This window comes from Hydra viridissima, unplaced genomic scaffold, assembly GCF_058129835.1.
Source record: "Hydra viridissima isolate aposymbiotic clone 2 unplaced genomic scaffold, HvirCarnegie_v1 scaffold_17, whole genome shotgun sequence".
Lineage (NCBI taxonomy): Eukaryota > Metazoa > Cnidaria > Hydrozoa > Anthoathecata > Hydridae > Hydra > Hydra viridissima.
The window spans coordinates 2,824,973-2,886,842 of record NW_028324316.1 but is presented as its reverse complement, the minus strand read 5'-3'; the positions used below and the strand labels follow the sequence as shown (position 1 = coordinate 2,886,842).

The 61,870-nt window shown below is 30.6% G+C and overlaps 5 protein-coding genes across 16 annotated transcripts; 2 read left to right on the top strand and 3 right to left on the bottom strand.

Annotated features, from left to right (window-relative positions):
- Positions 1 to 25,586: 25,586 nt before the first annotated feature.
- On the bottom strand, positions 25,587 to 26,708 carry LOC149877087 (zinc finger MYM-type protein 1-like). Its single transcript, XM_090074506.1, has one exon. The coding sequence runs from the start codon at positions 26,706 to 26,708 to the stop codon at positions 25,587 to 25,589; it is 1,122 nt and encodes a 373-aa protein (XP_089930632.1).
- A 115-nt stretch (positions 26,709 to 26,823) lies between these two features.
- Positions 26,824 to 27,881, bottom strand: LOC149877086 (zinc finger MYM-type protein 5-like). The gene is made up of 2 exons (XM_090074505.1): positions 27,427 to 27,881; positions 26,824 to 27,376 (listed from the first exon to the last, which is right to left on the bottom strand). Exons 1-2 carry the CDS (start codon positions 27,879 to 27,881, stop codon positions 26,824 to 26,826), a joined length of 1,008 nt encoding a protein of 335 aa, XP_089930631.1.
- A 727-nt stretch (positions 27,882 to 28,608) lies between these two features.
- Positions 28,609 to 29,094, top strand: LOC149877085 (uncharacterized). Its single transcript, XM_090074504.1, has one exon. The coding sequence runs from the start codon at positions 28,609 to 28,611 to the stop codon at positions 29,092 to 29,094; it is 486 nt and encodes a 161-aa protein (XP_089930630.1).
- A 1,240-nt stretch (positions 29,095 to 30,334) lies between these two features.
- On the bottom strand, positions 30,335 to 34,957 carry LOC149877084 (synaptotagmin-14-like). 2 transcript variants are annotated; one of them, XR_016448307.1, is made up of 5 exons: positions 34,706 to 34,952; positions 34,360 to 34,482; positions 33,529 to 34,256; positions 31,081 to 32,030; positions 30,335 to 30,947 (listed from the first exon to the last, which is right to left on the bottom strand). XR_016448307.1 is itself a non-coding variant. In XM_090074465.1 (5 exons), the coding sequence occupies exons 1-5, from the start codon at positions 34,713 to 34,715 to the stop codon at positions 30,634 to 30,636; spliced, it is 1,362 nt and encodes a 453-aa protein (XP_089930591.1). In that variant the 5' UTR covers positions 34,716 to 34,957; the 3' UTR covers positions 30,335 to 30,633. The 2 variants fall into 2 exon arrangements, 1 of the variants encoding a protein (XP_089930591.1); XM_090074465.1 differs by having other exon boundaries at positions 31,081 to 31,267; positions 34,706 to 34,957.
- A 37-nt stretch (positions 34,958 to 34,994) lies between these two features.
- LOC145182700 (methionine synthase-like) lies at positions 34,995 to 61,216 on the top strand. Of its 11 annotated transcripts, none has more exons than XR_016448306.1 (36): positions 34,995 to 35,154; positions 35,748 to 35,833; positions 38,778 to 38,890; positions 40,008 to 40,099; positions 42,285 to 42,374; positions 42,474 to 42,543; positions 44,843 to 44,935; positions 45,514 to 45,620; positions 46,364 to 46,423; positions 46,549 to 46,643; positions 50,521 to 50,621; positions 50,855 to 50,916; positions 51,024 to 51,091; positions 52,235 to 52,314; positions 53,435 to 53,547; positions 53,652 to 53,792; positions 53,887 to 54,072; positions 54,933 to 55,112; positions 55,211 to 55,327; positions 55,526 to 55,666; positions 55,778 to 55,867; positions 55,967 to 56,084; positions 56,510 to 56,563; positions 56,661 to 56,771; positions 56,959 to 57,059; positions 57,187 to 57,375; positions 57,454 to 57,535; positions 57,679 to 57,777; positions 57,871 to 57,943; positions 58,032 to 58,187; positions 58,417 to 58,601; positions 58,848 to 58,975; positions 59,680 to 59,746; positions 59,973 to 60,074; positions 60,216 to 60,419; positions 60,937 to 61,216. XR_016448306.1 is itself a non-coding variant. In XM_090074458.1 (36 exons), the coding sequence occupies exons 3-36, from the start codon at positions 38,767 to 38,769 to the stop codon at positions 61,027 to 61,029; spliced, it is 3,753 nt and encodes a 1,250-aa protein (XP_089930584.1). In that variant the 5' UTR covers positions 34,995 to 35,154; positions 35,748 to 35,833; positions 37,928 to 38,766; the 3' UTR covers positions 61,030 to 61,216. The 11 variants fall into 11 exon arrangements, 9 of the variants coding, with proteins under 9 accessions (XP_089930584.1, XP_089930582.1, XP_089930585.1 ...); XR_016448305.1 differs by having other exon boundaries at positions 37,928 to 38,890; XM_090074458.1 differs by having other exon boundaries at positions 37,928 to 38,890; positions 55,967 to 56,065.
- The last annotated feature ends 654 nt before the right edge of the window (positions 61,217 to 61,870 follow it).

The window sequence follows — 61,870 nt, the reverse complement described above, 5'->3', positions numbered from 1 at the left end:
AACTGGAAATAAACTTAGCTATCTTGTTGTTGCATACCTTTTGAGGTCTTTGTAACCAACATCTACAACGTCACAAAACTCCTTAAGTGACTGTACACGAACAATGTAGATAGAAAAGCGATTATACACTTTGATAATAATAGTTTGAATGCAATTGTTCACGTTGTATATTGAATTATATACAACGTGAACAATTGACCTCTCTAATTTGATCATTAGTTTTTTGAATACATTATTTTCTCCTCCAAAGCACTTATCTTAACAGTTATATATTGTATTCTGACATCACTTTATGTACACACTGGTCATGGTCACACTCGGACACCAAAGTAGAAGTTTCATTACCACACTCATCACAGTCAGAAATCTGGTTAGAACATCTTCTTTAGAATCAAAATACTGCACTAGGATTGGAAACAATTTTGTATACTTGCTTGGATCAGTACTGATGCCAACATTTTGATTTTAGAAAGACTATTTTTTGTACAGTTTTCAATGAACAAAGATATCACATTAGTTACTGTGGCAATTTTAGTTTTGGCACTTGAAAAAATTTTAGCAATTTTAGTGTCACTAAAAATCTCTGGTGTGAGTTTAATAGTGCATGAAATTGAATTGTATGAATGGTGATGCTTCACACAGTGAAATGAAAAAGTGGCTTCCGCTGCCGCTACTTAGTGGCCTTCAGATTGACCAAAATAAAATCTTTTGCCTCCACTACAGATGGAAAGGGACGAACTACAAGAGAAATATAAAACATTATTTTAGAGTTTATTACTTTTTTCAAGAACAAACGTTCATGACAGAATAATAGGGCAGCATATCAGCACCACGTTGAACCTAGGTTAAAATGTCAAGGTTAGAAAGCCTCGTATTTTGTCTTTCGTTTTAAGTTTCAATTTACGTTTCTCTGTTCGCGACATTTTGCAAAGATGCAATGAATGTAAACAAATAAGTAACTTATCTGTTGTAGGACATTTGTAAATTACATTTGTAACTTAAATCTATCACACATTTTTTAAAAAAAACCATTTTAATAAATTAATTTCATGCTTAAGATGCTTTCATTTGAATATTTTAAAGGTTTATTTAAAGAACCTACGAGTCAAAATTATTTTTTCAAATTCAAAACTGAAATGATTAAATAGAAAAAAATAAAAATAAAATAAAAAATAAAATAAGAACAAAATTTCTATAGCTTAAGAAGTTTATGCAACAGCGGCCATTGGGAAGAGCGAGCGCAAAATTTTGTGCGAGGACAACAAATTAATTGGAACGGCAAATTTTGAGTCCTAGTACATAAATATGCCATTTTTTGCACGAAGTAAACAAGTATGAGAATAATAAAATTTTGAAATTGTTCTACATCCAGCGTGGCATTTTAAATGCATGAAATTTCAGGTTGCTACCATGGGGGTAATATGGGATACCCAAGCTGAGGTAAAATGGGTTACTCTCTCAAACTAGCCTTTTGTTTTAAATGTCTTACAGATCTAGATCTACATTATCATATTTATTAAAATTTATGATTGATGAGATGAATATTCTAGATCTAATGATCTATCTAGAATTCTATTTCTAGATCTTTTATATAGACCTAGATCTAGACTTGATCTAATCTAGGTCTACTCTAGAAATCTAGATTAGTAAATCTAAATTTTTTTATTTAACAGCTGATGGACTCTAGAATTAGATTTAATGTAGGTTTTTAGATCTATATTACCAGAAGGGCATCAGAATTACCTGGAGTGTTGTCTCGATAGTTCTAATTTTAAAAGCTGCTTCCTGCCCCCCCTGCGGGTGATTCGGCCTAGAATATCATATTCTTTATTTTGTGAAGGAACATCCTAAGCATGTAAAATAAAAAAATATACCAACATGAATTTTACTTATTTTTTTGTCCAGAATCTTGATTCTCAAAGAATGAGACCTATATGCGTTTTAAACATTTTTTGTTTATTTTAAATAGATGCCACAAACATACATCCAGAAAATTACGAGAAAGCACTAGACAACTGACGTAATAGCTGCAGCAATTACTGCAGTTAGAGAAAAAAAGCGCTAATTACTATAAATGTCAAGTAAAATTAAAAGCCAGCAAACCTTTTTGTGATCCTAGGACAAATTTAGAACACAAGGTAAAGTCTATTGACACACCACTCCATGAAGTAGTGAATGTTCCCTTGGAGAACGCCGATATTGTCACCTCATATTGAAGTGGACTTGGTCACTTACATAAATGAAATGAAAGCAAAACTATTTGGTCTAACTTGCACTGATGTGCGAAGAATGAGTTATATATATATATATATATATATATATATATATATATATATATATATATATATATATATATATATATATACACACACACACCTTAACCCCAAAAATACCAATTTTCATGATTTTCAATACCACCAAACATAGATTTTTGAGAGGTAGGAAAAAAAAACCCATTGATTTCTAAACAAAAATTTAGGCCTATATGTATAAAACAGAAAAAAAAATTTGAAAAAAAAAAAAGTTACCTCTCCCTCAAGACGCCCAAAAATGACCACTTTTCGGTCAATTTTTTCCCTAAATTATTAGCTTGAGGAAGGGGGGGGGGGTCAAAAGTGATCCGATAGCGTTCAAACTTTTTGAGGCTCGCTTTTAATACATTTACCCCAACTTTAGGGGGTATGGTTTTTTAGATTTGAAAATTTACCTTTTTTGACTACCCCTACTTAATATGTAAAGCACAAAAAACTTACTTCGTTCGCATTCACTGACCAAATCCTTTCGGTTGTAAAAAATTAATCCGGTTTTCATATCTAGCCATTTCTTTAATGGATTATTCTTACGCCATTTGTTTAGTATCTGTATAGTTTGTTCTCGCGTAGTTTCAAATTCTTCTTTTACATTATCGATTGCTGAGTCATCAATCAAAAGGCATCGAGCAAATTTTTCCCAATCGTAAGTAAGAAAATCCGCAAGCGTCGTAAATACATCTTGTGGAAATTTTTCAACTAAGAGAGACAGTTTTTTTTTTAAAAAATTGATTAATATGAATTAGAAGGTTTTTCGCAGGTAAATATTCCATTTGATATATTCCAAACATGTTTTTTTGAAACCCGATAAGTCACTGTACTAAAACTATTGGGAAAAGAAATTAAACTATTTTTCATTTCGATAAAATAAAGTTTTGTACTCCAGCTGTTGCTCCATATCTACCAATTAATTAGGCACCGGCGATTTGGTTCGTAAAATCCGATAAAAATGCAATCCGTCTTATTTTACGAAATAAACCGTCTAATCGTTAAATACTTTACAAATCATAATCCGAAAATTAATTTACAAACTACAAGCGAACTTTTATTTTGCGGACTCTCTTTGATGTTCGGATTGTTAATCCGAAAAATAAAAACGAATTAATAAAATTTGAATTCGCTTTACGAATTACATCAATCGCAGTCCGTTAATAAAATTGTGCGGTCCGAAAAATTGCATTTTAACCCGTTGACGGACACTTGCGTCTAAAACCGTCAAAGCGAAGTTCACTATGTGGCATGACAGTTATAGCCGCAACCTAATTAAAGGTACTGTATTAATCAAAATTGAGTTTATTTAAACAGAAAAAGACGTGATTTTACAGAGAATTGTAAATACGTTACTCAAAATAAACCACAAAGCACTCATTTCATCCAGGCTCCAATTTTCACCTTGGCTGTATATTATTAAAGTCAGCACAGTATCACAACTTGTAAAAGCAGCAGAAAGTGTTGATGTCAAGAAGAGCTAGATTAAACTATTTTATTGCCCATGGCTCAAACCCACATCTATACCCTCTTCTATCCTGAGCCCTTAATCTTTCACTGACCGTGACCGCTGGTATCTTCAATATAATGCAAAGAAAACAGTTGTTTACAAATATATTTGTAGTTTGTACCACTATCACTCATATAAAACCTGCAATAAAGTATTTCTGTATTAAAATTAATTGTTAATAAATTTTGAAATAACCATTGACAAAAATACTTTATTTTTTATGAAGATGAAAAAATCAAAAATATATTGTCATTTACATTTTAAACGTTTTTTTTTCTAGGTTTACGTCTAGAAAGGTTTTTGAGTATATCGTCAAAGTTAATTTTGCGCAACATATCTGCCTCGATCATCAACAGGAAAACTGAATTGAGCCTTTTTTGTTTCCTCGTTGATCTATTTATATTTTTTTATACATTTCAACTGAGAAAAAGAAGCTCAGTTGAACAGTTAGTACTCATAAATGTTAAAAATATGTGCAAGCTAATTTCAACACTTGGAAAGGCACACTCGATGTTATCTCTAACAACTACTTTGTGTAATTCTCCATGATTGAACGTGTTGTTTTCCAATTTTCATGCAGGAAACTTTTGGCTAATATATGAATGAAACTCTTGTAGTTCTGTATATAAATTTTTTTTCCAGATATTTAGGTTAACCATTTATTAGTTCTTCACAACACTAAGATGTTCGTGATAGTGATACAACGACCAAACAAGAAAATCCTCGTCTACTTATTTCTGTCTGAAGCTTGTCAACAATGGTGTTGAATGCAGATGTACGAAGTTTGTTTATGGTATTCAGAGACACCTCAAGGGCATCACCATCAATGACAACTGCCGTTCGTTTACGATTACGTTTACGATAATCTTTCAAAATCATTGTATTACGTTTACGATAATCTTTCAAAATCATTCCTAGATTTACACAAGTGATCTGCTAGTAAAGAATAGAAATCAGTACACATATTTAAGTTCGCATGCTTATTTTGTAGAGCTTGAAGAACCTATGAAAATGCTGTAATACCTCTTCCCAAAAAAAAGTATGAAAGCATATTCTAATTCTTGCATCTTCTTTGCAATTTTTTCTGTTTCTCTTCTGGTGTCTCCTTTCTGCGACTGATCTTTTTTTTATACATTCTGATGCTTTTAAATTTGTTCACAAAAAAATATTTCATGAGGGCTTGTGGTGCCCTGAAACGCTTTGTGCCCAAGGCACTTGCCTTATTTGCCTAATGGTTAATCCAGGCCTACTACTATTCTTCACTTACATCTATTATGGTAATCCATTACTTTACTATTTAATTTAAAAGTTAAGAATTTTCGAACTGAGTTTTACTGAGTTTTTGCTGATTTATTTTTTGCGGATAGAATTCCATTTCTCTTTGCGGATTGCTGCAATCAGCGGATTGGTCTGTAAAATCAAAAAAAGTCTGTAAACCGAAAATGTAATTCGATCAGTGTTTTCGGATTAAATACGATTTATTGTGAAATTACGCGAAAATATCGCACGATAATGCGTAAATCTCGAAATATATCGGAGAGTGCGTGAAACTCTCCTCATCGGCCTCGGACTACATCGATGTGATACCATTCCTCACCATCGCATCACATCGGAGTCACCTTTATAAACTATTTCTCACATCGGAATTTACGCATTTACGCAATTTCCGATGGCAGGATGCTCTACATTTTTGTCACTTTTTCTTGTTTACAGATCGCGTTCCGGTTTAGGAATCAGATGACATGACATTTATCTGTACAAAGTGACTTTTAATTAAAAAATCTACTGAGATAACGATTCGCTTTAGAGATAGATAGCTGTTGCTTTTTTAGATTAACTAATGTTAAGAAAGAATTCTTTTTTCTTTTTCTTAAATTGTATTTAAGGGAATCCAAACATACAATCTTTAAGGAAGGAGTTGAAAGAAACGCTAACTTCAAAATGTAGATTTTCTATTCTAAGTTGCATAATTAATCATTTATTTTTTTAAAGTTTCCCCCAATTGTATCAGTTTAACGGTTTTCGAAAATTTGTGAAAAAAAAATTTTCTGATGTTTTAAACGGATTGAGTCGCTGTGTGATTAGTTGAACTTGTCTTATAACTCATCAATTTTTTCGTCTATTACTCTCCATATATTTTTTTCCACAACTTGTAAACAATAGTAATAATAATGTTTATTTTTCTTTATTTTTTCACATTTAAATATAGGAAATCTAAGAAATTCACTTTTTTTTTTTTTTTTTTTTTTTTATCAAATAGAGGAAAACCGGTTTTCCATTATTTTTCGATCACTAATGAAAATTATGTAATAAAACCAGGTAAAATAAATTTTGATCCTATTTTGAAGAAAATTTAGATTAACTTTCGATAGTATCCTTTTTTTGGATTTAAGGTAAAAAATTGATTAAAGAATTAGAAAAAAACACAAGTCTTTTCTGATAAAAGCGATCGCTCAAGTCATAAATTAATATTCTACATAGGCATGCGTCAAGATGGTTTAATTTAATTTTCCGTAAATGTTAGTTTCGGTTTGTGCTAATTTAAAGTTAATCTACGAGCATCGCATTTTTAAAAAATTTATTTAACAATCAATTAAGTTCAAAATGTCAACAAGTAAAAAATTTAACAACAAAGAAGATTTAAAAACTGTGTTGGCCGATATAGAAAAAAAAAACTCCTTTATCAGAAAAGCTGCATTCAAATATGGCATTCCATTCTTAACATTAGCAGGTCGCAAGAGCAACAGTTATACAAGTTTTAAGGGTTCAGCTTCAACAACGGTACGCTCAAGTAAACAAAACCAATAATGGTGTATGGGTCTAAGCTCCTTTGTAAGTAATGTGATGGTTTAACCCGGAAAAATGTCATGAACTTCGTATGCGGTCCAACCCATGGACGTTTAAGAGAGACGTGCAACGTTATTGTTTTTTTGTTTTTTTTTTTTGCAAACCATGCTTGCGCATTGTTAAAAAAATCTTTTGATTTAAACAGAAATTTAATTCTCTTAAAGTCTATTCGCATTCACACTACCAAAACCGAGTTTTAATAACAATCGCTTTTAAAACGGTGTTCAATTTAAACCTTTTTTAACTATCATCCTTGATACACCAGATCAATCAGGTTTACTTTTTCGAAATGTCAATCAGGTTTATTTTTACAAAACCGAATAAAACTTAAATTTGCTAACTCAAGTAAATATTCTTTTATTTAATACTTCGGTCACGTCAACTTTAAAGTATTTTTTTAAAAAACAAAAAAAAAAAAAAAAAATTTACGAAATGAAGAGATGTCGATTTTCACAGTTATCGAAGAAAAAGTTATTTAAACACAAATCATACTTACAATACACATACATATATGCTTAAATGTATTATATATGACGTAAGAGAATAAACACAGAGGATATTAATATAATCATAGGCGCCGAGTCCATGGGGGCAACATGGTCAGTGCCCTCCCCCCCCCCCCTAAAGAAAATTATACTAATAATATATTATCACGGATTATCATGAGGGCGAGAGTATCACTACTAGGATATGCCGATTCCAGGACATTGATACTGTATTATATTGGAGGGTTTGATGTTATCCAAGATGACGCTGAGAATAAAGAATGAGGTTCAAATTTTTTTCCAAGATGGTGATTCCGAACCTCTTAGTTTGTAGTGTCCAATGGCTAAGGTGTGAATTCCGTCATCTAAGATAATTCTTTTGTCGTCGTTAGCGCTGAGTGCTACTTTGTTGATTTCTTCGGTGTGAATATCGTGAAGATGGGAACGGATAACGGTCATGGTTGCGAGCTTTTCTGTCTTGTTCATTAAGCAGTCGTAATAATCTTGATGAGTGATTTTCTTTTCAACTACGCATTTCTGAATTCCTTTGCATTTTTTGTGTTCTTCTTTTTCATTAAAGACCTCATAGGAGTAGAGTTTCGGTCTCAGTCCAACAAACTCTTTAATTTGCTTGCCAGCAGCCTCATCCTTGAACATTCCGATAACTTTTTTGTTTAAACCCACTTTGAATCCAGCGTTTTGAATGGCAGGATGATCTTTAGGAAAATCACTCGTGTCAAATTTGTTTTCTACATCGTCAGCAATGTCTTGATAAAAATCTTCCGTTTCGATTTCGTAAAAGAGCGAGTCAGTATCAGTCATGAGTAATTTAGCGCGATCCCCGTATTTAGGCTTCATGTAGTCGTAATGATGTTCAAACATGAGAGTTTTGCTTATGTCTAGGACGCTAATTCCTAAGAAAATAGGCTTGTCTTAGTAGACACTTGTTCTTTTCATATGAATCGCGATTAGGTTTTCATCAAAAATGGTGTTTCGATCATATCGTGGACTTTTGGATAATTTTAGAGCATCTTTTTTCGTGGTGACAAGCCTAACATCAACTCGTTTTAAAATATTCTCCATGGTTTTTCCAAACATGGAGTTGTTCATGAGTTTGAAAAATTCTTTATCAGATTCGTTTCGACCTGGTTCTGCTCTTAATCCAGTGTTGAGGTCAATGTATGATTTCATGAAAGGTTCTTCTTCAAAGGTGATACCACGATGAATTTTGGTGGTGACAAGCCCCAACCGTTCATATAGTTTTAGGCTTTCATGGTGAATAACATATTTTTCTTTGTTGTTTAAATTGGAAACGAGCTTATCCACTTTTCCAATGGTTAGTCTTTCAGGAGCTAAAGGGTAATCATTGTGTTCATCGTGAAGGTGTGTAGGGTATTCTAAATCCACTTCGAGAATGCAAGGCATGGATTTCCAATTTAAAAGTTCGTCATCAGTCATCCATCTGAATCCTCTAACAGGAAGAGGTTTACACATAGCCCAACCATATAAATTTTTAGCGTCTAAATACTGAATGAATGTAGATGGTTTTGAAGGATCGTAGGAATCGCCCATGTATTTGTTATTGCCAGTTCCATGTCTGTTGGAGATCATGCATATTCCACCACGTACACCTTTTTGTATCATGTTGAGCATATTAATATCGGTTAGAAGCTCTATTACTACTTCAGTTTTCTTTAGCATAGCGTCCCAAGCTAAACCAGGAGAGGTGTAATACCAAGCAGGATCAAGACCGTAATGTTTCAAGCAAGTGCCTCTGAAATCTTCAAAGACATCTGCAAGTATCAACACGTCGGACACGTTGTACAGTTCATGATAGTTTTTAAAGGTTTCACATCCAAATTCGTTCCAAACGTTTTGAGCATGCGCATAGTCTTCAACTTTTGCTGATTCATCTTTCAGTTTTGAATGGAATGCTTCAATAGGAGGCAATTGTGTTTCAGAGAATTTTTTAATGGAGTCGACCCAATCGTAGGGGTAAATGCCTTTTTTCCTTACCAAATCAAACTGTTTCTTTTCGGGGAAATATTCAGCTACGTTTTTGCACTGATTATCGGTGAGATTTTTAGATAGTTTTTCTAAACCGAAGGGTAAGAATCTGATCTGTCAATAAACCTTATCTCTTTCTTTACTTCACGACGTTTACCTTTCTTATCAGTGAATTCTCTCACTTTGATTTGCTTAGAGAAGCTGATATATTTTTCTTCATTGGTGGGTATGCAATTGAGCTTTCCACCTAATTTTTTAATAAACAAATGAGCGTCGTAACCAGACAAATTGTGAAAAACGACAAGTATGAATTTCGGAATTTTATAATCCAAGTTACATTTGTTATGCGCGGCTCCTCGATACTTTCCGGTCAAATGGCAATGGTCTAAGACTTTATCACCGTTAAGATCTTTATTGCAAATGTGACATAGAGTTGCAGCCTCAAAATTCTTTTTATCCTTAACAGGCATCACTCTCTTTTTTATTAAATCAACCTTGTCGAAAATCTTTATAAGGTCTGCTTCAAGCATATGTATGAACTTTTGAGCCACGTCGTCATCATCGCTTTCAGCTGTGTACATGACTGGTTTTTCTTTGTATAGTTTGTCGTTAAAGCATTTGATGTAATAGCAGAAGGAGCTCGGAACATGCTTTTGATATTGTTTAGTGTATGACTCTTTCGAATTCGGTGTGCAAGTGTTAACAGCCTTGGTGAAACTTTCAAAGTCAGCATATACGACGTATGGAACTTTCATACTCTTTTGATAGTTTTTAAATTCAACAGTTGCTCCTTCTTTAGGAAGCTCGATTCTCATTGGCGCGTTATCATAGCAGTCTTCTCGATGTTTTTGAAGCTTTTCTTCCTGGTCATAATCTTGAAGGCATCTTCTGCAAAAATATCTCTTGTGTTGATGTTTCGATACTGAGGAACCAGCAAACCGACTGAAATTTTTAATGAGACAATAATGTTCTGTGTCTTCGTTTGTAATATACAGCAAATCAACACAGTGCTTTCGATCAACAAATTCAGATATTCGCAAAGGGTAAGGTTTTTTAATTTCATACCCAAAGACGTTAATGCTCATAGTTGGATTATCCACTTCAAACTCGTTAATTTTATGATAATCCACAGGAAATTTTACTCCTTCCCAATTCAACTCTTCTGATTTTAGAATCAAGTCTTCATCAATTCTTTCGTTATGATAATTCTTCAGATTCAACGCTCGAGTGACTGACCATTTAATGCATTGGTTGTCCTCGTTTTTCATGTTGATAATAGCATTTTTGTCTTTCAGCTCTTTAGACAGCTCAATATAGGAAGAACCGCTGAGAGGTACATAATCAATAAAGTTAATATCTATTCTTAAAATCTTAGATATGGTGCTATTGGAACCTAAAGCATTGTATTTGGCACTACTTTCCAAGACTTTTTCTTCCATTTCGCTCATTAACTCTCTTACATCTTTAGACGCTAGAATAATCTCTGATCTTGATGAAAAGGTTGCTTCCCGAGTCACTTCTTCACCAGTCATGATACTTACGGATTTCATTTCACACGTTAAAATAATTCTTACTCTGGTGTTTCTTTCTCCTTCCATGGTTTGAATGGCAGACTCTCTTACCAAATTAAAAAAGGATGCAAGGTCTTGGTATCGAGAAGAAGGTGTGTAAGAAAATAGTCTAGCAGCACGCTCTGCAGAATGTTCAGTCATTTTAAACTTTACTGTAAATGGTTTTGGTGCAGGATGTTTATACACTGTTTTTAATACAAGTGATTTGATAGACTTTATCTTTTTATCGATTTGTTTCACTGATTCGCTTACATTCTTCTTGATTATTTCAGAAACGTAGGGATCTATCCATTCTTTAATATCATTAAACTTATTTGCAACATAGGATGTCACACTTTTTGCAGCTGCCGTCAGACTTGAAAATAAAGGTCTTGGTGGAATGACTGGTTTTGGTGTCATGGCAGGTGTTAAATCTGAAACAGGCTCATCAAGGATGTGTCTTTGCAAATGAATTGGTTTCGGAGCAATAGGAGGTTTTACAACAACAGGTCTTGGTGGAATGATCGCTGGTTTTGGAGCGATGACTGGTTTTATCACTGCGGAAGGAACAAATCTTACTTTTGTCGGCTTTATTGAAACTTTTGTTGACTTTACAGAAACTTTTACAGCTGGTTGAACAAACCTAACCACGCTTTCATTAACAGGCAACGGTCTTGCCTCAGTCGTTCGTCTACGAGCTACAGGTTGAGGAGCAGGGTCATACCCAATGACAGGTCTTATGACCTCAATGAGCTCGGCTTTTTTCATTTTATAGATACCTTTGATATCACCACGACCTTTAGCTATCTCTCTTAATTCTTTCACAGTCATTTTTGAATAGTTTCGATCTTTTCGATCTTTAACAGTTTTACTTTCCATTTTTATTACGGAAAGATTTTTCTTTATGTCACTTTCAATTTTTCGCTCTTTAGCGGTAGTTTTTGCTTTTTGCTTTTTAGCATCAGTTTTATCACCCATTTTATTAAGGGAAAGAAAATTTTTTTCGATGCATTCAAGTTTTCGCTCTTTAGCAATTAATTCTGGTTTTGAAGAATAGATACTCATTTTTATTATACTAAGATTTTCTTTAAGTCGATTCAATTTTTTTAAATCTTAGCACACTGTCGACATATTTTAATTCTCGCGTGAAGAATTAAAATCTTATGAAACAAGATAATTGGCAAAAATTTCGCTTATTGAGTCGTATACATGTGCTTGGCCTATTTCATCAAATCTAATCGTATACTTTCTTCCCCACTCGTCATGTGCAGTAAATTCGCATCCAGCCGCATGAATTTCTTTTTCTTCATCAAACAGATGCGCACGACCCATGGTATCAAATTCAATCACATACTTCCTCTCCATCTTTTTTAATGCCGTGATTTTCTTTAAGTCAATTCAATTTTTTTAAATCTTAGCACACTTTCAACATATTTTCTTCTTCGAAAAGTTTTTACCGTTTTTTAATTCCCCGCGAAAAGAATTAAAAAATTATTTAGAAAGACGTGAATACATATTTTTAATCTCTCTAATATGTTCAGTGATTTTACGACAATTATTACGTCCGCTAGCATTTAGTTTCCAATTTGTTCCGATCAGGAATTTATTACGCAGATAAATGTCATTTTTTATATTTCTGATCACTTCTTCAAAAGGTGCTACTTCAACCATTTCTTTGAAAATGATTCGATGTTCCTTTGGAAGTTTTCTTATGTTTTTTAGAAATTTAAGCAAACTTTTTGATTTAGCCGTATCAGAAGTTGACTCAAAGCTATCATCAAGAGCATTTAAAAGATCATCCTTTTGCATGCTTTCCATCTTTTTACTTATGCCAAGAATTTTATTTAAGTCAATTTTTTAACATGTTAAAAGTTAAAAAATCAATTTTGCTGCTTTTTACGTTTTTCAAGCTTTTCAGAATTTAAAAATTCAATCTTGATTCCATCATCCACCTTTCCATCTCGACGCTCTAAATATCTCCATCCACGTCCAGTCCCTGCCATCGCTTTGTAAAGAGACTTGTATTCAGTCACCTCACCCGTTTCAATGTTGGTTATTCTCACAGTGATGGGTTTTTTCTTAACTAAACTAAGCCATTCCCATTTTGGATCAACAGGTTTTTTTTCTTTTGGAGGAGGCTTTACTTTTTTTTCTTTTGCTCTTTCCAAAATCTCATCTTTACTGATCAAATTATTTTCAACCGCAAGCATCATCAACGTTATTAAATCATCTGCTGTTTTACTAACGCCGTTTTCATTCAACAAATTTTTCAAATACGATGTTGTATATCTCATTTTATTATAACAAGATTTTTTTTTAAGTCAATTCAAAAAATCATGATTCTTTAGAATGTTCACCAATGACTGGTCTTGTGTTTTTTATTGCTTTCACAAGCTCATCCTTTTTCATTTCCGAGTAACCCTTTATCGCATGGCTTTTACCTAATTCACGCAATTCTTTTAACGTTTTGCTATCCATTTTTATTCAGATTAAAAACTAATAAACAGCAGTCATGTTGGTTCCGTCTGAAACAAATTTAAGCAGTTTGTCAGAGATCACCACTGCAAAAATAACGGTATTTGCAATAGTTGAAGTTCGAAATTTAAGGTTTACCACTAATTCAGCTGTTTCCGACGCCACTCTTTCTTTTTGCTTGCTGATATCCACAAAGAACAACGGATATAATTTTATATATTCAAGCAAGCTTAACCCAGATTGACAAACAAGTTCATTTGTACCGTAATATTTTTCATCAAAAGAGAACGCATCTGAATAAGCCATAACCACTCTCTTTTCTCCAAAATTCAAGTCGTAATTGTAATTTGGATACTTTATTCCATTAACAGTCACGTAAAAATTGCTAACATCACAATGGTCGAATAGTGACGGATTAACTGTTTGACTGGAATTTCTGTTTGTCTGAAGTCCGAACAAGATAAATCTTGGAATGCTTTTGTCAGTGACTCTTCCAAGCGACCAGGTAAATTCTGTTTGACCGGCTGGAATAAGCTGTCTTTCACATTTGTTTGATTTATAAGCCACTTGAATGGGAATTTTTTGAGCTATTAAATTCATGAAATCAGTCTTTTTCGAAATATCCAATTCAACGCGAGGCATATAAAGTCTGAATTTTTTAAGGTTGATCATTCCTGCACTAACACTTTCCGCTCTATAAATCGCATCATCACATTCTTTCTTTGTAAAGGTGATGGTATACCTAAACCCATAAACAACTTTGTCATAGGTTTCGCAAAATCCAAAAATGTGTTTCAACGGAATTTTAAACGAAAAAGCTCCAACGGATGTAGTGTCTGCAAACAAGTGGTCTCGTCTAACATTGAATCCTGAATTTCCAACAAGATTTGACGTATCCATATACCACATTTGCTTTAATCCATCAGCAAACTGAAATCCATAAGGATATTTCATCAATCCAAGTATGGTGGTAGCTGGACCTGGATACATCACTCTTTCCACTTGCTCTCCCGACAAGTCATAAGTCACATCATTAAACAAATACATCAAAGCGTTGTTCACCAGTGCAATGTTGTCTTTAGCATCGTAAAAGGTTCCATCGCTCTTTTTCAACACTCCTTCAATAAGAATGTAAGCCTCTGATGGTACTGTTTGAATCGATTGGCAGTCAATCTCAAAAGTAATCGTGCCTGAAGAATTTAAATCGAGATTGGTTGGAAGGTACTCAAAAAAATCAACTTTTTCAATACCAATATCATACTCTGGGTTCTCAGTAACTCTTAATCGCTCAGTACTTATCATTTTTTATATAATAAAAAAATTATTTAATTCATTTAAATGTCTCTTATCGCAAGCCATCACAAGTTTATAACAAGCCATCGCAACAGAATGCTATCTTCATGCTATTTTCATACCCTGTCCTATTTTCACCAGGTCTTGAATTCGAATCGCGTTCTTTTTAGACATTTTATTACTTTCAATAGATGAACCAGTCTTTAATTTCTCAATGGTCTTTTTACCTTTGTCAATAGCCACGTCTTTAGCAGCGGAGATGGCTGAAAGGGCTAACTCTGTCCCAGCAGATTTTGCAGCTGTAATCGCTTCTTGTCCAATTTTACTTGTAGCAGCATTTTTAAGCAAATTCACTGTTGCTTTTGACACACTTGACGCAGCTGCTCTTTTTATGAAATTTTTAATCATGTCTACAATACCACCTCCACCAACAACGTTCTTTTTCACATATCTTCTTTTGTTCACAATGAGCATTTTTTAAATAAAAACAATTTTTTAAATAATTTTATCAATAGTCCTCATTAACGATTTATATTCCTCTTTATTAATCTCTCCTTGTCTCAACAGCTCATCGCAAATAGCAACAGCCACATTTCTTGACTCTTTATTCCCAGCATGCCATGCAGCAATACTCAATTCAAGCTTTTCCACCAACGCATTAGGATCACTTGGAAGAATAATAACACCACGACCTTTTATACCCTTTTCAATATGCATCATTTTTTCCCAAATAGGAGCAATAAGTTGCTGATACTTTGGTCTTCTTGATGATTTCGGTTTATGCGGTTGCGAATCAGATCTTATAGCATCACTGTCCATTAAAATTTTTTCATAATTTTGCAAATCTTCATCGGTATAGCTCTTTGGTATTGTTAATTCAGTCATCAGTTCCCAAAGACCTTTTGTTCCTTCATACCTTTCATCACCAACAATGATATCATTTCCATCTATTTCAACCTCCATTTTTCCAATGTACATTTTATCTCCAACTTTGTTCACTTCGAAAGGCCTTTTCTTTTTTTGATTGACTGACAGGCTCTTGATCATCTTTTCATTGCTCTCGATGATCGGCTTGAACAGCTTGCTCAAATCAGCTTGAAAATTCATATCTGAAATGTTGTCATTCACGCTGTTCTGATAAATTCTCTTTCTTCTGTCATTAATTTCTTTCACAATTTCATCCCTCTTGTTAGGGTCTTGTATTTTAAAGAAAAACATCTTTTTAAAATACGTGGAAAAAAACATAAATTGGTTTTACGACTACGTTGATCCTTTCTTAAACATGTTATTGAACGTTTGAATCGCGTCTTCTCGACCTTTTTGGATCAAGTTTTCTTTAGTAACTTCATCTATTTCGTTTTTGGCTTTGACTCGTATTTCCTCCATCAAGGATTTAAATTTTTGAAGCTCACCAAGAATCAATTGAAACTCTGAATCGCTTATTTTCCCGTCCATCAACGCTTTGGAAATGTGCTCGCTAATCGTATTCAATTTCGACTCGGCTAACACTTTTATCTTTTCATGCTTCTCCGCTTTTAATGCTAGTTTTTTGTTGACTTGTCCTCCGACAATGGATAAAAAACCCATGCCAATAGCCACACCTTCACATGCAATCGCTGCAGGACTGGCAATAATGGTTGATAAAAGACCAATTCCAGTCGCACCTAAAGCAATGCATAAGGCGTGCATCACATTGTCCACATTCGAAATGATTCTAAACACGCGATGATACTTTTTGCTTAGATGAACTCGCTTTGATTTTTCACTCTCTATCTCTTTCTGAATTTCGCTTATTTTCTGAAGACGGTAAACATGCCCTCCTTCTTCTATAGGAGCTGATGGAAGAACTGGATAAAGTTTTTCATTCAATATTTCCATTTTTATTAAGAAAAAAACTATTTTAAATCAATGTAACTAATCTTACAAAGTTTTTCTCCTTTTTTAACAATCACGTCCTGTTTGCTGTTACTATTCACGTCCATAATAACATCATCTACAGACTCTGAAATAATAACTTCGTTTTTTCTATAATTCAATTGATCAGTAATTTTATTCATTAATGTTATCACTGCAACACCTTTCTCTAAATTCAGCCCAATGGATAAAGCTATCATTGTATGTGAGAGAGCAGCAAATTTAATGTCTTTCTGAGCAAAAATCTCATATTGTTCGTTAACGTTGAAATAAGGTGGATGATCTAACGTTTTCGTAGACACAATAATGTTACTCGGTCTTCTTTCCTCCAACTCTCTAACTCTCTCTTCCAAAATTTTTAATTGCAAATCCAAACTGTGAACTTCTGCTGATACAACATTTCTAAAAAACTTGTGAGGAGCATGCATTTTACATATTAAAAATTAAATTTTAGATCATTTTTGCAAACTTAACAATTCTTTATTTTCCACCCATGAATTAAACGAGTCTGGATATCCTAACCATTTGACTAACGACTTGCTCTTGGTTTTGCGAATGATTTTTTCAATTCTGAATATGTCTTGTTGCGTCTTTTGCATCTCCTGCTCGTAAAAAGTGCCTTGAATTTCTTCACCGTTGAAGTCAGAGATTTTATACGTGGGCGGATTCGTATACTGAACTTTTGACACTGTAAAAACCTCCTCAGTCCATCTCGGTGTATACCCCTTTTCAAAATGTGATTTCTTTTTAGTGATCCTCACTTTATCTCCAATGGAAAATTTAGGTTCTTGTCTTTCTGTTCTCATCTTTCCATTTAGATTCATCCATACCCTGCTTTTATTCTTTTCATCGCTAGCTTCAACTGGAGTCATTTTAATGGAAGAGTGTTTGGTGTGGTTGTAGTTATCAACCATTTTGTCTATAACGTCAATGTATTTATTGGTGTTGTTAGCTGAAAAGTATTTAAACATTTTCTCTTTCATTGTTCTATTCCATCGTTCAACAACAGAACTTTTTTCTTCATTTTCAGTGGAGTATAATTGAACACCTAGAGCTTGTACATGCTTGTTATAAAACTCTTTTCCTTTATCCACCCACATTTTGGCACACTTTCTCTCCTCAAATATTTTGCTTAGAGCGTTAGCTACATCAACTCCAGTTTTACTCTTTAACGGAACGATCCATCCATACTTTGAAAACACATCGATCACCATGAGTAAATATTTTACGCCGTTGTTGAATTTTGAAAACGATTGCATATCAACCAAATCAGCAGCCCATATTTCATCAATGTCATTCACAGACACTTTTCTTCTTTTAAAATGATGAATCACCGGTTTATGAAGCTCCTCTGCAAGCTGATCCGTCCATTTTAAATCACTCACACCAAATCCTTTTGTTTCTGAAGATGATCCATGCGATGAAACAAACTTGCATTTGGTTATCCCACAGATGACGCAAGTTCCTTTCAACATAGGTCTGTTGTTTTTTGTGATTTCGTTTTTCAAGTGAATGGTTTCAGTCTCTCTTTTACACTTAACACAGTACATTTTAACATATATAAAAAAGTTTATATAAAAAATGGAAGTGATGAAATTGTCGTGTAAAATTGGAAAAACCAAAAGAAACAACAGCAAACTTTTACCAAGAAGCATTCGAGGAATCATCGTTGGAAAGTCTGGATACGGAAAAACAACGTTGCTGCTCAATTTACTGCTCAGACCTGGATGGCTTGATTATAACCGCTTGCAAGTGTTTGGAAAATCCCTTTTCCAACCAGAATACAAAATACTCAAAAGATCCTTCGAAAATAAACTTCCTAAAAAGGATATTGTTGATTTGTTAACGGATGATGTACAAGACGAAATGGAAAAATTGAATTTAATCCATGAAGATGTTATTAACGATCTTTCAAAAAAATATTCCAACAATTATGAATGGAATGTCAATTTTTCGAAACTGCTGACGATGTACCTGAACCAGAAGATCTTGATTCATCTAAAAACAATTTGATGATCTTCGACGATTTACAATTAACCAATCAAAACAAGTGCGAAAAATATTACATCCGAGGAAGACATTCTAACGTCGACTGCTTTTATCTCGCTCAAAACTATTTTGAGATTCCAAGACATACCATCAGAGAAAATTCTAACTTTATTTGTCTCTTTAAACAAGACCAAAAAAGCGTTAATCATATTTATCAAGATCACGTTTCCTGCGATATGAAAATAGAAGATTTTAAAGCCTTTTGCAATCATTGCTGGAATGAACCTCACGGATTTGCCGTCATCGATCTCTCTTCTAAAAAGAACGAGGGAAAGTACCGAAGCGGGTTTGATGATTTTTTATTTTTCTAAAACAATTTAAAAAAAAATAATTATTATTTAAAAAATGTCAGGTATAATCATCGATGTAGATGGAAAATCAAGTGTTATCACCACTGATTTTTTGGATAAAATCGTTTTTGACGAAGAAAAAAGTTATGAAATGGCTTTTCTCGGTCTTGAGACTTACAACAGCATTCCAAATGTAAACAGTAAAAACAATTCTTTCAAATACAGCATGAACAATGGAGCTAATTGGGAGAACATTATCATTCCATCAGGAAGCTATGACATTAAAGACATCAATGAGTATTTGCAAAGGTCTATTTTAAACACAATAAAAACAGCTCAACGTGGAAGTTATATTATTGCAAATAAAATTAATTACTCTCCAAACAACCTTCAAATTGGAATCAATCTTAATACTTTAAAATCAACCATTAAACTTGGCTTGAATTATTTGATTGACTTTAATGTGGAGAATAGCATCTCTTCAGTTTTAGGGTTTACTAAAAGAAAATTAAATTCCAATTCCGAATACGAGTCGGATCATATTGTTAGAATTTCAAGCATTAACACCATCAGAATCGTTAACAACGTTATCGGATCATCCTATATTAATGGAACCCAACTCAATTGCATTTACTCCTTTTATCCAAATGTTAGTCCTGGCTATAAAATCATCGAGAGACCAATGCATTTGATTTATCTTCCTGTTAAACTGTTTGAAATTTCAACAATGGTTACTCGCATCATTGATCAGAATGGAGATTTGGTTGATTTTCGTGGAGAGGATATTACAATACGATATCATATTCGAGAAGTGAAATAAATAATTTTTAATACATAAAAAAATGAGCAATTATCAAAATATCAAAATTAACATCTCGCAGAGCCAATCTGATAAAATTAAAAAAGCCATGCATGATAAAACCGATACTAGTATTAAGCTTTCTCATTCAGATCTAGAAGGTGAACATGTTCTCGCTATCACTAATGCGCAATTGAACAAAATTAGAAAAGCGTATGAAACTGGAAAAGGGGTCACTCTTAAATTGAGCAAAAGACAAATTGCATACAACTCGAAAATAGAAGGAGGTTTCATCGGAGCTCTTTTACCGTTACTAGGTATGATAGGTAGCACTCTTGCTACAAAGGTTGTTCCTGCTCTCGCCACTGGATTGTTAGCAGGTGTAGGCTCTTCTGCTGGTTCTGCTATGGTTGATAAAATTTCTGGACGAGGTCTTTTTTACATGAGCAAAAATGGAAAAGGAATGAAGATAAAAACTTTAGGTGGAGAAGGATTGTTTATCACCCCATGGACTAAAAATGTTCACGGTGACGGACTCTTCATTAAAACTGGAAAAGGTTATAAATATGCTGGTTCTGGATTATTACTCGGTCCAAACTCACCCTTCTCAAGCATTCCCTTTTTAGGTGCTATTCTCTGAAACTTCTTTCACCTTTTTCAAAATTCGGATAAACTTTTTAAGAAATTAAAAAAAATGATCGACTTTCAATGGATTGACTTAGAAGGAATTGTTTTATCTAATGAGGCTTTAACTAACTTTCAATTAATAAAGGTTGCTAAACAGTTAAAATTAAAAAACTTTCAAGGCGTGTTTGTCAGGGATGAGTTACCAAAAAAGACAATGAAAAAAGAATGTGGAATCGTGAATACGGTAGATTCAAGCACTGGTGGGTTTCATTGGGTGTGCTGGTATAAAGACGGTGATGAGAAATACAGCTTCGACTCTTATGCTCAACCTCCTCTTGTCGAACTTGTCCATTATTTAAAAAGCCCAGTTTATTACAACAGTGAAAGAGTTCAATTTGGTGATACGTCTTATTGTGGTCATTTGTGTCTTTACGTTTTAAAAAAATTGAATGAAGGTCTTGACTTTCAAGAAGTTATCAATACCTTATGGTGAAATTTTTAAAGAATAAAGTTTTTTAAAAATATCAAACAATGGAGAATATTCTAAAACGAGTTGATGTTAGGCTTGTCACCACGAAAAAAGATGCTCTAAAATTATCCAAAAGTCCACGATATGATCGAAACACCATTTTTGATGAAAACCTAATCGCGATTCATATGAAAAGAACAAGTGTCTACTAAGACAAGCCTATTTTCTTAGGAATTAGCGTCCTAGACATAAGCAAAACTCTCATGTTTGAACATCATTACGACTACATGAAGCCTAAATACGGGGATCGCGCTAAATTACTCATGACTGATACTGACTCGCTCTTTTACGAAATCGAAACGGAAGATTTTTATCAAGACATTGCTGACGATGTAGAAAACAAATTTGACACGAGTGATTTTCCTAAAGATCATCCTGCCATTCAAAACGCTGGATTCAAAGTGGGTTTAAACAAAAAAGTTATCGGAATGTTCAAGGATGAGGCTGCTGGCAAGCAAATTAAAGAGTTTGTTGGACTGAGACCGAAACTCTACTCCTATGAGGTCTTTAATGAAAAAGAAGAACACAAAAAATGCAAAGGAATTCAGAAATGCGTAGTTGAAAAGAAAATCACTCATCAAGATTATTACGACTGCTTAATGAACAAGACAGAAAAGCTCGCAACCATGACCGTTATCCGTTCCCATCTTCACGATATTCACACCGAAGAAATCAACAAAGTAGCACTCAGCGCTAACGACGACAAAAGAATTATCTTAGATGACGGAATTCACACCTTAGCCATTGGACACTACAAACTAAGAGGTTCGGAATCACCATCTTGGAAAAAAATTTGAACCTCATTCTTTATTCTCAGCGTCATCTTGGATAACATCAAACCCTCCAATATAATACAGTATCAATGTCCTGGAATCGGCATATCCTAGTAGTAGTATCTCAAAAAATTATCCGACCAAACATTTTTTAAAATATTTCTCCTAAAAAAAGTGCTGTATTTTCATAAATTTAGACTTTTTTGGTAAACTCAAGATTAATGAAAATAAAAGAACATGTTTTTAAATAGATTTTATTTATTTTAATGTAAAATTTGAATCACAAGGTTTTCAGTCTTAAAATAAAGGAACTTAGGTCGTTTTTTTATTGTCAAAAAAATATTCGACCAAACACATTATTTGTTTCATAACAAATTATTATATAACAAAACAATTATTTTAATACTTTGTTGGGCCTCCCTTTGCTTGGATTACAGCTTCTAGAGGTCTAGGCATTGATTCAACTAAAGATTTTGTTTCTTCTGGTTGAATCTTTTCGCAGGCTTCTTCAATTGCCACTTTGCGGTTATCTTTTTTGGAAAATGACCGATCTCCAATTTTTCGGTCTAAAATTTCCCACAAATGTTCAATGGGATTAAGGTCCGGTGATTGTGCGGGCCATTCCAAGACCTCAACATTATTTTCAGCAAACCACTCCTTGGTTTTAGTGGCACTATGCTTGGGATCGCTATCTTGCTGAAATGTAAAATCAGATCCTAGCCGAAGTTTTCGAGCAAATGATTTCAAATTTTGCTTTAATATGTTTCTGTATTGCACCTGATCCATTCTAGTATCTATAAATTGGAGTTTTCCGTCACCCTTCCAAGCTATTTAACCCCATACCATCACGTTACCGCCGCCATACTTGACAGTTCCTCTCACGCAGCTTAATTTGTAGACTTCTCCGGCTTTTCTCCAAACTTTGTGGGCTCCATCAGATGACTTTAAGTTGAATATCGATTCGTCGCTTCACAGGATCTTTTTCCAGAAACTTAACGGCATGTTTTTGAACTTCTTAGCAAACTCCAATCTTCTTTTCATGTGTTTCTTACTCAAATATGGTTTATTACACACAAGTCGTCCTTGAAATCAGGGATTTCAAAAAGTCTCGGATACGATTTCTGATTGTTTGATGGGATAATTTTATTCCATAATTCTCTTCAGCTTGCTCAGCCAGTTTTCGAACAGAAATGAAGCAATTTTTCTTGACTTGTATAATTAAGTTTCTATCGAAACTCTTAGAAGTCTTTTTTTTGCGACCCTGCCCTTCTTTTGTGGCTGTTGTTCCGATCAAATTATACTTCTTCATTATGTCGGATACTGTATTATGAGGAATTCCAGTCTCTTGCTGCACCTGACGATAGGTTTTACCCTGATTGACTAGATCAACAGCTGAATTTCTCTGAGAAACAGTCCAGTGACGTTTACCTCCCACCATTTTACTTAAAAAAACATGAAACCTTTTTTTTATACATAATTTTTTTTTTTACTACAAAAAAAACAGTTTTTTGTTATGCAATTTCATTAATTGTATAAAAATTTGCTAAAATATTTTACCAAATTTCACATAAAATAATTAAACTTACCTAAATATCGCTTGGTCGGATAATTTTTTTACAAGCCTATTCAATACTAAGTTTCTCTTAGGACAAATAATAAACCAACTGAAGCATGAATCAAAAAATATGAACGCTAAATAACATACTATTCCCATTAGAATTAAAATGACAGACAAAGTAAGTATCGCTATTCATTGTTTTTAGTATAATTTAGAGCGTAAACATTTTTTTTTGGGAAAAACTTGTTTGGTCAGATAATTTTTTGAGACACTGTATATCATTAGTATAAATTTCCGGGGGAGAGGGGGCCACTGCCCCTGTTGTCCCCGTGGACTCGGCGCCTATGAATATAATACGTTTATAAATAATTTCTTTTGAATATATTATTATTATTATTATTATTATTATTATTATTATTATTATTATTATTATTATTATTATTATTATTATTATTATTATTATTATTATTATTATTATTATTATTATTATTATTATTATTATTATTATTATTATTATTATTATTATTATTATTATTATTATTATTATTATTATTATTATTATTATTATTATTATTATTATTATTATTATTATTATTATTATTATTATTATTATTATTATTATTATTATTATTATTATTATTATTATTATTATTACTATTATTATTATTAATATTATTATTATTATTATTCTAAATTTTTCTTTACATCTTTCAAAACATCTCGGCTTCCAAACAAAAGTTTTTGAATAAAATAACCTCGTGATGTTGATTTATTTAGCTACTGTTTTTTAAACTCATTTATTTGAAATAAGGTTTCAAAAAGTAGTGTTAACCACGATTAAAACAAGTTTTACTTTTGGTGTGAATGGGGTATCTGTCGGATTCGTCGAAAATTTTTGGTCTCGCCTAAACAGTCACATCAACTTCCTTTTAGTTATTAAAGATAACAGTAATAGAACCAAGTTTTAAGCTTAATTTTATATAATTAGACATTCTTAATATTTTAAGAAATAACGCTGATGATGATATAAAATTTGAGATCTTTTACTTAACATAGTTCAGTTTTGTTGCTACCTAGAGCACAATGGTTTCATGTCCAGGAAACTACTCTATCCACTATATTGCTGCAGACTTCCAGTTTATGACTAATGTAGAACTTTCAATTTTGGCTTGCTCCATCAGAGCAAAGTCAATTTATGGCAAACTGCAAGAATAGCGAAGTATTTAATTTCAACATAATATTTTAGAAAAGCTTTTGGATAATCACTCAAAAGACTTGTTGTTTATAATCTTTTTTTTGTTTATTTTAAGGGTGTTTTGAGGATGCAGGAAGACCTTATACATATAGATTTAGTGGATGAACTTGAAAGGGTGGGTGTGGGGTGGTAGTGTTCGCCACCACCACCCCTGGAAGCAATAATCCCTCTGCTAGTAATTGCCATCAAAATTTTTTTTTTAAAAATTGAGGTTTTTTGTTGTTTTAAATTTTAAATATTTTATTTAAATAATCAAAGTAAAGATGAATAATATTGTATCTATTAACCTTTCACAATCTGATAACCTTTACTATAAGTTCTTACTGCCTAGGTAGCTACATACTTTAAATATTTTTTAGCAGTCGAAGAAGCACAACTGTTGCATTCCTAGAACAACCTTGAGAGACAAGATTTTTGGAAAAGTTCGTATGGTCAAAAAAAAGGGCCCTTGCACTTTTTTGACTAAAACTGAGGAACGAGTTTAAGTTAACTATATAATCAATGCACAAAGGAGAGCTCATCCTATCACCTAAGACACTATCATTTCACTTGTGTCCCGTCTATTGTCAGATGAATGTTTGATGGGGAAAATAAGCAGAGACAGACCTCACCAATTTGGTAGATCAAGGTTGTTAAAACCTAGAGATAAATGGTAATGTGTCACAGCAAATAATTAAACAGTTGTTTTGTGGACATTAGAAGCTAATTGGCGGAGAAAGACAATCTAGGTATCCTATATGAACCCAAGCGCAATTTTAACTTCGATGAGTCCGAGTTTCAATTTTCACCCGAAGCTGGAAAAGTTTTGGCTGAAAGTGGATTATGTTCCTTTTGCTTCGGCAGGGCCGTACCGAGCCAATTTTGCGCTTCGGGCAAGAAAAGAAAATTGCGCCCTCCCCCCCCCCCCCAAAAAAAAAAAAAAAGGAGAAAATTCAACGAAAAAAATGATTTATTGATCACAAAATTTATCACATCAAGTTATAAGTAAAATTTGTCATTAAGGTTGCAAAAAATTTAGTTCAATGTCACTTTTCTGGCTTTTTTTGAGGCAAATTCACTAATGACATCATCAAAATCAATGTTGTTTGCCACTTCATTTTCAATTGAAATTATAGCCAAACTAGACAAATGTTCTTGGCCCATTTTTGACCTCATATAGTTTTTTATGAGCTTAAGTTTACTGAAACTTCTCTCACACGTAGCAACTGTGACTGGTATGGTGAGGAAGATGCGAATAGCAATTGCCGTGTTGGGATAAGCATCGGTCAAAGAATATTTATGAATGAGCTGCAAAATGTCGATCGGGGAAGATTTTTCAAAGTTGTCCATCATTGCGGCAGCTTGAGATATTTAAAGCTTGCCATTTCTGACTGGAAATCGGAAGAGTCTAAATCTGCCTTGTAAATTTGAGATAAATTTGCAGCTTTTTTCTTGAGTTCATCCACTGAACTTTTAGAGAGTGAATGCCCACTGAGGAAGTCAAAATCAGAGGATACAGCAGACATAGCCTCAAACCGCCACTCAATTTGTGTAATAATGCTGTCAAACACAAGGTTGCACTGAGATCCGAATTCTGTTTTTGCTGTGAGAAGGTGAGAGTCATCTTCAGCTTCATAAAGTGCCATCCGCTTCACTTTGCGCTTCCTCTTGATTGGAAAGCTACCATCAATTCCGCTCTGGTTAGCTTTTTCTGTGGCATCTTTGATAATGTTGTCCACTCCAACATCTCGAAGATTCTGAATGGAAGCCTTCAATCCTTTAATTTTTTTTGCAGCAATGTCAATTGAAATGGTTTTTGACTGAAGCAGTTTGTTTTCCCGGTCAATTAGAGAAAGAATTTGACTCCAGAAATCCAACAAACACAAAAAACTGAAATCAATTTGAATGAGAAGTTCTTTTGCACTGCTAACTGTGACAGCATTTGTCATGGGATTGTGGATAATGGATTCCAAAACTTGAAGAACGTCTTTGATTTGTCTGTGCAATGGTGTGATTGCTTCTTTTTTGGCAGACCATCTTGTGTCACTGTTTCCCTTTAATGAAATGGTCAACGTTTTCATCAGTTTTTCCCATCTTGACGTGGAGCTTGAAAAAAAGTTAAAGATGGCTTGAACCTTTCCAAAAAACGTAATCATGAGTGGGGAAACCTCAGCAGCATGAACACCAACAAGATTTAAAGTGTGAGCTGCACATGGAACAAATCTTGCTGACTCATTAAGAGAATGGATGTGAGCTTTGACGCCATTGTATTTTCCAGACATATTGGATCCATTATCATAGCCTTGGCCCCGGCAATCGGAAATGTTTAGACCATCCTTCTTCAATTTTTCAGTTATCTCTGTTGCAAGACCTTTTCCGGTTTTTTGGTGAGATTCAATGAAGTCCACAAAGCTTTCCTTAATTGTGCAGGTTTCATCACTGATGTGGACATACCTGATGATCTGAGACATCTGTTCTTTGTGGGAGGCATCTGGAGTGCAGTCAAACAGAACAGAGTAGTATTTAGCTTCTTTGATGTTTGACAAAATTTTGTTCCTGACTTTCTGCCCAAGTAACTCAATCAGCTCATTTTGAATTCGAGGAGAAAAGTAGGTTGTTGTGTTTTTTTTTTGCTTTAACGGACGCAATATGTTCAGTCACTAAAGGATAATAATGGCTAATCAACTCAATTAAGCTCAGAAAAATGCCACAGTTTTGTTGACCGATGTCTTCTGTTGTTCCCCGACGGGCAAGATTGTTCTTGGCACAGAACAAAATTGCATCAACAATCACTTTCAAGATGTCTTTCCACTTTTTCATCTCTCCACTGATAACTCTCTGCAGATCAGAATCCAGGGTCTTTCCTTCCTTAAGTTTTTTTTCGAGAGTTTTCCAATCAGAATAGCATCTTTGGTGTTCATTGCTGTTTTCATGCTCCGGAATTCTTGGGTTTAGTTTTTTCCAGTCACAAAACCCTTTGGAAATTTCTGAGAAATTGTTGGTTTTTGTTGTTGAAAATAACAAACAGCAAAAACAAAATAAAGAATCTTTTTTGTTGCTGTACTGCAGCCAAGTGCGAACAAACTTTTCACCATTGGGATGAATTTTTTCATACCATTTTGAGCTGAAGTGTCGCATTCTGTTGTCAAAATCACACAGCGTGTTTGGAAAAACTCTCTTCTATCTTGCTCTGGCCCATGCTCAATCAAAAAGCATCTTATTTTGTCCGTTATTTTAGGCCATGTTGTTGGATCCCTGTGTTGAAAATTTTTTTCCGAGGCCACTGGAATTTCTGAGATTTCTGAATGAAGTTCATCCTCGTCCATTTCAGCTGGGCCTGAAAGCTGGGAATTTCCATCTTCCCTTATTGGTTCTGAATCAGTTGTGCAAAATTCTTCTTGACCTTTGCTTATGAAAATCTCCTCTTCAATTAATTCCAAATGATGATCTGAACTTAAGTCAATTATAGGATCTGTTAATTTGTAATTAACTTCGATGCAAGTATCCTCCGAAATAATTTGTTTTTCCACTGAGTTTGTTACCAACCACTTTTTGAAACAGTTTCGTAGTTTCTCGTCACTCTCTTGGCGCTGTTTTCTTTTCTTCTTAAATTCAGCACCAGATAATTTTTTGGTTCGATTCATAATAAAATCATAATGTTCAAAGTTATCAAAGGTACGTTAGTGTTAAAGGGCGCTCTTTTGTTCAGTAAATGAGCTTTAGTATTTTAATATAACAAATTGAAAGCTTAATTAAAGCGAAGAATTATGTGGCAAATGCGTTTACTTCGTAGGCGATCTGAATTTAGATTTGCTTGAATACAACAAAAACAAAGACGTCAGAATTTTTTTGATATTATGTTTTAAAATGGATTCGAATTACAAAAAATACTGCTACTTTAATTGATCAATTTATAATTAATAAAAACATAAAAATTAAAACAGGAATATTTATTAAAGATATATCTGATCATTTTCCGGTTTTTATAACAGCACAAAAATCGCTAAATCAACTTCCTAAAAAGGTAAAAACTAAAAAACGAGTTATTAAAGACGCTTCTCTTGCGACTTTTTTTAGCCTTTTATCAACAACAAACTGGGAACCTGTTTTGAAAACAAAAAATACTTATGAAGCTTATGATAAATTTTATCATTTATTTGAATGTCACTACAATAAAGCATTCCCAATAACAACTAAATTTATTAAAACAAAAACTCAACAAAATCCCTGGATAACACCCGGAATCATAAAATCTTCGAAAAAAAAGCAACGATTGTATGAGAAGTTCATTAAAAAAAAGAACTTTTAAAATACAAAAATAATATACAAAAAACTTGTAACATAATAAAAGATATTGTAGGTAAAAAAGATATGAATATTAGTCGTTTACCAAAAAAACTAATTATAAATAACCGTGAAATTATTAACGACGCAATAATTGCTAATTCGTTTAACCATGCATTTGTTAGCACAGGTCCATACCTAATATCATACCTAATCTCTAATAATAATACAATGGCTAATAATATGCTAACAGAAACAGAATTGCTTAATGCCATGTACTTACTTAAACCAAATAAAGGTAATGGAGTTGATGATGTAAGCAGTAATGTAGTAATTAAATCAATGCCTTATTTAAAAATTCCGCTTTCGCATATTTTTACGCTCTCTTTAAACCCAGGAATCTTTCCCGACAAACTTAAAGTTGCGAGGGTAATACCTATACTAAAATCAGGAGATGAGACTAGTGTCTCCAATTACCAAAGCCCCAATAGATCTAGGGGCTTGGTGATAAGACCAATTATGTCTTCTTCTTGCCCCTGCTGTTTGTATTTATATTATGGTTTACGACTTTAATAAATTTATATGGCAGAAGAAAATATATATATATATATATATATATATATATATATATATATATATATATATATATATATATATATATATATATATATATATATATATATATATATATATATATATATAGGAGTTTGTGTCAAGAGGCGGAATTTTAATTAATTTTTTAATTAAAATTAATTAATTTAAGCAGCGACCCCGTGAAAATTTGTTTCATAAACTGATTATTATTTTTTTAATTTATTAAAATTTGCGCCCTCCTAATTTTGGCGCCTCAGGCCGCGGCCCGGCCGGCCCCGCCCTTAGTACGGCCCTGTGCTTCGGTAGCTGAAGATAAAGAAATAATTACAGTTTTTGGTTTGTAAATTTATATTAAATTTGTTGCTCATCTTTCTGTTATTTTTTTAAATGGTTTTATTATTTGTAATGCAGCAATATAAATTGCTTTTAGTTTTACATATTTTAGAGCATGATAGCTCAGCATGAGAGCAAAACATGATAGCATGATAGCTTAGCCTACTAACTTTTCTTTACAATTTTCTTTGCACTTTTACAACCCTGCTATTTTAAAGGACCTCGTGATGGAATAAGCGATGCCATAAAATAAACAAAAAAAAAATTATCAGGACTTTTCTTCCTCTATGATTTTCTGGAACTTTAAAACTTTGTGGTATATATTGACTGAAAGCTAAATAAGGAAAAAATACTGAATACTTGACGACTACTATTGCAGTCAATATCTGCAGTTCCATCAATCAATTCAATAGTTTTTTTTTAATATAAAGCGGTTTATTAGAAAGTATCAGTTGAATACTAAAAAATTAAATTTAACTCATGTTATTTAAGATAAATTTTATTGTAAAAAAAAAAATAAAGCCGATGGCTTTGCTCCTAAATCAGTACACTTATAAGTCTTTCCAAAGGATTTCTTAGATACCTTTTGGAAAGCCAGTCATGCTGGTCTGGATTATTTCATGTAAAAATTAACTTTATGCTTGATGTGATATCTGGCAAAAAGTCATCTACACTTAGTCAAATTAAGGAAGGTTATACTGCTGTACGCATCAAAAAAAAAAAAAAATCCAGAAAAAGTGTTTTGAATCGGAAAGAAAGCAATTTCACGATTTTTTAAATTGCAAACTCAAACCAAATTATTGAAAGTTTTATATGAAAAATTGCCAATTCACAACCTGCATATAAAAAAAGTTTGTTTAAAAAACATGTGTAAGTAAAAAACCAGTTTTCACCAAATGCTTTTCAGTCTTCAGTTTTGAAAAGGAACTAAAATATTTATTTTTATATATTCTTCTTTATACATTCAAAATAAAATGAATTCAATACCTCTTTAATACACTACAGAAATAAATTCACGAAATAAAAAATTACAAAATATTTAAAGGCATAAAGCGAGTATAAAAGTAAAAAATATATCAAATTCTATTTACAAATTATTATAGTGATTTACGAAACATTGCCATTTTAAAATGTCTACAACTTTACAGTTTGAAAAAGAGTAAAAACTTCTAGGAATAGCTAACACTAAGGCATTTTTAATAACTGCCAACGACAGGCATCACTATCAGGGTTTTGAACCATTTCATTCCAGTGCTCGGATTCATTAGCTCCAGAGCAGTTTTTCCCAAAAGCAAACCAACCAACGATATCGCCCTTCTTTTTTTTCCCAACGTTGAAAACCGTAAACATCATGGTAGCTTCTTTCAAATCTATGGTTGACATCGGATACACAAATGTTTCATTAAATTCCGGATCGCTGGTCAGTAGGTGAACCGTTGTTTTGCTTTTCCCAATCCGTTTTCCATTGCCAGCAACGCATTTGACTTTAACAAACGTAGCTAAATATCAGATGGTTAAAACAACGTGAGCTATATTTTTTTAAGTATTTAAAAAAAAAAAGACTCAAAAATGCAGCTCACATCATGTCACGAGTGAAAAAATAACAATGAAAAATAACAACGAAAAGCTAACATGGGTTGATGAGCATGGAACTTGTTCTAAAGTTCACCCCCCTGATAATTTCCACGTACAACCTTCCCGTCAAATCTTTGTAGTGCAAGTTCACCATCAGTTCTGGCAAATTTACAGGTTCTTCATAATTTAATAAACTTTCTGAGTCTGCCTTTTTCTTGATAGGTCCTGTGAATTCATCATCTGGCTATGGTTAAGAAAAGTGTTTTAAATTTCATTTCTATTGTTCGTAGCATTCTATTATTACTAATTGTATTGTTATTATTATAAGCTATTTTTTAAATTCAAAATTTTTCTTGTTGCGTGGCGCGCAGCATTATCGTTTGAGATATAATATACCCATGTGCGCTAGCGCCTATGTTTGCACCCGAAATTCCTTTTGACTCGTTATCGTTAATGTCTTCAAAGCAAAAGGATTAACGAATGCATTTTTATTAAAATTATATTTGTAAAAACTTATTTTCTTATTTACAATAATTAAAGGTTACAAAACCCGCTTTTTAAAACCATAGTTTTGTATTAGGTTTCATAGATCCAGAGTGAGAATTACGTCCACAATTTTTTTGAACATAATTTAATGATGGGATTCTTTAGAAAAAAAAAAAAGTATAAAAAAGAAAGTAATACTATAAATGAGAAGTTACCTGTGCACAAAAATGAAAAAAAATCGTTTACAATAAATATATTTACATTGTCGATGATAATTTTTACCACAAACAAAAATAGTTTTTTTTTTCTGGAATATTTATTTAAAAAAATCCGTCTACTTAGAAACTTGCGTTTGGAAGCACCAAGTTTTACCAATCGTTGTACAAACAGTTCAGTTTTAGTCTCTTGTCAAATTTTATAGAACAGTTGTCATTCATATTCTGTGCTGTGGTTTCATTTTAACAGTTTCACCAGTCGTCAAGGTCGGGTTCATCTTCCTCATCTATTCCCAGACAGTAAGCCTGAAGAAAGATTATTTAAAAAAAAAAATCATTGCTTTATTTATATCGATTGATGTTTCAGAAATGAGAAATTAAATAAGTATTTGGTAAGTGCCCCTGGGCGGATCCTGGTTTTTTTCTCTTTTTTTTAATTCTCTCGATAATCAAACAGAGAAAATCTAAATATCTCGTTTGCTGAGATCTCTCTGTATTAGAAATATTAATTTGCACTAAAATTTATTTAAATTCATATTTGTAAACAGGTCCTTTTTGTCTCGATCTTACAAGATTTAAACTCTTACAAAGGCTTATTTAAATCTGGATAAATTTGGATAAAAAATTATTCTCTTAAACGACATATCTACTATCTTAAACGAGCTGGCATTTCTATCGAGTTAACGACTGTATTAAAGTTTTAACGTTCGTAATAGAGATCATATCAACAATAAAACAACGGTTTAATCGTAGTATTTTAAACTCGTTTCATATTTTCCCATTCACACCGAATTTAAAGCGAGTTTTACTTAATCACGTTGTGTTTCGTTCAAATAATGTTGTTGTTTTTTTGATGTTGTTTTCTAATTGTTTTTATAGAAAACTGACTTTAAATTGGTGGAAGAGTTCCGAGAAATGATAAATTTGGTTGAAAATAGAAAGAGACTCAGACATTAAGTTGACGAAAAAATAAAAAAACTGATAAATAAAAGGTTGTAAAAACAACATCCAAGAAAAAAAGCCATTTTATTATGAAATCGTTCGCTCTAAAATGGCGCCTTAGAGAAAATTTATTTAAGGTAAAACAAGTTTTACTTAGAGCGCCATTTTAGTGCGAACGAAGTAATAGATGCTCTTATAAAGATTTTAAATGGAAAAAGAGTTGTCAAAATAAGCGAGACAAAGTTTTGACTTGGCGAAAATTTTCTTAATAAATCACTTAAAAAAGAAAAAACAATTTCCCTTTAAATTTTCTCTTCTTTCTTTTAAATATATTTAAAAAAAAAAAACAACCAAATAAACCTGTTATGCCAATATGCACTTTCACCAATTTATTTCTCTTGTCTCATTTATCTAGTGGTTTTACACTGAAATTATAGTTATTCATTTACTAAAATAATATTTTATACTTCATTATAAGTTTAGCGATGAGCTGAAGCATAAATATAACAAGTAAAAACTATAACAAATGATAAATACAATAAAAAATCGCGTTGAAAGGAATTGAACATCATCTTTTTTTATTTTACAGTTTTTCGCAGTTTTTGCTAAAAAACAATTTTTATTCAAAAAAAACTTGACGTCAAAATTTTTTTACGGACGTTATGGACGTTACGGACGTTATCTGATAGATATTCTAAAATTTTAAATCAACTTCTGTTTTTTTTTATGTAAAAATTAAGACCCGTTATAAAGACCTTTTTATTGAGGCACATGCATCGAGTTTTGCATGTATAAATATTTAAAATAATTTTGGATCCGCCGCTTTACAAGAAAAAGAACAAAATAAAACTTTTAAACTTACAACTAATCCTTTAGGCCTCAAGAATTTCCAAATCTGTTCATCAGATAAAGGACTAACCAAGTCAACCTGAGACAAAGGCATTTTCACTTCACCAATCAGACGTTTGCTAAATCTCTGAGTACCGTACACTCTTAAACGTATTCCACAAGTTTCTATCAAATCTTTTGTCATATGAATAAATGAAAATGTCTCATTAAAAACACCTTTTGAAACAGAAACGGACTTGGTTCGTTGTCTTTGTTTTCTCATGGGGAGGACGCACAAATGAACTGCAATCATTTCAGATCCACCCCTTTCAACTTCAGGCATTTCTTGACATCTTATAACTGTTAAATTGACTTTATTAGCAGCAGGCATGTAAGTAAATTGCACAAGAACCTTTCCTGCTAAACACAATGGTGGTTCCTCAGCTTGTTCCACAGCAGTTTGTTTTGCATTAGCATCTTGAGACCGAGCGGAGACTGAAGGAGTCTGTTTAGGACTCGGTACAGGCAGGGTAGAGGTCATCGGAGTTTGTGGTAAAATATCTTCTGCAGAAAAGCGTCCAAATTTATTATTAGGCACAAATTCTTCGATTTCATTATCTAAAAACGTACTTTCTTCTTTTCCTGCATTTCCATAATTCCCATTTGCTTTTTCCCTTAAATCTGTCATGTCTACAGAAGGTTCGGCAGTTTGAGATATATTTGATGGCACAGTACTTTCTTCTAACAAAGGTTGTCCTTCTTCTACGAAATGAAAAATATTTATGTTTAATTTCTAAGAAACATGAAGTAAAAATAGTATTGACTTGTAATGAATTAGTAATAAAAAACCTTAAGTATCAATTACCGTCCCCCCCTGTTCCACCGTCTATGGGACATAATTGCTTTTTTCGTAAGAGGAAATATAAAATCGCCAATATGATCAAAAGAACCAATAACGAACTCAAAAATATTAAAGCCGGGAGAGGAACTGAAAATAAAAACAAATTTATAATAAAAAAATCAAACCCCTTCTTGCTAGAGATTGTTTAAGAGTAAAATAAAATGGTGAAGAAAAATATAAATTTCTTGTTCTTTAGATCAACTTTTATAATAATGATTTAATGCCTACATTATTTTATTATGAAACAATTTATGAATTAATTTACTGAATCTTTAAAAAAAAAAAAAAAGAAAGAAAGAAAAAAACTTACATAGGGACATATCGAGTCATTTTTAGCGGTCTTGTATCATAAACTTCTAACGACCAGATAAAAGAGTTAAGAAAAAGTCAAAAACTGATTTTTTTTGTCGTATAGTATCTAATTATTGTAATTAACAAAACTAATGTAAAATCTACCACAAATTTAGACAATATTTTCATTTAACCGTTATTTCAAGGATTTCATCTTCCTCCATATTTGTTAGCTAGAAGCAGATTCATTGATGCATAGAAAACCTGTTTTCAGAATGAAAATTGAGCGTGTTGCTGCAAACTCTTTTGCTGAATACTTCATTCACTGGCAAAAAGGCCAACTGTTATTAAGAGGAAGGCTCTGCTTCAGACTTTAAATTCGTATTGATTATGGAACTGCTAGTGTTAGATGGACAAATTAGCTAATACATCATTCGGCATTAGTTGATAAAAGTTAACAAGACCAAAGTAATGTTTTAACTTTTTCTAAACTGAAATTAGTAAAAATCTGAACTCTTGAAAGAGTTTATAAGTTATCTTTATAGGCTTCATCAGTTAAAACTACAAATTTTAACACTTGAAAGTCTTAGTCATATAAAAACTACAATGACGCTAAAAAAAAATTCAAATTTGCTGAAACCGTTTTTAAAGCCGCCGCGCGGTTTGAGTCGGGTGACCAATATTTAAAGCGCAGATTGAACGCGGATAAAGTATTCAAAATATTTATTTGAATCACAGTGTTTCATGTTTTATTACTTCTTGAAAAAGTTGCAATTTCTTACTAATTTCACGGTTCTTGGTTCTGATAACTATGGGTGTCTGATTTTAGATTCTCGCTGTTACTTAGGGAGAAAGACACGAAGGTAGTAGCGTGTCCAAAAAGAAAAAAAAAATTAAAAAAATTAAAAAAAACTAATTTTACAAATTTTAATGCTATACACTGCGGCCCAAACGTTGGAGACCACTTGAGAGATACGTGTAAATATGTAATTATTATTAAAAGTTCAACTAATTCCGGTACAATGGTTGATGAATAAAAAATGATACTTCTTTTGTTTCAGAAAAAATGTTTAAAATCAGCAATTTGACCACCGGGAGTTATGTCCACTTTATTGTTGTTTATTGACCAATTAAACTCATTTTAAACGTAAGTTTAAATTATCTTATTGTTTCGCGCTTTTTTATCGCACGTCTATTGTTTGATTGTTCGCACTTGGAAAAACACGAGTGAAAATAAATACAGCTTTTTAAAAATTAACACCAGTGTATAATTGACTTCTTTAAAGTAAAGACATCACAAAAAATAGGGAAATTTTGTAAAACTGGTGTTAAAAAAAACAGTTGCTATTTTAACACTACAAAATCAAAAAAAAAAATTCTAAACGAAAAATTCTAAAAACTAAAAATTCTAAATTGCAGCAAAGCTGCAGGTAATAAAGATATCCTAGCAAGCACACAACGTTTAAACAACGTTGAAATAACGTTGATCGACGTTGATCAACGTTATTTCAACGTTGTTTCAACGTTGTGGGCTTGCTGGGATGTGTTCATCGTGCGATACTGCGATACAAACAAAGTGGAAGTCATGAAGATCTTCCTCGGTCAGGAAGCCAAAACCTATTACACCAAAATAAGAGCAGTTTAGTGTTGTAACCTGCAAACGAAATATACGACTCACAGAACCAAAAAGTCGTGTTAAAGTGAACAAAACTCGACATAAGTCTGTATCTCTTACCATAGCTTAAGATTACGAGAACTAATCTGTTTGTTAGATTTGGTGTCAGAAAACCATTACTTCAAGGAAGAAAAAAGGCTAAAACGGATTCTTGCTGTAAATGGATAATAAAAAACTTAGGTTCAAAAAGAACAGCTTACATTTGCCGAAGCGACAAATTAAAGACTTAAACAGAGTGTGTGGTGCCTACACTGAAGCATGGTGGGTGTTCTATCATGGTTTAGGGCTGTTTCTCCAACTCTGGTGTTGGATAATTAGTTAAAATCTATGGTCTAATGAAAAAAGAAGTATACAAGAGAATTCTTGAACAAAGATAGTTAGGACAATATATTGCTTAAAACCACTAAAAATTACGTAGTTCGACTTCCCAAACTAATAAACTATTCATTAAACTTTCAAAAGTTTGGTATGAGTAATGAACTACGAATAATTTTACGGCGTTCGATAAAAGTTTAGCTCCCTTATTATTCCTTACGGTCATAATAAAAATTGTAAAAGTATTAAAAAATGAATAAAATCTATAAGTAATTATGAGTAGTTATTTATAATTAAAAAATGGTTGTTTTTAAGGATTTTTTTGGCGTCCTCAAAAAAGAGAAAACAAATAATAATTCAAAACTCAAGTACCTTTCAAATGAAATCGCTAGATAATATATTAAAATTTTGGTGCACTGCATCTCCGTGACAGTTTATAATTTATTAGATCCGTTTAAAAACTTAAGATTTCGTAAAAATTTAAAGCAACCTGTTGTGAGTCACATCAACTGCATATTTATATCATTTTGTAACAGAGATTGGACCACAATATCTAACTTATTTCAAACACAACGTAATTCTGAATTTTCCATCGTTGATTACTCAGACAGTCACAGCATGAAGTTAGAAGCTATGATGACATCACCTTAAACCCCATTTAGAAACTGGTTTTTAAAACAGAAACCTTTGTTCACTTAAGCAACTATAACGACCAGCAGTTTTTCTTGAATTTATGAAAACCACTTACGGAGTTTTCCATTAACTGCAATATGTTTAGAAAGTAAATGTAATCATTGCGCGAATATTTGAAGGATGACAGATTTGTTGCAAGAAATCATTGAATTGTCAATGTTTTAAGAAAGATTTACAAAGCCTACAGCTTTGGGTAAAGTACTTATGCGTCGAGTAAAAAAACACAAATCAGTAAAAATTAAAGTGAAACTTTTCATACGGTAAGCGATAAGAGAAAAGGATAAAATCACGTGAAAAGCAAACAAATTAATTAAAAGTTCTTATGGTACCAGATATCAGATACGACAAAGTTTCATTATATTGCCAGAGATATGCCTGTAAACAAAATAAGCAATGATTGGCAAAATGAATTGTCTACTTTTAGATAAATATTCCATATTAGAAAGATAATCCTTTCAGTTTTTTGCAATAAAACTATTTCTTTTTGGTAGGGATGCAAGATATAGCAAAGTTATTGCGACATCGGTAATTAATTACTTCTTTTCACCTTTGCTTCAGGGAGGAAAAGATGCAAGAAATGGTGCTACACTTAGGATTAAAAGTACGCATTGAGAGTTGAAAATATCGGACTCAGAACAGAAGCCGACTCGACATCTCAAAAGGATATTCGATCTTTTGTCAACATGGAACCGCCAAACCACCAAAACAATTGCCTCATCCAAGTTACCACGTGAAATCCTTGAATAAACCAAAATATATAATTTTCGTACCCAGTTTATTTTATGAAACCTTATTGGAAAATAGTTTTACAGAGTTTAATATTACAATAAAATATTTTATTGCTTAAATTCAATATTTCCGTATTCTTGCTTAGAATGTCAAGTTCCTTTTAGTTTCTCTTTATTTAAAAAAATATTTTAACTAGTAGCTAAATAAAAGTAAAAAAATCATTACTGGTAGTTCTTAAAGCCTTGATCTAAGAATGATCACTCAGGTTTTTGAAGCAAGGTTTAAGAAACAATCGTCTTTTTTTTTTTATTATTATTAATTGGCAATTGTATCAGAGATGATTTATCATCTAAAGCTGCAGAGTAAAATACCTTTGTCAATATCTAGCCGTCCTAAAAGTGTATTAATAGACATGTAATGAAAAAGAAAATTGTTTCAATTAACAGCTTCTTACTGTTCATCCTCAATTGGTTGCTATCTAACCTACGTATTCCAGATTAATTGAGATTAAACATTTATTTTACAAAGACTTATTTTAAGACGTGTTATAGAGAATTCGTTTTATAGCATGTTACTGTAGAAATTGAATGACTGTTTTACTTGCTGTTTTTTGATCATGTTCTATTACTGACATGAATACTATTTTTCAAATTAATGCTTGTTTTTAAATGTATTTAAGATCAGACAAAATGGATCACCTGAAAGATACTTTGATGAAAAGAATAATGGTTTTGGATGGAGGAATGGGAACAATGATCCAAAGCTACAAACTTGATGAAAATGCTTTCAGAGGTTATACCTAATTTTATAGTTCAACTTTTATAAGATAAAGCAAATGACAAAGTTTTGGCTTTCAACAAATGATAGTTCACAACCTAAAAAGTTTGTCATTTTGATTAGACATGCTCCTGAGATTTTTCTGATCAAATTACTTTACTAAATAATTTTAAAGGTAAAGTCCCATGTCAGTCTTAATAAATAACCTAATTATTTAATAAATAAGCATTTAATAAATAACTGATCATTTTTTCATATCTGCTAACAAGATCAAGCTGTTGCATTTTCTTCCTCTTTTTTTTTAACGCAATTGAAAGGAGCACTTGTTCACATTACCATAAGCACTAATAATATTTAAAATTTCATTAACTATTGCAAACTTGACCATTACTGTTTAGGGATCTAATTGCTATCCTGAGTGCATTTATTTGCTAACTATGCAAAAGTGTTAAAGTTATAAGGAAATTAGTTGCTTGTAGCAGGGAAGGTTATTTTAGTAAAAAGATTTTTCAAGAATATAATAAACAATGCAAAGTTTTAAACTTTTATGGCTCTCAGGTAAGATATTCTTGTAACGTAATATCTTAAATAAATATGAAAAATGAAAAATAGGTGTTTTTACAAGCTGAATAATATTCTAAGCCATAAGAAATCAAATTAAAAAAAAATTGCTAAAAATGTGCACAATGAAATCACTGACATGCTGCATGCGTGAAGGTATCATTATTGTATCATGTTAATCATAATTTTTGTTTATCATTAGATGCCTGTTTTAGGAATGAGCTACAAGATCCTGCACTATTAATCAATTTGAGAAATAAAAAATTACTTAAAGATTCATGAGATGTAATCAATCAAAATTTATTCATGAAATTTTAGGATTAATCATATTTTATAATATGCTACAATATAGTATAAATGCGTATAGACTCAATTTAAAAAATACTTTGGCCTTGATGGATTCAAATAGAATTCACTATTTGTGATAACAAGTTTTTCTTATTAATAAAATATTAAAGGTTTCTTTTTTTAAAATTTTAAAAGTTGCCTTTTTTTTTCTATATGCTTTGGGCCTATCAAGGCTTTACTTTATATTCTACTAATTTCTTTTTTTTTTTCTTTCTTTTTTTAGGTGAAGAATTTAAAAATCACCCTCTCAATCTAAAAGGAAATAATGACTTTTTATGTTTAACTCAGCCAGATATTGTTTATGATATTCACAGGGTAAGGAAGTTAATTATACAGGTAAATGAGAATAGTTATAGGGCCATTTTATGGCAAATATTTATCAGATACCATAATGGACCACCCTAAATTTTAATAAAACTTGTTGGGAGGATGTATATCAATAAGATAAGACCTAAAAATCTCACTGTGGCTCTTGAGAAATGGCTAATATGATTGATTTGTTTATTTTTAAACTTCAAAAAAGGTTTTAACTTTGATGCTGCATTATAACTTTTTATCTTTGAATTGTTTTAGTGTATTTTAAAATTATGTAATTTTATGTTATTTGCTAAGATTTTTGAAATTCAAAAAATATTTTTATTTCTTCTTTTTTTTTTTTTTTTTAATCAATGCACTTGGATGATTTTTAAAAATCTCAGAGGGCACTTTTGATGACTCATAACTTTTAAATAAAGTGATCTGATCACCTGATTTTATCCAAAATGTATATCAATTATGAGTAGATCAACATCTGATTTTTAGCCTTTGTGCAATCTTTAAAAAAGAGTTCCTCGAAATCACAAAAAATTTGCAATTTAGCAAGGAAAACTTTAAGTGTAGCCTTCCATCATGGAAAAATGTCAAAAGTCAGATTTTTTATTTTTTATTCATCTAAAAGTATTCACAGAATATTTAAAGCATTGTGAAAAATATTAGAATAATGTCATTGGTTTTCTTAGATCGTGCATGAGATTTTTAGGTTTTTTTTTTTCTAGATAAAATTAGTAATAGTGTTTAGTTTGCTATTGTAATAATATATACTTTTATTCTAATAGTATATACTTTTAGAAAGTTACAAATTGTTTTGCAGTTTTAAAATGGGCAGGGTGCCTGAAGATACACTATTCTAACTTGTTTTATCATTTTTCAAGTTCTTTATAACTGTAAGTCAGTATTGGTGTAACTGGCAGCTTTATGACATTTAATATTTGTATGTTTTTTTTGGTAATTGGTTAAGTTGACTCATAGCAAGATGGTGGAGTGTTGTAAAAACACTGCTGAACATAGACATGAGCAGTTTCAAAGTTTGTGCAGCATAATATCAAGTTTTTTTACCAGTGGATCAGGCACCATCGATTTGAGTCAGGGTTACTCACTGACTGAAGAAAAAAACAAAAGATAAAATAACAGTAAAAAGTGTATGACCCATGTTGGGTTAAATTATCAGAAAAGTATTAGTAACATTCTGATAAAAGTAAAAGTAACATTCTGATAAAAAGTTGATTTTTATTACAATTTTACTTTGTCACAATTTGATTTTTATCATTGACCTTTAAACTAGTTGCTGGTTATTTTCCTGTTTTCCTGCTCTCTATTATCAAAGCCAACTTGGTACAAAGCATTATGATAAATTTCTGACCAGAGGTCCAGCATTTTGGAGATGTTTTCACTTCCATATCAAGTGTTCTCTGTTTGTTGGTATGAGCTGTTTTCTAACTATGACTAACTTTCTTAACAATCTCCTTTGAGAAAGTGCATCAATCTTCAGCAAAGTTTCAGCTTTACTTCTTTTTTTTTGGCCTTGGATCAGTGACTTTGCTCTTACTAAAGACAGAAGAAAAAAATTTATTATTTAATGAATAAAAACGAAGCATTAAATTAAAAAGTTATTAAGCCAAAGTAAAAAAAAAAAAAAGAAAAATTGAAAAAAAAAAAGTTAATAAATGAGATTAACTTATTTCAGTATCTTAAATATTTTGATACACTGGTTGAAATCACAACTTGTTAAAAACAAAACATTGTTATAATAAAGAATGTTACCAACTTTATCTGTTTCTCAAGAACTACATAAGAATTTTAGAATTTGCTTATCTCTTTAATATACACCACAAAAACAATTTTCATTAACATCTGAGGTGTTCTATGCCAAGTGGAATGGCCCTATATGAATTAGTGTTAAATATTTTTATTATCATTTTTTATATGTGTAAAATAATTAACACATGCTAGAAAAATCTGTCAATAAATATTTACAATGCACTTTTGACTTTTATTTAATCCATTTGTTTAGGTTTATTTTAGAAGTTTACAAAATTCTAAAGAAAATCTTTAAAAAACTTATTGATTTATTTTCTTGACAATTTATTTTGTAATCATTTATTAATTAATTAAGATATATAAATATAATTTATTTTCTTTTTTATACAATTTAGTCTCTGGTTCATGTGCTTTTTTTCTTTAGTCTTATTTTGAAGCTGGGGCTGATTTTGTTGAAACAAATACTTTTAGTGGAACAGCAATAGCTCAAGCAGATTATGGAACTGAGAAATTAGTAAGGCTGTTTATATGTATGTAACTGTTAAAAATATTAAAAGTAGATTAATAAATAAATGAATTTTTGTGATTTCATTTTACAGTTTAATTGTTTAAGGTATATAGAATGAACAAAACCGCAGCTGAAATAGCACGAAGGGCAGCCAATGATGTCTCTAAAATTACAGGTTAAAAAGTATAGTTTTGATTTCTGTTTAATGCTAACAACTCTGTATTTATGATCCTACAAAAAAATATTTACTTTTAAATCAATAGAGAATTTTCATCATCAAATTATCATTTGCTTCATTGATTTTTTTTTTGCTAAACAAAACCTTTCAAACCAAAAAAAAAAAATTTTTTCAGGAAAAAATGTTTTGCAAAATAATAGCAACTATAACAGTTTGTTTAGTATATTATTCTTAATATATTGAATAAACTGTCATGATTTTCAATATATATATATATATATATATATATATATATATATATATATATATATATATATATATATATATATATATATATATATACATACATACATATATATATACATATATATATATATATATATATATATATATATATATATATATATATATATATATATATATATATATATATACATACATACATATATATATACATATATATATATATATATATATATATATATATATATATATATATATATATGTATGTATGTATGTATGTATGTATGTATGTATGTATGTATGTATGTATGTATGTATGTATGTATGTATGTATGTATGTATGTATGTATGTATATATCTGAACCAGCTCTTTTAAGAATTTTACAAACAAAAAAGTGCAGATATTAAAACACTAAGAGTTTTTGTTGAAGGATTCACAACTTTACTAAGAATCATGCCTAAAAATTGACTTTTTCAAAATTGAATTAAAAAAATAAGCTTTTATTTAACAAACTTTGAATTTATTTCAGGAAAAAAAAAAAAATTCTCTTTCTATTTAAAAGCTGTTCTAAAATGAAATTTTTTTGAACCAAAAATGCAAAAAAAAAAAAGGCTAACAATCATTATGAAAGTCTTTTTGACTTATAAATCATTTTTCATTTCTAAAAGAGTAAGATTTGCTTGAGTTTATATACTTAATAAAGTAAGACATAAAATTATTCTATTATATTTACTTGGATTGATTTTTTTGATTTAAGGTTAAAAAGTGTAAAGAGTACTAAGGAAAACAGTTATTTTTTCTATTTTGTTTTTTGCCAGTTGATTTCAATTTACTAACGCACACGTAATGGATGAATTTTATCATTTACATACATGTGTTAATGCATGTGTCACTTAATTATTACAGCTGAAAAATTAGTTTTATTTAAAACCGAGTTGTATAATTTATTCATTAACATCTTTTAACTGCAAAGTCTTAACTCTATAATTTAATAAAATAACTGCTGTCTAAGCTATGATTTGAAAAAGAAAACTTTGTCCGTTTTTAAGTTTTTTTTCTCTTCAAATTCTTTGTTCAAGGGTCATTTCATTTAAATTCAACCAATTAAAATAGGCAATTTTTATTTATTTAACTTTTCATGTTCATGCATTTAATTGAAAATTATACCCAAAATCAAAAATATAACTGTTTTGATCTTGTTTTAAGCACCAACACATTTTTTATAAATGGACATTTTAAAATAACAAGTTTGCAAAAGTTTTCAATTTTCAAGTTTTTAAAAGTTTCTAAAAGTTTTCTACAATCAAAATAATTTCTTTAGTTTTATTTTTCCTATGGCTTTGTGCACATTGAAACAAAATGTTCTCCTATTATCTAAAAGACACAAAAGTTGTTATGGATTCTTTAAAGTAGTATTTTTAATAAAATTCATGCTTTTGAGTAAGCTACTGTGTCTTTATATTAAAGTTGCATTGAAAATTTTCAAAAATAATAAGTTTTTATTATTTTTTGTCAAATCTAACGATGCTTTTGTGGCTAAAAATGAGCAGAAAATAGGATCTTTTTTTTTTTTTTTTGAAAATATACAGTCTTTAAGATTCCTCCCTTCATATCAATATCACTAAAAGGCTGCTATGAAGGTTTCCAAATTTAAAAAAAAAAATTTTTACTATTAGTTTGTATCTATAAATGGAGCAAATCTGGAAAAATTCAGTTTTTATGCTTTGCTAAGCTCTTTGCAATCAAGTTTTAAAGTTGTTTTAAGAATAAAAATGTGTCCAGATGTGTGGATTTTGATGAAACTCAATTTAAAAAGTATAAAATTCAAAATTACAATTTGATGCATGGATTTCTTTGCTAATTTCTTTAATATACTCATTAAAATCAACCAGAACCAATCCTTGTAACAAAAGAATTCATTTAATTTTTTTATACATAGTTTCAAACTATAAATATGAGTTTGGAAAACAAAGTACAAAAAATTTTTTCCACAAGTTTTTACAATGTAAACTGAAATAAAATGATCCTCAGTTGAAATTCTAAAAAATTTAGGCACCTACAAGTATGTTGCTGGTGCCATGGGACCAACCAATAAAACACTATCTATATCGCCATCAGTGGAAAATCCTGCACTTAGAAATATTAGTAAGTTTATTGTTTTATATTTTTTAGCTCTGTTATTGAATTTTAGTAAGATTAACATTAAGTGATATTTGTGGTCAAGAAACCAAATTGGTACAAGGTTATTTTAGCATATTCTGAGGAAAGACAAAGCATATTTTTACATGAATTTGTTATATATATAACATCAAATCTACAAATAAATTTTTCTTTGTGACTATTACTAAGTTTGAAAAAATTCAATTTAAGAAAAAAATTAACCCCAAAATACCTTCTGCTTTCCTGTGAAAAGATTAACTTTTTGTGACAAATCAATTTTTGTATATAATAGGTAACTTCTAATAAATATTGTTTTATATTTAGTTTTTAAATAAATTTGCTCAGTGTAATTTCAACCTAAGTATTATATGTTTTAAACATTATATTTTAACTTTTTTGAATATGCTTCTTGTAAATAATTGTAAAAATTTTTGTAACACCTTGCAAACTGCAAGAGAAGTTTAAACATTTTCAGCTTTTTTATGTTTTTTTTCTGTTGTATCTTTAATGTGAATTTTTATGTTATTATTTTTTTATTGTTACTATTTTTTATTCTTTCACAGCTTTCGATCAACTTGTAATGGCTTATAAAGAGCAGGCCATTGGACTTCTTGATGGTGGTGTAGATGTGTTGCTTGTTGAAACCATTTTTGATACTGCAAATGCTAAGGTACACTATGTAAACCATAGGCTACATTTTTAACATTTTTTTATTTTCTTTCTCTATTTTCTTTCCATTATCTTGATAATTAAGTGTGTGATTATGTTGGCATATAAGAATATTATTTAGTTTTACAAAAAACAAATCTTCTTTATTAAACAGTTTTTCTTCAACTTGTTATGATACTCTTGTATACTCTAAAATAAAATATATTTAGAAAAGTTACTTTTGTGTGTGAATATTTTTATTCTACACACAAAAGTAATTAAAAAATAGTGTTGCATGTTTGATAAAAAAAAAAAAGATGATGCAAAAATGATGAAAATACTATTGTGTCATTGTTTGGTCACCATTGGTTCATAAATGGTGTAAAGAAACAAAATAACAAAAATGCATTTTGTAGAATAATCCACTCATAGAAAAGTAGCCATTTTGAAATCTAAAATTTTTTTTTAGGCAACTAAAAATTACTGTGAAAGTGAAATAATATGTTAGACAAGTTTTTGAAATTTGTCATTTGAAAAATAAACTTGAATTTATTAAAATCTAACCTAAGTTCTTCGTGTTTAAAAATCAAATTCTTCTTCTTGCTAAAAAAATCAAGTTCTTCACTTTGTTAAAATCATATTGACACAATATTTTTCTACAAAAAGTCCAACTTCTTCCACATAAAACCAGATTGTTCTTATCAAAAAACTTTTGCGTTAGGTTTTTGATATTACTTATTATAAATTTTAGTATTTTGATTTTAGGCTGCTTTATTTGCAATTGATACTCTTTTCGAAGAAAACTACAAAAGAGTTCCTGTGTTTGTAGGTTCCTTTATTTTCTACTTTTTAAATTTAATGAAGTTACTTTTATTGATCCAAAAAACGTTTTTTGTGATTTTAAAAATGATTTAGAATTGTTTTTTAATGTTTTGAGTTGCACTGTTTAGGTATCAGGTACAATTGTTGATAAGAGTGGACGCACACTATCCGGCCAGACTACTGAAGCTTTTGTTACAAGCACTCAACATGTTAAACCTTTGTGGTACAAATTATATACTTACACATAAACATAATTGTTAGAGCAAAAATAATATATTATTTGTATGTTATAAATGTATATAACTTAGTTTAGGACATCATTTAGGTGAAACATTTTGTTATCTGACCAAACAGATCTTATTGGCTCATAAGGACCATACCTTAGTTATACTTTCATAATAATCTATTCAACTTGTTTTTAATTAACTTCTTATCAAAGCACTCTTAAATTTTATTTACGGGTCACTGTTCCATAATTTGGGGGTGAGTCATCAATGAAAACACCCGAAAAAATCCATTGGAGTGATCGAACTACATACCCATGGGATATCAGAACAAGTGATTTTAAAATCAATGATTTCCGTCCGTGAAAGAAATTTGCATTTTAAGTTTTTTCCTACACCGGCTAAATTTGAGAGATTGCTTTTTGACAAATTTTTAACTTTGGCAACTATACAAAGATTTTTTTTTTTCAAAATGTTTATTTTCTGAATAAATAACAAAGGAACAAGAACAGACCGAGACATAAAAATAGTTTTTACTTCAAGAATGACTTCTTAGAATGCTTTACTCTAATAGCAAAAAAGTCATTTTTTAAAAAATTTCTAAAGATGTTTACTGTTATAATCTACAATACAGTTAGCCAAATGAGATCCATATTCTGGGTGAGTCCTGTCTCTCTTATACCGCTGCCATTGAGGCTTGAAGTTTGAATGCAGAGCTTCGGTGGCCTGCTCACTGTAAAGTCCAAGAGCTAATAATTAATTGCTGATAGAGATGAGCTGAGACACATGAAAGAACACAGTGTGGGCCTTTGGAGTGATTGAGATTAGAAGTGCCTTTTCAAATTGTTGAAATGCTTCAAAAAATGGAAGTGCTGCATCTACAGCTGCTTTTTGAATTTTTTGTTTTTGAATATCAACATTTTTCAAAAGCTTGTGACAGTGTTGTCCATGAAAATGATCACTATGAAAGGGTTTAAGAGGTATGTTTAATTCCATAGGCCAATCCTTCCCATCTGGCCAAATGTTGATCAGATTCTTGTACAGATGGTTGACAACTCCCAACAACAAATGTAACTCCTTAGGTGGAATTGCTTTCAAAATTAGTGTATCATCTGTTGCATTGAGTAGTGGTGTGTAAATGACATTTGTAAAATGCTTCGCACTCTTCAAGTCACTTCCTTTCTTAACAAATGCTTGATGAGCCTTTCTGATACTTCCAAAAGTTCTCAAGGAACCACAAGCGCCAAGGTTTGAGGAGTCAGCATCACACCAGCAGCAAGGATGTCTGCTGGCACGGGATTGAAGACCACAGACAATGTTAGCTACTTTCATGTCACATGACAAGATATAGGAAATAGAATTAGCATCTGTCAGCTTCAAAAGGTTTTTGATATTCTCATATGTCTCAGGCATTCCTTCTGATATAGCTATTATTAGCTGTTTCTTTACTCCAGAATCCTTTAAGGATAAGCTGCAAAGCCTAGGAGGCTTCAAAACAGAACTTTTTGGTGCTGCAGTTATCTGAAGAACACCAAAACTCATCTTTAGAAAGTCACCTTCACCATCTAATCCAACCTTTACAATGTGTTCTTCAGGGATAGCTTGTGCTGATAAAATAAATTGCAATAGGTAACCAACATTTTTACAATGCACAACATCTCTTAGTGTCTCATTGGTTGAACATTTTATTTTAGAAACAGTAAAATGATCCTTGAGCATATGTCTATGTTGTGCAAATTTCTTAACAAAATTTGCCTCCACGAGTCTTTGAGGGGCAATAGAATTGAGGGTTGAGACAAGCTGTGTCATCTTATTATTGGACAGTTCTGTATTAAGTTGCACAGTTGCAAGGCTTTTAACTGGAAGAGGATCTCTAAACAGTCGAGTTGGAGTAGCTTTGCCCAAAATTTTAAAAGACTTAGTGCATAATCTAAAGCATGTGCATTAAATTAATTCCATTAATGCAAGGAGAAATCATCAAGTAGGTAAACCTTGCACAAAATGATAAGTACTGTCTTATCTAAGAGTTTTTTCTTTCTGAAATTAGAATTTAAGTTTGAGTTTTAATGAATATTGGCACACAAAAGAAACTTACCAAGTTTTATTGGTAATTTAGGATCTCCACCTGATTGGCTGAGTCGAACTGCTCCATTTGGAGATGCATCTTGAGTCCCTAACACTGAAGATGCCACAATATCAGTAGTTTTTGTGTTTGCTTTTGTTAGGGCAATCAAACTTCTGGCTCCAGCAGTGCATTTATGGGGTAACCCTGGCCCAAGTAATGTTAGATATTTTGCACATCTTTTTTCAGTTTTAGTTGACTTTTCATGAGTTGTATCAACTGCCAATGGAGGTGGTGCCTCGCATTTTGTTTTTCCAATTTGACAAATAATACAATCACAAGGCAGAGAGTTTCTTGTTTATTGCTTCACAATGATTGAGTTAAAATCATAGAGCTTGAGAAATGGCTTTGTTGATGTTCCTTCGTCTATTTTTTGCAAGTGAAAACAACAGTTTGTACACATGCCATATGGTAGGCGATCATCTGCAAAGTTTAAGCGTATAGGGCTATGTTTTTTCAATCTGTTGATTAGGAAAGGTGTTAAGCAGCGATCACTCTTTGACATGCAGAGAATGCAAACAGAGTTATGACATTCAGACTGAGCTTTTGCAGAATTCAGCATTTTCAACAAATTTAAAAGTTTTTAATGAAATATTTATGTCTCCTAATGTGAAAACCAAGGGAAAATGGTAAAAATTATCAAGTGTTTAGGATTAACTGGAAATCAAAACAAAAATGGAGTAGAGTAGAGTTGGGATGTGGCAACTCTAATTTTGAGAAATGCATTAAATTAATTTTTAATTTTACATACTATTGCTTAGAAATTCCTGTAAAAATATAAATGTTATTTTTGTTATCAAAATAAAATTTTAAAGAATAAAAAGTATTGAATTATAGCCAAAGTTGAAATTTTGTCAAAAACCCATCTCTCAAATTTAGCCGGTATAGGAAAAAACTTAAAATGCAAATTTCTCTCACGGACGGAAATCGTTAATTTTAAAATCACTTGTTCTGATATCCCATGGGTATGTACTTTGATCAAAAGGATTTTTTCGGGTGTTTTCATTGATGACTCACCCCCAAATTATGGAACAGTGAGGTGTTATCAAGTGTTTTAAAAACTTAAGTAAACTAACTTAAGTAAATATTTTTCATAAATGATTGGCATTAAAAAATCTTTTACAATGTTGCTTTTGAACTGAATTTGATAAAAAATCTTACTTTGCTTTTTAGGTATAAAAACCGGAACTTATGTGCATGATTTCTAGGTTTCTTGAAAGAATGGTTAAAAACATTAGAGTAATTATATGGATATCTTGCTAAATAAAAATTTTCCTATGCTTTTTGTAGATGCCTTTTGATCTAAAAGTGAAAAAATTAGTGAATCTATGTTAATAAAATTGAAATTAAAAAAAAAAGACAACAAGGCATTCTATGATGTTGTGAATAAATAGAGATAAAATTTTTTTTTCTAGTCAGAGAACTTCTGTAAAAAAAAAAAAGTTGATTTTGCCTAAATAATTTCTAAGGTCAGTATTGATGATTGCAATATTAAGTAGCATTTTTCTTTGGCAATCAGCAATAAAATTTTTACCATCTGTTGTTTGAATAAAACAAACCTCAATTAAAACCTAACAAATTGGAAATGACAACAACGGAAAAAAATTAACATTTAAAAGTTAATTATCAATTATATATTACATTCAAAATGAAATTATCTTCTTTTAAAAACTTGCATTTTTCTTTTTTTAAATTATAAAAGAAATATTTTTTCTTTTAATTAACTTTTATAGGAGTTTTGCTTTTTGGTTTAGTTTAGGTTTAAACTGTGCATTAGGAGCTGAAGATATGCGACCATTTATTGAAAGAATTGGTTTGATGTTCGAAGGTTTTGTTATCTGTTATCCAAATGCTGGTAATATTATTAAAATGTTAAATTCTTTGGCTCAATTTTTTTTTTAAACTAATAAAAGAAAATTTAATAGATTAAAAATAAAAAAACAAATCATAGTAAATATAAAAGTTAGCTTAGAATTTGTTGTTTAACTGTATTTATAAATTGTATTTATAAAGTGTGTTTAACTTATATTTACAAGGTGTATTTGAATTATATTCATAAAGTGTATTTAAATTATCAACAATTTTTAGGATTACCAAATCACTTTGGTGAATATGACCAGACTCCTGAAGAAATGGCAAGTAAGATCAAGGTACCAGTTGAAGTATTTTATTTCTTTTCACTTTTAGTAAGCTGTCATCATGTTTTTAAAAGATAATTACTGAAATTGGGTGAAATTGGACATTTTTATTTTCTTAGGAGTTTGCATTAGATGGCTTGTTAAACATAGTGGGAGGTTGTTGTGGAACAACACCAGCTCATATAAAGTTTGTTAAATTTTTTTTTTGTTGAATTAATTAATAGTCAAATGATAATCAATCTTGATTTAGATCAGAAACCTTTTCTGCTTACTTTGAATAATTTATGAAAAATTAATATTAGGTCTGACAAAAATTGTTGGAAGAAAACGACAAAAAATGAAATAATAAATTGTGCCACATTTCTGAATAAAAAAGGTTTTAATACTCAAAATAATCACCTTTAAAACAAATTTTTTGCCATCTTCCGAAACCTCTCTGCTAAAAACTTCATAAAGAACAAAGAACTTCATGTTCATTATGAAACTCCTCATTGTTTGTTAATTATCACCTTATGATGAGCCACTCCAAATTTGGTTCTCCTAATACACAAGAGAAGGTTGTGCCAATCAGGATCAGTTTTGGGTAACTTTTAGAATGGTTCATTTGGATGAGTTTGCTTGCTAACTCAGAGGAGCTCTGTATAGGACCTGCCTTAAGTATGTAATTCAGTATGTTATCAATGCATGATGGTCAAATTGAATGCTCATCTCACAGACTTCAATCTCATGCAGCATATTTTAAAAACCAGTCATAAGGGATGGATATTATTAAAGAAATTAAAGAGGTTTAACTTTCTTTATTCTTTAAACTGCTTTACTTGCTGAACTCTGTTCTCTCTTGAACAAAGAAGTTGGCATAGTAAATATGATCTTTGAGTTTTTTCAGCTAATACAAAAATTGATTCTTTTTACTGTATATAGTTTTGTGGAAAATTCTAGAAATATAAGTGCAGTTGATGCATTCAAACAAAACTAAGGAGTTTTCTGGAATGAGCATTGAACACATTTTGCCTAAATAGTATTCAATTGAAATGGGATGCTGTTTAAATAGCATTCAATTGAAATTGGATGCTGTTTAAATAGCATTCAATTTAAATGGAATCCTGTTTAAATAGCATTCAATTAAAATGGGATGCTGTTTAGGCAAAATGAGTTCTATGCTCAAGTTTGGTCGTTGATTTTCCATATTTTTGACTGACCATCATGCTTTAGAAAAATTATCACTCTAAACTGCAGTTTTGCAGTTTTTTAATTTAAAAACAATGTTTAAACAATAATAAGAACTATTGTTTTCATTTTTTGTTTAATAAATTATTTTTTAATCATTAAGGGCAATTGCTGAAGTAGTAAAAAATGTATCTCCTCGTGTTTTGCCAGAGCAATTGCATTACGATGCACTACTTCTTTCTGGTAATTTTTAAATTTTTTTTTGTTTGTTTGATAAGAGTTACATTAGGTTGTAAATTAAAAATTTCCAGACAATTTTCCAGTTTTATTAGTTAGCGAATTTAATAATTAAACTCTTAACCAGAATTTAATGCATATTAATATTATTTGCATAAAAAAATTTTAATAAATATTTGACAAAAATTGATACATTTTTTTAATTTTAGACTTAACTTCAATTTTAATAAATTCTTGTAAATTAAATTAAAGTAAATTTGATCAAGAATTTAAATAACTAAAACAAACTCCCTTTGATAAATTTTGTTTGCCCAAGGATTAAGGTTTTCTAAAGAGATGTTAAAACCTCGACGACAGATAATTATCCGAACATAACCAAAGTTTATCCATTTGATTAAGTTTTTTTTAATTACATAAATTCATTTGATTAAAGTTTCCTTTCAAAGTTTTATACCAAAATATTTAAATTTCTCTACAAGTTTTTTAAAGAAGTGTTCTTTAGATAAAGGCTACTTTTTTCTTAACATTCTGTCCTATTAACCAATGTATAAGAGATTAATATGCAGAAAAATTGTGTTTCAATTGGGTGCTGGACTTTATTGGCTAGATCATAACTATTAAATTTAGCTTTAAATTTCAACTCATCACTCTATAGCACTTTCTTCAGTATTTCGAGTGTTCAATTTTTATGTTTTTTGACTTATTGCAATCCCTTCTTCTGTCTGTTAATGGTTTATAACAAGGGTTTCCCTACAGCTACTCTTCAGTGAACATCTTCATTTCATGATTAAAAAATTTGTTTTAATGTCTACAATTTGCCTCTTTCTTAACAAGCAGTCTATGTTCTCAACTGGTTGTTAAAATCTTCCTGTCCTTAGAAGATGTGACAGTTCTGGGTTGTTAATGTATTTTGGATACATTAGCATTGGTATATTTTTAATAACTGTGTTGTTATTTCTAGAGAATTCAGTAAATAGTTCTACCATCCCTATAATATTGATGTATACTGACTTGAAATGTAAATAAGAATAAAAATATTTAAATATGTACCAATCTATAAATTAAGAACATTTAAAGGTCACAAATGTAAATTCCATATTTTTTTTTAACTTTCTTATGTGGTCAGGCTTGGAGATGAAGCGCATTTCGTCTGATTCACTTTTTTTGAACATTGGTGAGAGATGTAATGTTGCTGGCTCTCGTGTATTTTGTAATTTGATCAAAAATGGAAGGTTTGAGGTAATTTTAAAACTATCAATAAAAGTAAAAATTACAATAACAAAATTCTTTTTAATTTTATTTTATGTTATTCCTAAAATCAATTTATATTTTTTTACTATAAGGATGCATTAGCAGTTGCAAAGATGCAAGTTGAAAATGGTGCTCAGGTACTTGACATAAATATGGATGATGGAATGTTGGATGGCATAAGTTGCATGACAATGTTCTGCAATTTAATCTCTTCTGAGCCTGATATCTCAAAGGTATGTGGATAAATCTTTGTAAATATAAATCTCAAGAGTCTTTTGCTAAAAGTTTTGGATTTTTTTTTTTTTTTTACAAAAGAAGTTTTTTTAGGTACCATTATGTATTGATTCATCAAATTTTGAAGTTATTGAGGCAGGATTAAAGTGCACACAAGGAAAGTGTATTGTGAACAGTATTAGTCTGAAAAATGGAGTGGATGATTTTTTACAGAAAGCAAGTCTTATTAAAAAATATGGTGCAGCAGTTGTAGTCATGGCTTTTGATGAAAATGGGCAGGTGGGTTAAAGTGTGTTTATAACTGGACATAGTTTTTCTGTTTCTAATTTTGATTGGTTGATTTTTTTTTAAAAAAAATTCAGTAAAATTTGGAGTTTGAAGTTTTGTATGTTATTTGAAATAAGATGTTTAATCACATTTTGCTTTTGGTTTTTTTATTAAATTTTTACAGTTACAATTTTATTTTATTGTAATTTTAATTTGATTTTTAATATTAGAATGCAGCTAGGTAACCTTAGCTGCAATTAGTTCATAGTTGTAGTGCTTGCCATTTGTAACTTAGTTTAAAGTCAATTATAAATTACACTTTGTCATTGTGGATGTCAGGGTACTCTTTCAACTAATCCCAGTTAGTTTTGTGGAGTTAGAAAGTTGTTTGTTTTATAGAAGCTGAATAGTGTGTGTGATTTTTTTTTGGCTATATTATCAAACATAGATAGCAAAAAGACATAAAAATAAACTTAAAACCTATTTCTGAAAAATTTTAATATGATAAAAATCAACAATTTGTTATCTCAAACTGCATAGCTGTATAAGAGTTATTTAAGAATATTTGAGATATTTAAAAATATATAACAGATATTTAAAATATAAGAGATATTTAAGAAAATATAACAGATATTTAAGGAATATGTAGGAGATATTTAAGAATATATAAAGAGATATTGAAGGAATATAGTGAGATGTAACAACATTAAAAGTTTTTACAATTTTCTTTAAAATCTTTTGTAAATTCTTGTACAAAATCAACTCATAAAAATTCATAAAAAACTCATAAAACACTAGAATATTGATATTCCATTTAAATGAAATGATGTTTGTCAAAAAATATTGTTACTTTTTCTTCATTCACTATCTAGGCAGCCAATTTCCAATCAAAGGTTGATATTTGTCAAAGGTCATACAAGCTGCTTGTTGAGCAAGTTGGATTTAATCCAAATGATATAATATTTGATCCTAATATTCTGACAATTGGGACAGGCATGGAGGAGCACAATAACTATGCTGTAGATTTTCTTAATGCCATCCGAGAAATCAAAGTAACAAACTCTTTAAAACTTGTTACTTATATTTGTAGAGATTATCAGTAAAAATTGTTTTGAGCAAATTTGAAAACAAAAATTATTTGTTATTTAAGAAAACCTGTCCACATGCAAGAACAAGCGGAGGATTGTCAAATCTTTCATTTTCTTTTCGTGGTGTTGATGTTGTTCGTGAAGCTATGCATGCAGTATTTATTTACCATGCTATCAAGGTAAAAATATAAATTTTTCGATAAATATTTGGAACAGATACATTTTCAGTCAAAAACAAGAAAGTCACAATATTTTAATTATTTAATTATGTTTTTGTTTAATCATCAAAATGTTTTTCAATTTTAATTTAAGAATATTTTGATATTACTTTCAAGGATGGAAAACTCTCCCTTGGTAATAAACTATTTATTTTTTAGTATGGTCTCGATATGGCAATAGTTAATGCAGGTGCTATTCCTTTGTACGATGAAATTCCTAAAGAACTGTTAGAACTTTGTGAAGACCTGATATGGAACAAAAGATCAGATAGTACAGAGCGAATGCTAGAATATGCTCAAGTAAGTTAAAATTTTTTGTCCTTTTTTACTGAAAATGAAGGAAAAATACAATCAGAACCAAAACTAGTGCAAATAAAACCTTTCAACATGCAATCGACTCACATTCTTTAGACTGTCAGCAAATCAGCTAATAAGTTGGAAGCGAGTGAGAGTTGGAGAAGTGAGGATGTTGTTAAGAGGCTACAATACTCTCTCATTAAGGTGAAAACCATTTTAGTAGTTAAAAAGCAATGACTTTAATTATCTTTTTAACTTTTCATTTTAATTTACTTTTAATTTATTTTTTACTTTTAATTAAAGGGGATTGATAAGTATATATTGGATGATGTCGAAGAAGCAAGACTTTTGTCTCATCTATTTCCAAGACCACTGAATATAATAGAGGGGCCATTGATGAGTGTCAGTTAACATTTGATAAGTATTTGATTAAATCTTGCTTTTGATTCAATATTTATACTTACAATAATTTTCAGATCAAATTGAGTCAATTCTAATTTTTTTTTTTTTCTTGTTTGGAATGCAAATTTTAATGATTTCTGGATGCAGTTGCTTCCACAGTATATTTGATATTATACCACTGTAATTGCTACCATATTGTGTACTAAATTTTACCAAAGTTTTGTGTGGTAAAAAAGTTTCTCAAAAAATTATTTTAAAATACTTTTTTTGAAAAACTTAGGCAATATAAAAATATTCAAGTTATTAAGGTGAAATTTGTTAAAAATTTTTCATAAGATAATCGTAATTAAAGTAAAGAAAAATTTTTCATAAGATAATCGTAATTAAAGTAAAGAAAAATTTTTCATAAGATAATCGTAATTAAAGTAAAGAAAACTTTTCTAGGGAATGTCTATTGTTGGTGATAGATTTGGAGCAGGGAAAATGTTCTTGCCTCAGGTATTTTCAAATTTGTTGGAACAAAATCATAATACATTCTTTTTGGTAGTCTTTTAGATGTTTGATTTTAATTTTAATTGAAAAATAATTTTTGTAGGTTATAAAGTCTGCCAGAGTGATGAAAAAAGCAGTAGGTCATCTTATTCCGTATATGGAGAAAGAGAAAAGAGAAAATGGAAATGTAGCAGGAGAATTTGCTGCAAGAGAGGTTTTTTTATTTTATTTTATTTTTTTTTGTTGCTGTTTTTTTTCTCTAGATGAAATTACATTCAATATAATAATAATGATCTTTAATTTTTCTGTCTTTTAAATTTACAAAATAAGTTCATAAAAAATTTATCATATATTTTGAGATAAAATAAGTTCATAAAAAAATTTATCATATATTTTTGTAGAAACTGAATAATGGAACGATAGTGTTAGCGACGGTGAAAGGAGATGTGCATGACATCGGAAAAAATATTGTTGGCGTTGTTTTAGGATGCAATAACTTTCGGTACTCAAATTTTAACTAGAGGGTGTGATAATCTCTTATTTCAGATTTTTTTCTTTTTTTCTTTTTTTTTTTTTTTTTTAATTCAAAAATAGCATGTTGAATTGAATTTTTCTTTATTTTTTTTTAGTGTAATAGATCTTGGAGTTATGACACCTTGTGAAAAAATCCTTGAAACAGCAGTTAGAGAGAAGGCAGATTTTATTGGGCTCTCTGGTCTAATCACTCCATCTTTAGATGAAATGATACATGTTGCAAAGGAAATGGAGCGCAAGGGGTTTAAAATTCCTTTACTTATTGGAGGAGCAACAACATCAAGGTAGATTTCAATTTTTTAATTCTAATTTTTCAACCAAGTTGAACTCAAATTTTAAAAGTTTCTTTGTGATTTTTATAGGACGCACACTGCTGTGAAAATTGCACCTCGATACACCCACCCAACAATTCATGTTCTAGATGCATCAAAAAGTGTAGTAATTGTAAGAAAAGATTTGAACAAAATTTTTTTTAGTTATTTAGTTGTTATTTAAAATATTTTTTCTCTATTAAAGTGTTTATTTACAAAAAAAATCTGGAAAGTTTTTGCAGAAATTTTACACTTTTAATGTTTTTGTCAATATAGGCCCAAGCATTGCTTGATGACATTAGTAAGACTGAGTTAATTGAAGAAATCCAGGAGGAATATGAAGAGATCAGGATGGATTACTTGGAATCAAAAAAAGTAAAAAAAAAAAAAAAAAAGGTGTTAGTATCACAGTCTTAATTTTTTACTACTTTATTTTTTTTACCATTGTTTGAGGCTGTTTTTTTATAGGATAGAAAGTATGTCTCAATTCAATATGCAAGACAAAATAATCTGAAGTTAGATTGGCATGATTATCAACCAGGTTTGTGTTGTTTTTTATAATGTTATATTCTTGTTTTTCAAAATATTACCATAATTTTTATTGTTTAGTATGTTGTTTTTTTTTGCAGTTGTGCCTTCATTTTTTGGTCCCAAAATATTTCAAGACTTTGATATCAACCAACTTATAAGCTACATTGACTGGAAACCATTTTTTGATGTCTGGCAGCTGAGAGGAAAGTATCCAAACAGAGGCTTTCCAAAACTTTTTAAAGATCCTACAATTGGTTTGTGTAAAATCTTTTAATTTATTTTTACAAGGTTGATCCTACTGTTGGTTTGTGTAAATTGTATCTTTTGATATATTTTTATAAGGTTGTTGAAGTTAAAAACACTTTAAAAATCTGTAAGAAATTTTAAAGAACTAAATTAAATTTGATTGTAAATATATAAACAAAAACTTGTAGTTGAAAACTTTTTCAGCCATTATTTCCAAATTTTTTAAAACTGTTATAGGTGAAGAAGCGCAGCGTGTGTTTAGTGATGCCCAAGCTATTCTTAAGAAAGTAATTGAAGAACACACTCTGCAAGCTGTTGGATTAGTTGCATTTTACCCAGCAAACAGTTGCATTGATGATATTTTGGTGTTTGATGAGCAACGCAATAAACATTTAGCAACATTTTATGGTTTAAGACAACAGGTGTTTAAAAAAATGATTTTTTTTTTTCAAAATAGCAATTATGAAATAAGAACAAACAATTAGCAATTATGAACTATGTTTAAAAAAATTAAAATAACAAGTATAAAAAAATAGATATTTAAAAAGTAGCAAGCATGCAAAAATTTATAGACCGCAAATAATAAGTTACTTTTATGAGCAATGCTAATTCTTTCTTAAAAGTCTTTGTTTGTTCCTTGCTATAAAAAGTTTCACATTTGTTTTTAGTCTGAGAAAGAGGTTGCAAAAGATGCTCCATATATTTGTTTATCAGATTTTGTTGCCCCAAAGGGTGTTGATGATTATATTGGCATGTTTGTTGTGTCTTGTTTTGGTGCAGATAAATTAGCAGACAGGTTTGCTTTATTATTACAATTACCTTATTTTCTCAATTTAATATTTTGCTCACTTATCAAGAGAATGGAAACATTAAGGTGAGCAAGTTAAGAATGAGTGAAAAAAGATTGGACGGTATTTAAGAAAATTGGAATTCAGTAAAACGTTTTTACCTTACTTACAAATTTTTTCTTTTTTTGCATTTAAAAATAAAACAACAAATTATTTAATTTCGGAGAAATAGAGCAAGAAAAAATTAAATTTGTTAGGTTCCAGCTCACTCAGTTCAGTACTAAAAAATTTGTACAAGAACGTTGCATGCTAAAACATTTATTTTTATTTATTTTTTTTATTACCAAAAAAGACTTTACACGAAAGGTATTTTGGTTTGTACAAAAAGATACAAACTAAACTGATTTTTTTTTTTTTTAATCATCATTATTGTCATCAACATCATCAATGAAGCAGGTTTCACTTTCTCAAAAAACCAATTAACAAAAGAAAGATTGAGTTTACCTACCTGAGTAATTTTAAATAAAAGTTAAATCTGTTAACAGATTCATCCTTAAGATCTTTACTTGTAGAATCTTTACTTGTAGAATCTTCACTTGTAGAAGAAATTTATGCTTTGCTGTGTAACTTTGTTATTTTAGCAAGATATCTTAAACTAGTTACCAATCTCCCAATTATTATTATTTTTTTAACCGAAGTATTTTATATTTAGTTACAAAGAAAATTTCGATGACTACAACTCAATCATGGTAAAAGCAATCGCTGACCGTATTGCGGAGGTAGGGAGGAAATATTTTTAAAAAATCTCAAACCAAACAATTTGGTTTTACTATTTATTCAAAAAGTTAAAATTCAAGTTGGTGTTTTTTTATGAGTTACAAAACACCATTTTGGAGAAGATTTTATTAAAAGTTATTATAATTTTATTTGGTAAAGTTTTTTATTGTTTTATAAATTTTGTTATTTCTACTGCTTATGTAAGTAAAAAAAATTTATTGGTTTTAGGCCTTCGCAGAGAAGCTTCATGAAATGGTTCGAACAGAACTATGGGGCTACTGTCGGGATGAAAATCTTAGCTCATCCGAACTTCATCAAATTAAATACTTTGTAGGTTAAACTTTGACTACTTTTGTAGGTTGAAATTTTTTTAAGTTTTTGAACTTTTTTCTGATTTATTGAACATTTATGATTTAACACTTTTCAAATGGATTAAATTGATGCAAAAATATATTCTAAAAAGGTTTTTAGGGTATAAGACCAGCACCTGGTTACCCAAGTCAACCAGACCACTTAGAAAAGTTAACCATGTGGAATTTAACTGATGCTGAACAGTTGATAGGAGTAAAGCTAACTGAATCTTTAGCAATGGATCCTGCTTCTTCTGTTTCTGGTCTTTATTTCGCGCATCCAAAGTCAACCTATTTTGCCACGGGAAAAATATGTGCAGATCAGGTAAACTGTGTTGTTGTTTTTGTTGTCATGCATTATTATTATTATTATTATTATTATTATTATTATTATTATTATTATTATTATTATTATTATTATTATTATTATTATTATTATTATTATTATTATTATTATTATTATTATTATTATTATTATTATTATTTTTATTATTATTATTATTATTATTATTATTATTATTATTATTATTATTATTATTATTATTATTATTATTATTGTTATTATTATTATTATTATTATTATTATTATTATTATTATTATTATTATTATTATTATTATTATTATTATTACTACTACTAGTTAGTAGTATTATCATTATAATTAGTATTATTAATATATATATATTTTTTTTTCGTTATCTCTTTTTTTTTTTATCTTTCGTTATTTCGTTATCAGCGTCTTCCAAAGTAATTGTGCTATCCTATTTTTCAAATAACAAATGTGAAATGTTGTTAAGAAAAATGACCAAATGTCACTATTAGTTACATTTCTTACTCTGCAGGTTGAAGACTACGCCGTAAGAAAAAAGAAATCGATGAAAGAAATCGAAACGTGGCTTTCGCCAATTTTAGCATATGAACGTGATGAAATTTAAGATTTTTCTACTGAAGATAAATTTTATTACGAATTAACAAAAAACGAATCAAAGTATTTATTATCATTAACTATATATTTATTTTGAAGAATTTTTTTGGAACTTAAGAAAAATTTTTGAAATGTTTTTCTCTTTATTTTGTGATCGACAAAAATTCTTTTGCTGAAATATAAAGGTCTTCTTCGCATCGTTTGTTATCCATTAAATTTAAGATGCAATTTAAATTAAGAGTTGCTATTAGAAAACTTTTGATGTAATGCAACTTTCGATGTGTTATCAAAATACAATAATGTTAAAATCTTAAAAGTTGATATTTTAGGTAACACTAAGTTTTTTTTATGCCTCGGATGGTAAACATCAAATTATGTGAGTTGTCTCTCTCTAAAAAAAGATTTAAGGGAACCTTGAATCTTTATTTGCTAAACCATGGTTTGTCATTTTAATAAAAACATTCAGATATTACACTGAAGCAAACCTAAAATCTTCTTTCCAACTCTTGACGTTGCACATAAAGATTTTTTCTATCGTAGAATGGGAAGAACTTCCCATTCCCATATTGACTTGTTGAAGCTTCGCCTAAAAATTTACGGCACTTTTTACACTTCACTTAGTTTGCAGCTGTTATTGTTGCTGGAGTTGTCGCTTGATTTATTTGCTGCTCGTCATTAAAGCTTAGCTTACGTTGTTTTTTAGCTTGCTTTGCTGCTTTTTTGCTCTCAGCATCTTTCAATCTTTAGAGTATTTCAGGTTTACTGAGACACTCCCCATCGAACCTTGGTACATCTACATTTTTTCGTTTTTTGTGTGTCAACGTGTTGGATGCGAAACATTTGTTGCAAAG

What these genes read in the sequence shown, in the direction of transcription:
- LOC149877087 (XM_090074506.1), bottom strand. Translation starts at nt 26,708, where the DNA reads ATGTCTCAGATCATCAGGTATGTCCACATCAGTGATGAAACCTGCACA.
- LOC149877086 (XM_090074505.1), bottom strand. Translation starts at nt 27,881, where the DNA reads ATGAATCGAACCAAAAAATTATCTGGTGCTGAATTTAAGAAGAAAAGA. An exon ending in TTGATTGAGCATGGGCCAGA is followed by an intron (nt 27,377 to 27,426) that starts GCAAGATAGAAG and finishes TTTTGACAACAG; the next exon opens with AATGCGACACTTCAGCTCAA.
- LOC149877085 (XM_090074504.1), top strand. Translation starts at nt 28,609, where the DNA reads ATGAATATTAGTCGTTTACCAAAAAAACTAATTATAAATAACCGTGAA.
- LOC149877084 (XM_090074465.1), bottom strand. An exon ending in CGGTGGAACAGGGGGGGACG is followed by an intron (nt 34,257 to 34,359) that starts GTAATTGATACT and finishes TTCATTTCGTAG; the next exon opens with AAGAAGGACAACCTTTGTTA. An exon ending in TGAGGCCTAAAGGATTAGTT is followed by an intron (nt 31,268 to 33,528) that starts GTAAGTTTAAAA and finishes TCTTAACCATAG; the next exon opens with CCAGATGATGAATTCACAGG.
- LOC145182700 (XM_090074456.1), top strand. Translation starts at nt 38,767, where the DNA reads ATGTATTTAAGATCAGACAAAATGGATCACCTGAAAGATACTTTGATG. An exon ending in CTGAGCCTGATATCTCAAAG is followed by an intron (nt 53,793 to 53,886) that starts GTATGTGGATAA and finishes AAGTTTTTTTAG; the next exon opens with GTACCATTATGTATTGATTC. An exon ending in TCGCTGACCGTATTGCGGAG is followed by an intron (nt 59,747 to 59,972) that starts GTAGGGAGGAAA and finishes TATTGGTTTTAG; the next exon opens with GCCTTCGCAGAGAAGCTTCA.